We start from the raw sequence: 72,089 nt of genomic DNA on the forward strand, positions 1-72,089 counted from the left end.
CCAGCCTGCTCTGTGGTGCTATGAGTGCCTAGGTGCTCTTCCTCCTCACCACCGGGCGAGGGCGTTACAATACTTACGAGGAAGACATCGCTCTCTCCAAACCCCAACATCGTGTCCCGACCCACCGTGCTGGAAGCCGACGCGTGCTGTTATTCCTTTACAGAGCAGAAATGACAACCTAGGAGCTGAGAGATCATTTCAGCATTTGGCAGCAATACAGCATTTCCAAAACACAAACAACCAACTCGGAATGACTTGCTTTTGACGCTTTTCAAAGCGTTCTTTGTGCACGACGACTGTGCCGCCTAGCAGATACAAATGGGTTGTGGCTTGAAAACACAAGCGATGTTTATTTTTTGACCGGAAAGGTGCAAATGGAGAACAGCTTTTCTCATCACTCTCTGTGGCGCAATCGGTGAGCGTGTTCTGCTATTAACTGAAAGGTTGGTGGTTCAAGCCCACCCAGGGATGACCTTCTTAGTATTGTCAATGTAAACACTGTCTCCACTAAAGCCAAAACCGTAACCCTCTTTATATTTGCAGAAAATGCAAGCCTTTTGCTTGTGTCTAACAACAACACTAGAGACCGGGGAAGTCCAATAGTGATCAACACCGCAACTCCCCAGAAAACCATTTTCACCCATGGAAAAGTATATTTGAATGGCTGGCGGGAGATATCAGTTATACTCCTGTTGCGTCCTCTGCTAAAATCGTTTAGAAATACAACGAGGAATTGTTTGAGAACTTGACAAGCATTGTTACGTTAGCACTGTGAAGGTGGATGTTGATATTTTAATATATTTACCTTAATTTTAACATAAATATAAAGATAAATGCTGGACAATCTATGCTGTACAATCAAACACAGTTATATTTTGAGTCTCATGCTGATCGTTGTATGGATCCAAAAGAAAATTTTAAAGCTGATACATTTTCGATTGGAATTTGCTTCTAGCTGCAATCGGTATCTTTTACTTTATGTATGGTAGTGGAAATATATTTTTTAAATGTTTTCTAAAAAAGATCTCATGAAGTATTGCCAGGACCTGCCTTTAGCACTCAGTAGTGATAACACTGTTGATATAGACAGAGAAGAACTGATGATCTAAGCTAAAATAGCTCTAACACCCCTCCTGTAACAGTGTTCGTATTCATAGCAAGTAATATTCTTTTTCAACCCCGAACGTAGCTTTTGCATTAAGTGTTATGTAACCATTAGCGATTTTGGTAGCTTCTGGAGAGCGCACTTTTTCAAACTGAAGCTTATAAGAACATTATTCAAGACTCACCATGGCCCAGAGTCGTTCATCGGGACAAGGATTAACATCAATTGAAAGTACTCCAAAATAAAAGATTTGACCGAAAAATTACAAGAATAGGCAAGTATTAAAACAGCACCATAACTTCTTGAGTTCCAATCTCTTTCCTGGTTCAGGCCATGTAAAATGACATAATCAGTGGTGTCATGCCGAGGTTGTGAGTTTAAGCCTCACCTGGAGCAGCCAGGTTTTCTGTCTTGACAGGTAAACAGTGTTTTGTGTTATTTGCTAAATGGAGAGAGGATTCTGTGTTAATTGGCTCCTCCTGGGAGAGGTCAAGATGAGAAGTTCACGAGGCTGGTGGTAAATATCCTGTTCAGGAATATCGTGGCTGTAGGGGGTCAGATCTATAAATATAGTAAACACATTAGTGGAGATGGTGTGCCTGCTCTCTGTGTGAGAGCCAGGCAGGAAGAAGAATCTGTGGTCTGGGAAGAAAAGACCCTCTTCAGAAGAGCGGCGCTTCTCACAGGAGAGAATGAAAACAAAATCTTTTTCAGGGACGCTGATTTTTCTCTTTGGGGGAATTAAAAGCTCTTGTAGCAAGTGACCTTGTGGAGCAACGGTAGCGCGTCTGACTCCAGCTCAGAAGATTGTGTGTTCAAATCATGTCGAGGTCAGCTGATGTGTCTGCAGGTTCTGCTGGTGCTGAACCTTGTGATCACACCACATAGGTCATCTGAATGAAATAACAGAGGAATATAGAACATGCAGTCAGGAGCGTATGCAACGAATCACTTTGAACACGACAAGAGAAAAGGCACACTGCACATCCGCAGAACATGACGTCCGACTTTAGAGACAGTAACATCAGAGATTGGAAGTTCTTGGTCCAGGTTGGAGGGTTGCACCCATTCTGAGTCTTGTTAGCTGGAATGGATGGGTTTGGGGGTGTTGATACCAGAGCGGTCCAGGAGGGGGGTGCAGGTGTCTCAGGGGCATTCTTGTTTTTCTATGAGTTCAGGTTGATTCTGTTGGTTCTGTCACGAATCTCCCTCATGCAAGCAAGCGCTCCCGCATTCCCTCGAGCTCTCCCCGCACCAAACGTGCAAATCAGTCCTCTACTTAAACCCTCATCTGTCCCCCGGTCATTGCTCACGATTGAGATTCTCTCCCGGAGCTTACCTACTAACTACGCCTTTGCCTTACTACGACTTCTCCCCTGGACCTCGACCCCGCTTTTCTGACTACCGTTTTAGCCACTCGATTTTGTACCTTCGCCTATTTTACGGTTTCTCGGATCCTGACCCCAGACTGTCTCTTCGTTTACGCCTCTGCCTTCTGAATCCACACCGACGCAACTTCTACGGCTTCCCAGACTCTGACCCCTGCCAGTCCCTCGACTATGCCTTCGCCTGTCGATTCTGTGCCTACACCTGTACTACGCCTTCCCGGACTCGGACCCCTGCTTGTTTACTCTGACTACGCCTGCGTCTCGCGCCAAACCCTGCCAAGGGCACCACATTGGATCCCTATCCTCAGCATTCAGCCCCTGCGTGACAGGTTCTGAGTGTCTTGGTTACATCTGTTTGTGTGTATAGATGAAAAAGCTATTGAAGAGCACCCCCACACCCCCTACACATCTCGGTGGAAGTTGCCATGTTCAAAAAATCCTAAAAAGAGAATTAAAGTTTCACACAACAAAGCATGACTGTGAAAGGTCAGGTGACCTGCCTAGTGAGCACAACACTTGATCACAGTAAAAAAATAATTAAAAAATAAAGAAATGGTCCACAACTCAAAGCAAGGTTGTATAAGTTTAGGGAAGCTGTCTGGTGTGTAAAACACCTGGTTGCAGCACTGTGGCTGTTGTGCTTGAAGAGCTATTGACTCATGAATAGCACCCGCCCATCCCCATGTACCGGCTGTCTAATGGTGCCATATTGAAAAAATCATAAAAAATAAAGAAAGGGGCCACAGCCACAGCAAGGTTGTATAAGGTTAGGGGAGCTGTCTGGTGTGTAAAACACCTGGTTGCAGCACTGTGGCTGTTGTGCTTGAAGAGCTATTGACTCGTGAATAGCAGCCCCCTATCCCCATGTACCGGCTGTCTAATGGTGCCATATTGAAAAAATCATAAAAAATAAAGAAAGGTGCCACAGCCACAGCAAGGTTGTACAAGGTTAGGGGGGCTATCTGGTGTGTAAAACACTTGGTTTCAACAGTGTGGCTGTTGTACTTGAAATGCTATTGAGCGACGAAGAAGACCCATCTATCCCAGTGTATCACCTGTTGTGTTATCTTCAAAAAATCATAAAAAAATAAAGAAAGTGGCACAGCCACAGCAAGGTTGTATAAGGTTAGGGGGCCTGTTTGGTGTGTAAAACACTTGGTTTCAGCAGTGTGGCTGTTGTATTTGAAATGCTATTGAGCCATGAAGACGACCTGTCCCAGTGTATTACCTGTAGTGTTTTCAAAAAAGCATAAAAAATAAAGGTTCCACAACCCAAAACAAAGCTGGGAAAAGTCAGAGGACCTGCTTAGTGTGCAAAACACTTACTTGCAGCATTGTGGGTGCTGTGGTTTAAATCCTATTGGTTTGTGAACAGAATACCCCTATCCCAGTGCATTGTGCCACATTAAATAAAAGCCCGAGAAAAAGAGATTCAGAACACAAAAGCTCTGTCAGTGTTCTGTGTATAAAGTCGGTTTGAACATCATGGGAGCTGTTTTTAATAAGTAAAGAATATTTTAATCTTCCTGCTGTCAGTAGTATTGTCAATATAGTTGACCCTTACCTGAATGAAAACAGGACGTAAAGGAAGGGTTTCAGAAATCAAACAAAGCTTTATTCCTGTGCTTACAGTCTGGGTAATTGGAGACTGCGCTGTTCTGCTTCCTATGGTCATATATGGGTTTTTCGCACGAAGCCATATTGAACAGTATTTCTCACGTTGTGAACGTGCACACAGCGGTCCCCCGGGTTCCAGTTAGTATGTAATTATGTAGAGGCTGTGGAAATTTCCACAAGTCTTGGTCTTTAAAATGCATTTGGTTTGACGTCGTTCTGTGTTTCCATTGCGAAGATATGGACAAAATAATATTCGTGCTTGGTCAAAAAAATGTCATAAAACTTATAAGTAAAGGCTGAGAAAGCATTCACAATGTATTTTATACACAAAGCAAGTATTCTCGCAACTCTAAGAGGTTTCGTGTATACGGTACAGGCGTGCCAAAATCGTTTTCAAACTTCAAGCTAACTTTACCCTCGGAGACGAGGAAGACTGGGGTGGGTGGGTGGAAATGTGAGGTCACGCAGGGGCGCGGGGCTGTGTGTTGTAACACGCGGTAAGAGCAGTAAGGGAGCGGATCAGGAGGGGGGTGGGCGCGTCATTTCCAAGACGCAAATCGGCTTTTCCGTCGCCGCTGCCAGAGCCCCTGGCCGCCGAGCGTGCCGAGCGCCGGTTGTCGATAGATCACCGCAGGGACTTTTCGTGTTTGAACGTCGGGCTTCAAGTGTCGACACTTTTCAGAAGAGATTTTCCGCAGTGGTCAGCTCACACCGGTGCGGGAAGATAATGCGCTAACGCATCGACACGCTTTCATTGGCGCCCCGCCTGGGAGAGCGGGGTCGAGTCGCAGACGGAGACGGTGTGGCGTGTCACCAGGGGGTGTTACGGCTGCCATCCGGAGGCCCCGTTTTCACTTCCCCGAGTGGTCGAGTACTAGGCGGCGATCCTTCTGTGTGGAGTCTGTAGTCGAGTCGAACCTGAAGTAGGCTCCATGGTCGAAACGTTGTGTTTTCTTTCTTCTCTTTTCAGCAGGGAATTTAAACCTGTTACGTGTTAACTGATAGATACTTTATTGATCACGTGAGGGAAATTGCACTGCGACAGCAGCACTGTCAACGCAGCGACAGTGTAACAAAATGATACAATAATACAACAATCCAATCCAATCAGTCTAGTCAGTGAGAAGTGCACAAAGAAGAGTAGCTCACAGTCCAGAATATACAAAGAACAAACCAGAACAGTACACAAAAAGTTGTGTTGCACATTATAAATATATTGCACAAGTCCCTGGCATCTATTGCACAAAAAAAACAGTTGTAAACAGGGAAAAAACAGATGTAAGCAGAGAGTTTACTGTTTAGTGCAAAAACTGTATCCCCTCAAAACCGGGCAGCTTTCTGGGTGCAGACGTGAGCAAGGTGACGTCTGTGCGCTCTGTTCGGCTGGACAAGAGCACCTGCGCTGTGTGTGTATATAAACATACAAAGTTCAAGGAGGGAGCTGCGTCCGAGGAAGAAGTAGAGGTTGATTCCTGTGCTGAAAAGAGAAGAGAGACATAGCTTTTCGGCCGTGGAGCCAAAAACAGAAACATTTACAACGCTGTTTTGCAAACCTTTACCTTCAAGCAGGTAAATGTGTTCGATATAAGGAGCTTGATATCACATTATAACTCGCAAGCTAATGTGGGAAAGAAATAGGATTTGTTTATATAGTTTATATTTATATGTTATATTTGTTTCCCCCGTGTGGATACATGTCGCGTTCACACAACGAAATAGTGCGCCGCTACTTCGTCCTTTCATATGTATGAGGTGGAAATGCAATATTATTTCAACCCCATTAAAAAATAACATTAAGCAAGCGAAAAACAACATTGTCCTGATTTGTAATAATAATAATGTATTGTGTTGTGTGTTATTGTTGTTTTTTTTGTGTGTGCGTTTATACTTTTTGACATACTTTTTCTGTTTTGTTTTGTATTGAAATAACAACAAGAATAGTCAATCATCCTTACACGTCTGTAGCGCTTTTCTGGACTCTCCACTCAGAGCTCTTTACAGGTCCTGGGGATCCCACTATTACCACAAGTGTGCAGCCCCACCTGGATGATGCTGCAGTCCTCTCCCCACAAACCAGCTCTCAGTGGGGAGGAGAGCAGAGGGATGAAGCCAGTTCAGAGAGGGGGGTTATTAGGAGGCCATGATGGGTAAAGACCAGGAGGGATTTGGCCAGGACACCGGTGTTAACACTGGATTTAGTCGAATGCTTCATTATGTTCATATTAGGTGATATCCTGTAAAAGTTTTAAAAAGTTTTTTTTAAACCTCCTTTTGCGGCTCTTTTTTAATTTTTTTTTTAATTTAAACACCAGAAATACAAAAAAAGGAGACAGAAGATTAAAACCGATCCAGAAATAGACAGACTTCACAGCCAGAGGACTTCCCCATTATAAAAGCTGAAAATGAGGCTTACATCATAGGCCCTACCTTTTGATCCTTTACATTTCTAACAGGATCAATTTAAAAAAAAAAAGGAATCCTACCTAAAAAGCATGATTAGAGAGAGCAGTGCTGGGACCCTTGACTCTTGTGGAGGAAGTTATTTCGCCAAAATCGTGACCTCAGCTCTTCCTCCCATCTCCTGGTTCTAGGTGATGGGAGGCCCGTGGCGCCCACACGGGTCCCCTGCACGGGCGGGGCCGCCGCCGCCGCCCTGCCCTGCGACCTGGAGCCACGCTACGAGACGCTGTGGTTTGTCCAGCAGCACGACGCGCTGGCCCTGGTTGTGTCAGCCAGCAGAAAGCCCGGCCGCCAGGGCTTCCACTACGTCGAGAGGCGGGACCCGTACTACACTACGCGCTGGCGTGCCGCCCCGCCACCCCGCTTCGCCCGGGTCTGCAGTTCCTTGCCTGCTGATCCTCCTGACGGCTCCTCCTCTGTCCACCCTCCTCTCCTCGGTCTGCGTCTTCTGCGTCTTCCTCAGAGGGGTGGGCAACGTTTTTTTCATTTTGTGTCCTCCCTGTTAAGGTGACGCCCTGCGGATTATCAGCCAATGGGGGGCTTCAGTAGGCCAGGATCTTGCCCAGCTGTGCCCTGAAAGAAGCCAGGGTATCGACTTTAACAACATGGGTGGGCGGCTTGTTCCCCACCCCCGCCCCCCTCTGTGTACAGTAGAGCCTCCTGTCCTGACTGGAGGAGCTCACCCAGCTGTGTCTGGAGAGAAGCCAGGGTATCAGCTTCAAACACATGGCTGGGCAGCTTGTTCCCCACCCCCACCACTCTTTGTGTACAGAAGTGCCACCTGTCCTGAATGGAGGAGCTCATCCAGCTGTGCCTGGAGAGTAGCCAGGGTATCAGCTTTAACCACATGGCTGGACAGCTTGTTCCCCACCCCCACCAACCTTTGTGTAAAGACGTGCTGAATGGCACACTGCTTGTGGTTTGGCTTGGTCCCACTTCTGTGTATAGACTTAAAGAGACGTAAACCCGAAGTGAAAGGGAAGTCATTTTATTTCTGTTTGTGTGTTTTCAGCAAAATGCGGATGACAGACCTAAAAGGCATGAGGGAGAATCCCAGCTTCGGCAGTCGATATTTTTTTTCTCCTGAGACGACCCGAACTACCCCCCAACGCCCCCGAACACCAGACAGAACTCGGTAGACCGGACCCTCTACGATATAATCTGCCCTTGCACAAACCCGCAGAGCTGCGGGTCAGCATGATATCCCCCCATGCCTGCTGGCTGACTGACACACACACACACACACACACACACACACACACACACACACACACACACACAGGAAATGCCTCTTCTTTACCAGCAAGCTGACTGGAAGTCGAGAGCATGTCAGAGTGAGGGCTGGCGGCGAACCTGCTTGCTTTCTTTTTTAATGCAAAACCAAAAAGAAGGATCTGAACACGAGCCGTTTAATGCGCTGGGCTCTGGGGCTGGGTGAAAAAGGGGGGGGATTATTTTTAACACAATAACGTGCTACTACTATGATTCCTGCATTTTCTATAGATTCTACGCGCTCCTTCCGTGTGAAATGAAACACCCAATGTCGCGACAGGCTCGGCTGCAGGAGAGACGGGCTTCAGTTCTGTTTAAAACAAAAAAATACCTGCCTGTAGGAGACTTTGCTCTGCAGAAGAGCTTTGTCGTGGTCTAAGCAGTCAGGATGTTACTCTGTGGTTTTTAAGGCGCTGTTCCCGGGGGTCTGCAGTAATTGTTCTCGCTTATTGTGGGCTCCTTCCTGTTCCTTACTTTTTGACGTTGGGAAAAAAAATTAAATTCCCCCCCAGAGAATCTTTACTTCTTGTTACTTTTGAGCCGCTGGCAAGATGTCATATGAAAAAAAGGAGCACGTGTTTATCTGTGTTCATCTGTGGCTGAAAACGGGTAGTTTGGACGTGTACCAAAACAAAACCACCAATGCTTTAACGCTTCTCACGCGGAAATGCAAAAGGACTGAACCTCCAATTAAAACGTGAAAAATAAACATGACCGATGTATGTAAACAAAATGGGCTTTCTTGTGCGCAGAAAACAAACAACAAATCACTCCTGTCTGTCTTGTGGGGTCGTGAGTGGTTAATTGGTTCCAGGGGCTCACCCAGCTGTGTCTGGAGAGAAGCCTGGGTATGGGCTTCAACCACAGGGCTGGGCAGCTTGTTCCCCACCCCCACCCCTCTCTGTGTACGGAAGCGCCTCCTGTCCTGACTAGAGGAGCTCATCTCAACCCAGGGTTTGGGCTTCAAACAAAGGGCTGGGCAGCTTGTTCCCCACTGTGTAAAGATGTGCCTCCTGTCCTGACTGGAAGGTCCCATCCATCTGTGTCTGGAGAGAAGCCAGGGTATCTGCTTCAACCACAGGGCTGGGCAGCTTGTTCCCCACCTCCACCCCCCTTTTTGCAAAGTAGCACCGCCTGCTCTCTGTCTGAAATGCCCTTCCTCTGTGCCCTCTGGTCCACGATTCAGTATTCACTCTGAAGAAGCCAGCTGGACTGACTTGGCCAGTGACCTTTAAGGATTTTGAAAATTTGTATCACATTCCCCCCATTCTCCTCTGTTTGAGAATAAAGAGATCTAGTGACTTATCCCTTCTTTTCAGCACAGAAATGTATCCAATGTGATCCCAGAGCAGCGATGTCTTTTCGAGTAAAATCGCATGCAGCATTCTCACCAAGGTGTGAACTATGGCGGCGTGCGGGTGGAACATTGCGTGGTTTTGTGTTTTGCAGCAGGTACCCTTGTGTACGAACGCGCCTTTCTGCACTGTACTGGGGCATCTGTGAACAGGATGTTGCCGTCATAGAAAGACCGAGGTTGCTGCAGTCTTCGCCACCTGCCGTAGAGAAATACGTGGGGGGGGGGGATAAGACGAATATTAAGATCTGGTCATGTACATGAAACAGGTTTGTGCGTGTGCGTGTGTGTAGGTACACTCTCCCCTGGTGGAGATTCGCTAGTCGTATTCCAGAAACAGCAGTGAAATGGGAATCAGGGGGCAGGAGTGGACACACAGATGGTGTGCGTTTTGGAAAGGAGAACGATTGGCGCTACTTTACACAAAGGGTGGCAGGGGTCGGGAACAAGCTGCCCAGCTGGGGTGTTGAAGAGGATCGCCTGGCGCCTCGCAAGACACAGCTGGATGAGATCCTCCAGTCGGGACGGGACTGGGAAGGCGCTTCACAAAGGGTGGCTGGGGTGGGGAAAGGGCAACTTAAACATCCTGTGTTGTCCAGCCCCACCTGTGTGTGTGTGTGTGTGTGTGTGTGTGTGTGTGTGTGTGTGTGTGTGTGTGTGTGTGTGTGTGTGTCTCCCTGACTGTGACAGAAGCTTCGTAGGGCACCGATGTCCTCTGCTGTCCCCCTGGACTACTGAGGGGCTAAGTTTGTGTGAGGCTACATGGGTCAGTTTAATCACCTCTCTCCTCCATTTCTCCTGCCTGATCTGTCTCTCTCTCTTTCTCTCTCTACCTTAGATTCATCAGCCGGAGGTGTTATATATATAGCGCTTTTCTGGACACTCCACTCAAAGTGCTTTACAGGTCATGGGGATCCCACTACCGCCACCAGTGTGCAGGTCTTTACAGGTCATGGGGATCCCACTACCCCCACCAGTGTGCAGCTCTTTACAGTTCATGGGGATCCCACTACTGCCACCAGTGTGCAGCCCCACCTGGATGATGATGCTCCAGTCCACTCCCCACACACCAGCTCTCAGTGGGGAGGAGAGTAGAGTGATGAAGCCAGTTCAGAGATGGGGGTTATTAGGAGGTCATGATGGGTAAGGCAGCAGCCATATCACCCTGCAACTCACAACTGGCAACCCACTGAAGCTAAGAAGGTGTGAGCCTGGTCAGTACCTAGATGGGAGACCTCCTGGGAAAAACTAAGGTTGCTGTTGGAAGAGGTGTTAGTGGGGCCAGCAGGGGGTACTCACCCTGTGGTCCATGTGGGTCCTAATGCCCCAGTATAGTGACGGGGACACTATACTGTAAACAGGCGCCATCCTTCAGATGAGACGTAAAACCGAGGTCCTGACTCTCTGTGGTCATTAAAAATCCCAGGGCGCTTCTCGAAAAGAGTAGGGGTGTAACCCCGGTGTCCTGGCCAAAATTTCCAATTGGCCCTTACTAATCATGGCCTCCTACTAAAACCCCTCTATGAATTGGCTACATTAATCTGTAATCTGATGGTATTAGAATCCAGCCTTGCGGGATAACTCGAACAACGCACACACACGGGTACTAATACACGAGGATACATTTATTAATACATAAAATGTGCATATAAACATAACAGATCTTATCGTGAGGATTAGCAGAATACAAAAGGTATATATTTAATCATGAAGAGTTACAGATACCAAGAGGACATACATTCAGTATATCATTCATTTAGACCGTTTCGTAAATGAACTTGGATAACAACTTCTACACTAGATACTCAAAACAAGTACATCACTCATAGGAATTAAATTGATATCAACTGGTTGGGATAACAATTGAATTGTTGAATACTCATCCAATCTGTGGGAATTCAGATCTCCCGTGGACACAAAGAAGCAGTGGCAGGCTGTTCCTGTGTCCAATCGGCACTCTCTGGCTCTGAGAGATTCCTGCAATGCTCTAGCAGTGGGCTCTCTGAAGACCAGCTAGTTAGTGTTGGCTGAAACTAGCAAAGTTTGTGCACAGGAGGAAAAGTGACTGCGGGTCCCAGCAGGTCAGGATGAAGACCGGTTTGTTCCTGATGAAGCGCTAGTCCTGAATTCTTATTCAGCTGTCCACAGTTCCGACCTGTTCATGAGGCTTGCTGCTGATGCTAACTTCGGGTGGATCCTTTGGTTACGTGCTGGCAACTTTCGCCCTCGACTCTTAGAACAAAGGAAAGTCCTGCCACTCGGACACAGTGGCCGTTACGTGGAGGTCCGGACCAAGTCGGAGGATGTTCAGGAGGTGCTCCAAGGCTGAAAGTCCAGCAGGCGCGCTGTGAGAATGTCCTGCTCTTGGGAACTGTGCTCGAGAGGTGTCCAGCCGGCCCAGGGGCTCTTTGTTGCCTGTTTAGACCTGGAGGAACTGCAGGTCGCTCATTGGTTGAAAGTTTTATGGGGATCAGAGATCCACGTGGGGTTAACCTGCCCTACCAGTTCCTGATTGGCTGATGATGAGTAATAATGCACTCTGACCTTAGGGTCATAAACCAACTTTGAATGACATTTTCCCTTGGAATCTCAGACTTTTAGTCACTAGAAATGACATTTGCTAAGGTGGTTGATGTGTACCAGCTTTTGGGAGCTGTTCCTTAGCAGGACACTCTATCGGCTAGAAAAACACCTTAATTGTGAACCAAATTGAATGGACTCTGTATCAAGCACCACTGAGGTGAAGGAGAGAGGGACTGGCAAGGGAGCAGCAAACTTAATTCTTGTATTTTAATAAACCTTGTTGCTACAACGGTCTCTCTCCTGCGTGAGTGCGCTGGTGGGTTTTTAAGTCACTTGACTGACTAAAACTCTTCTCACACTGACTGCAGCTGAATGGTCTCTCTCCTGTGTGAATGCGCTGATGTCGTTTTAAGAGGTGCGAGTGACTAAAACTCTTTCCACACTGACTACAGCTGAAAAGTCTCTCTCCTGTGTGAATGCGCTGGTGTGAATATAAGTGGTTTTTCTGACTAAAACTCTTCCCACACTGACTGCAGCTGAACGGTCTCTCTCCTGTGTGAATGCGCTGGTGGACTATTAAACTACTTGACTGACTATAACTCTTCCCACATTGACTGCAGCTGAATGGTCTCTTTCCTGTGTGAATGTGCTGATGTCGTTTTAAAAGTTGTAAATGACTAAAACTCTTCCCACACTGACTGCAGCTGAATGGTCTCTCCCCTGTGTGAATGCGCTGGTGTGATTGTAAGTGGCTTATTTGACTAAAACTCTTCCCACACTGACTGCAGCTGAATGGTCTCTCTCCTGTGTGAATGCGCTGGTGGGCTATTAAGCCTCTTGACCAACTAAAACTCTTCCCACACTGACTGCAGCTGAATGGTCTCTCTCCTGTGTGAATGCGCTGGTGGGTTTTTAAGTTACTTGACCGACTAAAACTCTTCCCACACTGACTGCAGCTGAATGGTCTCTCTCCTGTGTGAATGTGCTGGTGCCTTTTTAAGTCATATGACTGACTAAAACTCTTCCCACACTGACTGCAGCTGAAAGGTCTCTCTCCTGTGTCAATGCACTGGTGTGACTGTAAGTGTCTTTTCCGACTAAAACTCTTCCCACACTGACTGCAGCTGAATGGTCTCTCTCCTGTGTGAATGCGCTGATGCCTTTTTAAGTCATGTGACTGACTAAAACTCCTCCCACACTGACTACAGCTGAAAGGTTTCTCTCCTGTGTGAAGGTGCTGATAGGGTTTTGAAATGCTAGACTGACAGAAACACTGCTCCTCCATGTGCCATAATGGCAGTTTGTCCACTCCATCTGAGCAAGGCCTTGAGTGATTCTTCCTCATCCCCTGATCGTCCTGTGGTCTCTTATTCTGCAAATGCTCCATGGAATGGTCTTGCTCTGTGTGATGAAAGTGAGATTTGTTTTCTTCATTATGTCCCTCACTTTTCTGCTCAGCAGTGTGAATCATCTGGGGCTCCTTCTCCAGCTCTCTGAGACTAAAACCGCCCAGTTCATTCAGTTGTTCCTCTCTTTGCCCAAGAACAAACACACTCTCCAGTTCATTAAAACTTTCAACAATTTTCTCAGTAACCAGATTATTAAACCTGTGTGTAAAGTCATCAGATGCTAAGGGATTACATGATTGTTTGAGACTGTGCAATGACAGTCTCTCCACTTGAACAGAACAAGGCCTAATTATCAAGCCCTGTAGGAGCTGCTGTTGCTCCTCCCTGTACTGACTCTCCTCTCGGTGCTGTATCTCAACAATGTTCTCTTCACCAGGTACATCAGTCTGCTGCTCTGTACAGTCAATCAACTGGGGCTCCATGTCCTGCTCTGTAAGATTAGAGACATCCAGTTCTTCACTGTGCTCTTGTACAGAGACACAGCCCAGTTCATTACAACCTTGTGTAATATTGTTCGAGTCCAGATTATTCATCTTCTTTGTAAAATCATCACATACTAAGAGCCCAGGTGTCTCACTCTCAGACTCCATTTTCATCATGGGCACTGAGTCCAGAACCTCAACAATCTGTCTGCTCTCTGTGTGCTGCTCACTGAGAGTCTTTTTCCCTTCTGGAGCAGTGAGCTCTGTCTCCTGCATCAGACTGGAGCCCCACTCCTCCTCACTGTGCTTCTGTTCAAGAGGAGCCCTTTCCCAAGCCTCAGAGAGAGCACTGGCCTCTGAACCTGTAAACAGAACAAGACAAAATCTTTATAATAATAATAAAAACCTTTATTTTATATAGCACTTTTAAAGGTGGCTTCTCAAAGCATTTTACAGAATGCCAACAACAAAAAATACACAAAATAAGCATGATGAGAACACACAGTTAGAGGAGACAGTAGATGGTGGTACTAAATACAGTAGGAGCAGAGGGGTAAAGAATAGTTCAATGAAGGGTCTTCTAAAGAAGAAGGTTTTGAGTCTGGATTTGAAGGAGTTTAGAGAAGGTGACTCTCTGATATCCTTAGGGAGAGAGTTCCAGAGCTTGGGGGCATAACAGGAGAAGGCCATGTCACCCATTGATTGTAGTCGGACTTGGGGACAGATAGGAGAACACAATTAGAAGAGCGAAGGTTGTGAGGTGGGGAGTAGGGTGATAACCCAGACAGGTACTGAGGTACCAAGCCATGGAGAGCCTTATAGGTGAGCAGGAGGATTGTTAAGTCGACATGCAACTTGACAGGAAGCCAGTGCAAGGACTCCAGGATAGGAGTAATGTGAACACTTGCACTAGACCTTGTCAGGATTCTGGCTGCCGAATTTTGGACATACTGAAGTTTGTTCAATGTGGATTTAGAGTCCCCAGAGAGTAGAGCGTTACAGTAGTCGATTCAAGATTAGACAACTCTTTTCAGCCACAGTTTGTGATAACATAGGGCGTAGTGGAGCAATATTTTTGAAGTGAATGAAAGATGTTTTGACAACATGCTGCACATATGGGTCAAACGTCAAATATCATCCCCAAGTTTTTCAATATAGACTGAAGCTCAAGTATAAGAAAATCTACAGATAGAGTTACAGCATTGGTTTTACAAAGTTGATGGGTGGTGCCAATAAGCATGACTTCAGTCTTGTCACAGTTAACATGAAGGACATATTGAGTCATCCAAGATTTTATATGGGAGATGCAACTAAATATAATAGAGACAGACACATCAGCGTCAGGTTTGGTATGGATGTATATTTGAGTATCATCAGCATAGTAGTGATAGCTGAGGCCATGTGATCTAAAAAGCTTTAAACTACACAAACGCGTACTAGTACACTGACGATCAATTTGGGTTGTTTAAACAGCGGAATAAGTGGGTATAAGGGGGTGTTCTGATTTAGCTTTGTCAGAAACCTAACTACCATGTAAAAAGTAAGTCTACTGTAATAATATCACAATCACATTACATTTACATTAACAGTGCACTGAGAGAGAGAGGGGGGTTAATACAGACACATTGACTGGACACTACAGTACATTAACACTGCACTGAGAGAGAGGGATGAATACAGACTGACTGGACACCACAGAACATTAACACTGCAATCAGAGAAAGGGGTTAATACAGACACACTGACTAACTGGACACTACAGAGCATTAACACTATACTGAGAGAGAGGGGTTAATACAGACACTGACTGGACACTACAGCACACTAACAATGCACTGAGAGAGAGAGGTGGGTTAACAGACAAATTGACTGCACACTACAGTACATTAACACTACACTGAGACAGAGGGGTAAATACAGACACTGATTGGACATAACAGTACATTAACACTGCACTGAGAGATAAGTGTTAATAGATAAATACTGACTGGACACTGCAGGATATTAGCACTGCACTGAAAGGGGTTAATACAGACATGCTGACTGGACACTACTGTACATTAACACTACACTGTGATAGAGGCATTTATACAGACCATACACTAACAGTACAATTAACATTGTACTGAGAGAGAGGTTAATACAGACACTTTCTGGACACTACAATGCATTAACACTGCACTGAGAGAGACAGGTGTTAATACAGACACACTGACTGGACACTCCAGTATATTAACAATGCACTGAGAGAGAGAGGGGTTAATACAGACACATTGACTGGACACTCCAGTATATTAATACTGCACTGAGAGAGACAGGGGTTAATACAGACACACTTACTGGACACTCCAGTATATTAACACTGCACTGAGAGAGACAGGGATTAATACATACACACTGACTGAACACTACAGTACATTAACACTGCACTGAGAGGGGTTAACACAGACACACTGATTGGACACTACAGCACATTAACACTGCACTGAGAGAGAGGGGTGAATACAGACAGACTGACTGGACACTACAGTCTATTAACACTACACTGAGTGAGACGTTAATACAGACTCTTTCTGGACACTATAGTACATTAACACGGTATTGAGAAAGAGAGGGATTAATACATACACTGACTGAACACTACAGTACATTAACACTGCTGAGAGAGGGGTTCATACAGACACTGACTGGACACTACAGGACATAAAAACTGCACTGAGAGAGAGGGGTGAATACAGAAACATTGACTGGACACTACAGCACATCAACACTGCACTAAGAGAGAGGGGTGAACACAGACAGACTGACTGGACACTACCGTGCATTAACACTATACTGAAAGAGAGGGGTTAATACAGACACTGACTGTACACTACAGCACATAAACAATGCATTGAGAGAGAGAGGTGGGTTGACAAACAAACTGCTTGCACATTACAGTACATTAACACTACACTAAGACAGAGGGGTAAATACAGACAGTGATTGGGCATAACAGTACATTAAAACTGCACTGAGAGAGAGGTGTTAATAGAGACATGCTGACTGAACACTACAGTACATTAACACTGTACTGAGAGAGGGGTTAATACAGACACACTGACTGGACACTCCGGTATATTAACACTGCACTGAGAGAGAGAGGGGTTGATTCACACACACTTACTGCACAGTACAGTACATAAACAATGCACTTAGAGAGAGAGGTTAATACAGACACACTGGATTAATATTCCAGACGAGTTAATACAGACACAGACCGTGGAGGACGGTAATACAATTGAAATAATTTTTATATACACAATCATTAGTATACATATAAAATCTAGACCAATACAACGTTTACAATACAATATTTATAAATGTTGTTTCATAATGATGTTGGATTACAAATTGATTCAGTGGAACAATTGTTAAATGTGAACGAGGTGTTTTCAGCACCGTAACCGGACAAAACAGTTCAGTTTCCAGTAAAGTATCCCGTTGCTACATCACACAAGTCTTTCCCACTTCACTCTGCATCTCTCCACTATATTCTCACCAGTGAGGAAAGTTTTTTGATGACAGTTTGATAGTTTGTTAGATAACGAGAATGTTTACTCTTGCGAGATGTTTTCTTTAAAATAAAGTTTGTTATTTAAAAAATCTCACCAGTGAGGAAGTTATAGACACTGGTTTTAAACACACATACTGACTTCATACAAGTCACCACACTGACCTGAGAGCTGCAGTTCTGTGTCCATTTCTTCTTTTATTTCTGCAGAGACTTCACAGGGAAGCGTGTGTCCAACACTGTCTGTCCGTTCCTGATCTCCTCCTGCTCCCGACTCCTTCTCCCTCAGCTGCAATCTCCACTTCAGGCTCTCGTTTTCCTTCTTCAGTTGCGCCATTTCACTCCCGACACTGTCCTCCACACACTGTGTGATTTTAAACACGGCCCGTCTCACCAGGATCTGGGAGACGCTGCGGAGTTTGTCTTGAAACTCGTCCTCCGAATCACACATCCTGTTTCCAAAAACTTCTGACACTTCATACACGATCGATTTGAGTAAAACGTGCATGAAAGAGTCAAGCTGGGTTTGCAGATTTAACAAGCACTCCGCCATCCTTCTTCAGAGTCGGTCAGAAACAAAGGCTGACTTCCGGAGTTTAAACAGAACAACTTATTTTTTATTCTTCACAGATCCTGTTGTCAGGGCTGTGCTCTGTTCAAGCATAAACACAGTCGACAAGACGTTACGTATTCAGAACCTGAAGTTATTTTAAAGAAAAACAACAACTTTCTTTAAAGAAAATTATTCAGTCATCCACACGTGGGTGAAATACATGCAGAGTCGCGCAGTATAATGACGTCATTCGTTAGCGCGGCCACAGCTTCAAAACAATAGAGAAGCGGAGCTGAGAAAGAGGAGTTTCTTCAGCCGGATATAAACTTCTCTGCACCTCCTAGCGCGACCTAGTCAAGAGGAGTGAATCACCTGCGACCTTAGCCGTTTTTTCAAGTGGATTTTGATCTCCCTATGCAGGTTTTTGGTTAGAGAAAAACAATGCTGTCGTTTCTTGCCAACTGGCAGTATTTCTTCTGCACTGATAAGCAAGATTTCTATTTCATATTTCATAAATTGTTTGAATTTGTCCATATTCCATAATTGTTTTTTATGTTTGATTATCAGACAAAATATGACAACCTCTCTATTGAGCATATACTTTATTTTCCTGATGTACTGTAGCAGCCCCGACACTGAGAAACGAAGAGAAAATGACTTTTATCTAGCATTTTTCATGTTCAATGCGTTTGACATATCCCAACAGCGACAGAGTTCTTTTGCGACACTGTTTCTACTTCTATCTTCTTTCTGTACGCTTTGATAAAAAAACGAGAAATCGTGCAAGGGGAAAAATGTCTTTTTTCATAGAGAAAACGTGCACCAGGAACTGTGGTGTTGAGAAGAAATGATTTAACACGATACGTGACCTTATTTAACGGAGCAAATGCTCACCCAGCAAGGTCTGGAGAACTTGGAGAGTCTGGTGGATGTGATAATTTCACGGTATTGTGGAAGAAAACAGTCTTTCTTTGAATTCTCAATCAATCGGAATTTCAGTGCGAAATATAAACCCTTTGTCTGATTTAAATATATATTATATTATAAAACTCATAATAAATCAGAAAACACATGTTTCTCACTTTGAAATTGGGGCGGTGTATTACTAGTAGCGGCGCTGAGCACACTATGGGGGAATTCAGGTTATGTGATATACTAGAGTTTTAATAAATAACGCATCTGATTTCGGATCTTAAGATTGTAGGTTCGACTTCTAGCTGGTTCGTGTAAATTTTAATCAGGCTCTTCAGTAATAGATTATGTAATGAACCGCACCTGAAAGCGAACGTTGGGTCTGTTTCCTTTGTTTTCCAGCATGAAATAACAAATCGTTACAAAAGGCACCAGCTAATGTCTAATAGCGGTTTTTTTTTTCAAATTACATTTTCAGGTTTAAGACACTGTTCAATAAAACACAAGTGTCCTTAAAATCTTCAACTTTCAGGTTTGTTTTACTCTGTAATAAAGGAAATCTGAAACTGAGATCTGATGTAGCTGTCTCTAAAGACGGAGGTGATGATTCGCAGATGTGAACCGTGCCTTTTCTCCTGTATTCAAGGGTATTCGCTGCGTGAGCTACTAAATGCGTGATCTGTATTACCCTATTTTGTTCAGATTATCTATGTGGTGTACAGATAGAACTCAACTGCATGGTGTGAATTCCGTGTTAAGCATAAGCAGAACCTGAAAAACCTCGACGTAGCCTTTTGATGTGAAGTCAGACGCGCTTCCGTTGAGCCACGAGGTCACGCCAAAGAGTTACTTTTAAGCCTCCATCAGCGTCGCGATTTTTTTTTTCCTCCTGTGAGGAGCGCCGCTCTTCCAAACAGAGTCTCTTCTTCCCAGACCACATTTTATTCTTGCTGCGTAGCTCTTGAGCAGGTGTTGTTCTCGACAACAGATCCAGGAACACTGATTGTTTTTTTTTTTCATTAAGGACCCCATGGTGCAACGGTAGCACGTCTGACTCTAAATCCGGAAATTGAGTGTTTTAAGTACATGGGAGTCAACTGATACTGAACAGGTTCTGCTGCTGAACCTGCAGCCTTCGCCATAAGGTCCAGTTCCCCAGCCTTCTGACCTTATATGTCCATCCCTTCTTGTCAAAACTCGTATTTTCACAGGGTACCCTTCAGAAATCGCAGTATAGAATGAAAAACTCCAATAAATCTCGGCCGCTGTTGGTGATTTTCCTTTAAAAACAAATGAATCTCCGAAACGTTTATGGAATGTATCACTTGCACTGAGACCGAGACGTGTTAAGCTGTACATGAGTCTTTGTGGCTCGGGTGTTAACCAAAAGGGTGGTGTTTTGAGCCCTCCCAGGGACGCTGAGCCTTTTAATGAACACACCCTCCTCACTTCATTTCTCCACGGGCGGTCTTGTACCGCAATCAAATACAGAGCCTGTACGGGGCAGTAAGCTTGCAAATATAGCTCGCTGTGTATATAATGAAGAAGCAGAGGTTAGTTTCTCATGTGCATGTTGCAGAGCCTTACGAAACTCGTACCAACAGCTGGGGTTTGATCCCTGCACGGGCTATTAGTTAAAAGGCCATTGTAAATGAAGTGTAACAGATTTTCCAGCTGGCTTTTATGTTTCACACTAAATTGCGATCTTGAAACTAAAATAATAAGAAATATGGAACACAACCGTTGTTCCCCAAGAAGGAAAGCTGTTTTACACTGATGTCACTCCTTTTAATAAAATCCAGATTGTGAAGACAACTCTGCCTTATCAAAAGAAAATGTTACACAAAAGTTGGAAAGCACACTCTCAATCCATCTGTATATTTGATTTCCGCCATCCATTCAAGGGTGCTTGGTGCTTCGCAAACAAATCATTTCAGGGAAGAAACTTAGTTTAGTGAACTACTGTTGTATTTTCACTGATTGAATTTGATCTTTGTACTCTCTTTGAATTCTCAGATATAATATTTCAGAATTACAGTTCAAATTTGTTGGAAAACTTCACAGGCATTATTAGGTTAGCACTGTACAATTGTATTTTAACATCTTGGTATATTTACCTTCATTTTAATATAGAAGTAACCATAAATGTTATTTTGTACTTTTGTCGCACTTTTTAAAACATTTTAGCGGAGGATGCACGGCGACAATTGTATGATATTATTCCTTGATATCAATGATCAGTTGAAGGATTTGAAGAAACTATCAAAGAAACAGCAGCAATAGCAGATGATTTTGTTTTTTGAATCCATCTTTACACCTCAATAATCCATTTGTCCTTGAAAAAAAGAAAAGACAGGCATGTTTTGAGTTTTGAGAGGAATGATCCTCTTCTCGATCGAAAAGAAACGTATAAATTTGATTGCTTCAGTAGAATTTTGGATTTTCTTTCGAAGATCTCACAAAGTATTGCCAGGATCTATATTTAGCGTTCGGTAGTGATAACACTGCTGATATTGATGGAGTAGAAATCTATGATGTATTGACAGCTTTATTTGAAGCAAAAAGTCCTAGAACGCTGCCTATGAAGTTTTGGGATTCATACCAAGAAGTACTCTTTGTTTTCCACCCCAAATGCTACTATTACATTACACATTATGCAAACATTACCAGTTTTAGTAGCTTCTGGGCGCGATTTTCCAAAACTGAAACTAATTACAAATTATTTAAGATGAACCATGTCCAAAAATTGTAAATCAGGATTAATATAATATCAACTGAAATTACTACAGAAGAAAAGATTTAACTGAAATATGAATAAGACTATGCAAGCCTAGAAAGTAGAACAATTCAGTTTATATAACTTATTTTTTTATTTTTTGAGAAATGGGCTCACACACCGGAAGACACTAACGTTTCTCTTCGTTAGAGTATGTGAATTACAGTTTAACCCAAATGTTTGTAATTGTGAATCTGTTAAAATTCAATAAATCGTCTATCAACAGTAAGAAATTATTAAGAAAGTAAGAAATTGTTTTATTTCATAAACTATAAGACAATGAAGAGAGTTTACTTCGCTTTTGTTCTTTTAACTTAAGCGTTCAGGATCTGAACCCATCTGCAGACGATTGTGTTTCTTGAATCTCTTGTAATCATCGAAAGTCGTTGTTTTGTGCTTCAGTTTTTGCTCGAGTTGTACCATGGATGTTTTAAACGATCAATATTTTTCATGCTCTTTTGCATTTTCCTTCACATACAGAAAAAGTTCAAGGTGTTCATGTCACTGTGCTGCACATTTACGCTTGACCACCTGTAACAGTACAGGACACACAGTGAGGAATTCGTGCAGCTTTCAGCTCAGTGCGGAGTCCAGAGGGAGGACTCGCTCGCTGAATGATCTCTCAGGAAATCCTGGGTGAGATTCAAAAGATTAACCTGGCTTTCTATGAACACGAGCAAAGAGTTCTCACTCAACAGAAGATTGCGATGTGAGTACAGTAATATAAAACACCTGAAGATGCCAGGGATTGAACCCCGGGCCTGTGGAGCAGTAAGTGACTTGGAGCGCTAATGTAAGAGATACTCACATAAAGTGCTTTTACTGACCATATTACAAATCACAGGAAGTAAGGTCTTAAAACATTGGGCAGTAGTGGGATTTAAACCCACACGCCTGAGAAAGTGGAGCCTAAAATCCAGCATATTAGACCATTCAGCCACACTACCTCTGGCCCCCTCTCCTTTCCTCACATTGCTGAGTATAGGTGCCTTCATGCAATTGAGCCAGGTTTGAATCCCAGCCAATGCATCTCCAAATCTTTTCAAATAAATCTGTGATCTTGTAGCACATCCTCTGAAACCAGCAATCGAAATTGGAAACGTCTTCTTCAACACTGAAAAGCTCAATTAGGACGAAGCAGTTATACACAGGACAGCAGTACCATATGTGTTCTTGATTGATTCAGACTCGTTCTCAGTGGTTCTTGCTCACCAAATAACTAAAAAGCTGAGGAAGAACGCTACGAAAAATACTAATCAAAATACAAAATAATAATCATTATTAACCAGAAACAGCAGAAAAACTGGTCACATTTGTGATTATGTCGCTTCTCTGCTTCAGCAAGGTCAATAAAGGACTCTCTGAAAGTAGTGTGGTGTCTCCGGGGGATAGTTTATGTAAACGAAGGTAGTACTTACACCACACTTTACTGTCCTCAGATCCGTGGCGTTTCTTCCAATAACTGTCTTCCTAATACAGTCCGTAATCCGTTCCCTTAGTCCTGATCCGTTCCGAGTTCCAAAAGTTCGTAATAAAGCCAATCTGCGATGTATCCTAAACCTGTGTCCGTAATCCAAAATCATAAACCTTTCTCCTTGCAGTAGTTCGTTGTTCTCTTCCAAGTCGGTCCATTTTATTTTCTCCGGACAGCTCATCTTCTTCAGATCGTGTAGAGGGGCGGCCACGGCTGCAAACCCTGGGATGAAACGTCGATAGTAATTTGCCAGTCCCAAAAACGTTCGAATTTGCTTCTTGGTAGCTGGTTTGGGCCAGTTCTTGATTAAGTGTACCTTCTGATCTTGGGGCATGATCAATCCTCTCCTGATCGTATAACCCAGGTAATTGGCTTCCCTAGCCCCCAGACAACATTTACTTGGGTTGGCCGTTAATCCTGCTGCTCGCAACGCTCCAGTTACTGCTTCCAGGTGTTGTAGATGTTGTTCCCAGGTTGTGCTGTGGATTACGACGTCATCCAAGTAGGCGGCTGCAAAATTCTGATACGGTCTCAGAATTCGGTCCATCAATCTTTGGAATGTTGCGGGAGCGCCATGCAAACCGAAGGGTAGGACCCTATACTGATATAGTCCCTCAGGTGTGGCAAAAGCGGTTTTGGCTTTATCTTCTTTGGCCAGCAGCACTTGCCAATATCCCTTCGTAAGATCAAGGGTGCTGATGTATCGAGCGTTACCTAATCGCCCGATTAGTTCATCTATACGGGGCATGGGGTATGCATCAAACCGCAAGATCTCATTTAACCTTTTGAAATTGTTGTAAAATCGAATAGTTCCATCCGGCTTTGGGATCAGAACTATCGGGCTAGCCCACTCACTATGGGATTCCTCGATTATTCCCATCTCCAGCATTTTTCCCACCTCTTCTTTAATCAATTTCCTTTTGGCTTCTGGTACTCGATACGGGGGTAGCCTTACCTTTTTCCCTGATTCCGTGACAATCTTATGTTGTATAAGGTGGGTTCGACCAGGTGTCCGGGAAAAAACATCTTTGTTTTGGTTTAGGAATTCTTGTAGTTCCTGTTTCTGTGCCGGAGCCAGGTCTCCCACGGCTACCGCACCCGTTTCTTCTTCCAGAGGGTCTGGGGAAAAGTTGGTGAGCAGAACTTCGGAGCCATGCCATTTTTTCAGCAAATTGACGTGGTAGATTTGATGCTGCCGTCTTCTGTCATGTTGCTTGACCTTATAGTTGACTGGCCCCACCTTTTCCACCACTTCATAAGGTCCCTGCCAGGATGCCAAGAATTTACACTCTGGGGTTGGAACTAGAACCAGTACTCTGTCCCCAATCTGAAATTCCCTCGCAACTGCTCCCCTGTTATAAATTTGTTGTTGTTGAGCCTGGGCTTTCTCCAGGTTTCCTTTCACTATGGGAACAATAACATTTATTCTTTCTCTCATCTGTTCCACATGCTCAATGATAGTTTGTAAAGGGGAAGGTTGATGTTCCCACAATTCTTTGACCACGTCCAATAGGCCCCTTGGTTTCCGAGAGTATAATAATTCAAAGGGGGAAAATCCAGTCGAAGCCTGCGGTACTTCTCGAACCGCAAACATGAGATACGGGAGCAGCTGATCCCAATTGTTCCCATCCTTTTGCATCGTCTTCCTAAGCATGCTTTTCAGGGTCTTATTAAAACGTTCTACTAGACCATCGGTTTGAGGGTGATAAACAGAGGTTCGGATCTGCTGTATACCCAGTAGCTTACATAAGTCTCGCATGACTTTAGACATAAAAGGTGTACCTTGATCAGTTAGGATCTCTTTAGGAATTCCGACTCGAGCGAACAGTTGTACTAGCTCCCTAGCTATGTTTTTGGCGGTGGCAGCTCTCAACGGAATGGCTTCGGGGTACCTGGTAGCATAGTCTACTATTACTAAAATATACTGGTGACCTTTGGTGGTTCTGATCAGGGGCCCCACCAAATCCATCCCAATCCGTTCGAAGGGGGTTTGAATAATTGGGAGGGGAATCAAAGGGTTCCTATAATAAGGTTGTGGCACACTTTTCTGACACTCAGGGCATTCCCGACAGTACTTCTCGATGGCCTTATAGATCCCTGGCCAAAAGAACCTAGAGAGGAGTCTCTCAGGAGGGGGGGAAGGGCTGTGGAACTATATGCATCCTTAGCATTGGCGTATAATAAGTCCAGTGTTTTGTTTTCTCTGGTCGGGCACTTAACAAACTGGTGGAAAGTAGGCAGAGTGGTGGAAATAGATACGTGGTTAAAGTCCCCTGAAATAGCTATAAAAGCGCTAGGGTGCTTTGTTTTTAGCCTGGCTGTGACTGTGTTTATGACGTCACGCGCTACCTCTGCATTTGCCGTAGGTGGAATGTAAACAACGACAAAGATGGCGCATGTAAACTCCTGCGGCAGATAGTAAGGACGCAGTCCTATGGCTACCAGTTCGATGTCTGGGTTACAGACGCGCTCCTTAACATGAGTATGTCCAGGATTACACCATCTGTTGTTGACAAGCACCGCGAGCCCCCCTCCTTTCCTCTTGCCGCTCTCGGTGTTTCTGTCCGCCTGCACCGTCTGAAAGCTGCCGATGGTAACATTCGAGTCCGGAATAAGTTCCTGCAGCCACGTCTCGGTGAAACACATGATACTGCATTCACGATACTCCCTCTGGCTCCTCACCAATGCTCCCAGTTCACCCATATTGTTCGCTAAGGACCTCACATTTCCCAGGATGATCGAAGGAAGGTAGGGTTTAAATCTCCTTCTCTTCGCCTTTCGCCTCGGCTTCTCCTCCTCAGCTCCTCCGGCACCAATGGCTTTTCTCCAGTGAGTAGAGCCAGACGCGCTAGCGCGATCAGCTGGTCCCGCGTGTAGACAATGCCTCTGTAGCTATTGGCATTAGATAGAAAAAGAGGTACGAGTATCAGAAAAAACAAGAAAAAGTTTCTCAGCTTCCTAGTATCCATTATGTTGTGATCGCAAATCTAGTTGCCGGCAAAGGTATGAAGAAAAAACACTAACACACTAGCATTTACTAACTGAAAGAAACAAAAAGACACAGAGCTGCTGTAGCAGGCTGCCACTAACATGGCGGCATCTTGAATTTGTACCAGTCTGAGCTAGTATTGTCCTACTCCCCACCTCACAACCTTCGCTCTTCTAATTCTGGTCTCCTGTCTGTCCCCCAAGCCTGTCTATGGGTGACAGGGCCTTCTGGTGTGATGCTCCAAAGCTCTGGAATTCTATTCCTAAGGATGCCAGAGAGTCACCTTCCCTGAGCACAATTAAATCAAGACTTAAACCTTCATTCAATTGCTTTGCTCTTCCACTGTATTCCAAACCCTTATTGTAATGGTGTAATTCTGTTGTCTCCTCTCATTGTGTATTTTTTTTCTGTAGAGTGCTTTATTATTTATGTACACAGCAAGCAAATGTTCTCTTTCACAGAGCACACCATTAGCATTAAGCCTTATTAGCTACTAGCCAGCAGCCACAGTGGCAACCCACTGAAGCTAATCAGGTGTGAGCCTGGTCAGTACCTGGATAAAAATAATAATAATAATTATTAATAATAATTGCTTACACTCATATAGCGCTTTTCTGGACACTCCACTCAAAGTGCTTTACAGGTAGTGGGGACTCCCCTCTACCACCACCAATGTGCAGCCCCACCTGGATGATGCGACGGCAGCCATAGTGCGCCAGAACACTCGGATCGGAGACTCCTGGGAAAAACTAAGGTTGCTGCTGGAAAAGGTGTTAGTGGGGCCAGTAGGGGGTGCTCATCTTGTGGTCTGTGTGGGTCCTAATGCCCCAGTATAGTGACGGGGACACTGTACTGTAAAAAGGCGCCGTCCTTTGGATGAGACGTAAACCAAGGTTCTGACTCTACATGATCATTAAAAATCCCAGGGCGCTTCTTGAAAAGAGTAGGGGTGTTACCCTGGTGTCCTGGCCAAATTTCCACCTGGTCTTTACCCATCATGGCCTCCTAATAACCCCCATCTCTGAACTGGCTTCATCACACTGCTCTCCTCCCCACTGAGAGCTGGTGTGTGCTGAATGTAGGGCTGGGCTATGTGGCCTACAATTTAAATCATGGTATAATTTTAATTTGTAATTTTGGACAGTAATGATATATACAGATGCAGCCATTCAAAATGCGCGGGTGATACCGCATTATTTTCCGGTACGCTGTTCGGAGTCTACCGCAAGCTACCGGTAAATAACACGAGTTACCGGTAAATACCGCTAGTTACCGTAAATTCTCCTATAATACGACAAGCAAAATAATAGTATCCGGAATTTCCGCAAGGTGGAGCTAATAAAGCTCAACCTCTCATGTTTGAGCTGTGGCCATCAGTCTTTAACGAAGATATTACTAATAGTATTAATAATGAATGACCTTGGACAAGCTGTCAGTGTAAACTCAAAGTATTGCCCTTGTCAACATTCTTTTTTTCATTGACCGTCTTTGTAAAAGTAACACCACAGCATTTCGCAATCACGCATTTGTTTCCAATCATGCAAAGTACAGTGATTCACCATGCCTTTCACATGCTCATAAAAGAGATTGATTTAGGAACATAAACATATTACCGTATGCAAACTGTACTGTATACAGTATGTATATGTATATTTAATGTCTTAATTGTGCCCGTTTAAGTATTGAATATTCATATCTAATTTTACCACTGAAGGGAAATCTTAGTAGCTGAGCATAAAAAGAATAGGAGCATACTGCAACGTGTGTGAACGCCATAAACGATATTAATTTTGGAACATAAACATACAGTATATAGCTGGTCTTGGTACTTTAAAGAAAAAAAATACACACCAGTATTCCATTTCTCCCTAAACATTTTAAGCTTCGAAGTCTTTAACTAACGTGATACCGGAGTCAACAAGCATACTTTTAGAATTTAGATTAAAAGGGAATATAATATGGAATCGTGTATCTAAAGAATTTAATAACGGTATTATTATATTCGTGTACTGCGACAGGGCTGTGTAGGGCTGTTTTGCCTCCCTATTCATGTGAGTTCCCCTGTAGCCTACTGGTCTAGGTGCGTGACTAACAATGCACAGGTTGTGTGTTCAAATCCAACTGGTACTGGACTTTTCTTTTAACAAACATTTCTTCGAAAAAATAGAATAGCGATATTATGGACAATCAATTGACTTTTATATTTCAAAATATCGCAACATGATCGATTCTAAGTCATTTTTGATAACAATGAATAGTCACCTTCTTCCCTTCTGACAGCGGTTCCTGCTTCTATTGTGTGTGTGTGTGCAACAGAGTAAATTTTTATAGAGAAATGGAGGCTGGACAGTATGCGTTACAATATAAACATTTATATTGATTTAAATCGTGTTCTGATTTAAATCACAAACGTGTGTTTAATTATGTGTTTTTTAATCATAATCAGGCTAATGCATTTCTACATTTTCTGTATGAACCAGCTTAGAGGTTCATACAGAAAAACAGCTTGTGTTTAAATTGAGTGTAAGGTAATTTTACTTACGCTCAATTCCCTTACACAAAGCAGAAGGGAAATCTTCTGCCCCTTATGCAAAACCCTTATGCAAAACCAAACCCTCCTCCCATCCCAGTTTACCCTCTTTATCATCCTCAAAATCTACCTCGGTTTTCAACTTAAAGCATTACTGCTTACATGGTTTTTGAGGGGGAGGTGTCTTTCGCTGGAAATCTCGCCTGCCTCCACTACTCAACCCCCCTCCCTCCCGGAGTGCTGGCTGTGACGAATTAAACCGGTCTCACAGGTATTCAAAGTAGGAAGTACAGTGTTAAGTGGTAGCTGGGCTACTCCCTCAATAGAATCGCTTTAACATGCTAATGCATTGGTTTAACAGTACGCTGGGCAAACGTTCCAAGGTCAAATTCTTCCAGCACGGGGGTACCTTTAAAGCGGAGACGACGGCACCGAAATTTTTTGGCGTGCCTTCTCTTTAAAGCTCTGGCCAAATATGAAGACAGTACGTACAGTTATAATTCAAACCGAATTAAAAACTACACATCCCAGTTACCATGGTGGTGCTTGTGATCATTGCGTTTAACCAACGAAACAGGGCGAAAAATCAGTCACATGACTTTGGGGCAGAGTTTCGAAAGTCCCTTAAATACATTGAGCACAGCTTTCTCACCACTTAAGATTGCTTTTGATACCATCCTTACACAAAGCAGAAGGGAAATCTTAGTGCCTGAGCATAAAAAGAATAGGAGCATACTGCAACGCGTGTGAAGTCCAGAACACGATTTAAATCAATATAAATGTTTATATTGTAACACATACTGTCCAGCCTCCATTTCTCTATAAAAATTTACTCTGTTGCACACACACACAATAGAAGCAGGAACCGCTGTCAGAAAGGAAGAAGGTGACTATTCATTGTTATCAAAAATGACTTAGAATCGATCATGTTGCGATATTTTGAAATATAAAAGTCAATTGGTTGTCCATAATATCGCTATTCTATTTTTTTGAAGAAATGTTTGTTAAAAGAAAAGTCCAGCACCAGCTGGATTTGAACACACAACCTGTGCATTGTTAGTCACACACCTAGACAAGTAGGCTACAAGACAGCTCGCATGAACAGGGAGGCGAAACAGCCTTACACAGCCCTGTCGCAGTACACGAATATAATCATACCATTATTAAATTCTTGAGATACGCGATTCCATATTATATTCCCTTTTAATCAAATTCTAAAAGTATGCTTGTTGACTCCAGTATCACGTTAGTTAAAGACTTCGAAGCTTAAAATGTTTAGGGAGAAATGGAATACGGGTGTGTATTTTTTTCTTTAAAGTATCAAGACCAGCTATATACTGTATGTTTATGTTCCAAAATTAATATCGTTTATGGCCTTCACACGTGTTGCAGTATGCTCCTATTCTTTTTATGCTCAGCTACTCAGATTTCCCTTCAGTGGTAAAATTAGATATGAATATTCAATACTTAAACGGGCACAGTTAAGACATTAAATATACATATACATACTGTATACAGTACAGTTTGCATACGGTAATATGTTTATGTTCCTAAATCAATCTCTTTTATGAGCATGTGAAAGGCATGGTGAATCACTGTACTTTGCATGATTGGAAACAAATGCGTGATTGCGAAATGCTGTGGTGTTACTTTTACAAAGACGGTCAATGAAAAAAAGAATGTTGACCAGGGCAATACTTTGAGTTTACACTTACAGCTTGTCCAAGGTCATTCATTACTAATACTATTAGTAATATCTTCGTTAAAGACTGATGGCCACAGCTCAAACATGAGAGGTTGAGCTTTATTAGCTCCACCTTGCGGAAATTCCGGATACTATTATTTTGCTTGTCGTATTATAGGAGAATTTACGGTAACTAGCAGTATTTACCGGTAACTCGCGGTATTTACCGGTAGCTTGCGGTAGACTGCGTACAGCATACCGGAAAATAATGTGGTATCGCCCGCGCATTTTGAATGGCTGCATCTGTATATATAACCCTGACCCGTGCTGAGAAAGGCAGAGAGATACTGATACTCTAGACCGGTCAGGAGCTACAACAGTGCCTCATACAGACAACTACAGGCCACGGACTAAAGAGAAGCAGTTCCTTCAGTCTGTTAGTGTGGGACACTCCTTTTGGATTAAAAAAGACTCTGTTCCTCCAGCTTGGCAGTGTGGGACACATCCTTCAGACTAAAGAGACTCAGTTCCTTCAGACTGTCATTTTGGGACTCAAGACTAAAGAAACCCCCTCCAGAGCCTGTTCCTTCAGGCTCAGAGCTGCATTATTTTAGACACAGAGGGATGGGATCCTACCCCTTTCCTGTCGACATGTCTGTCTGTGCTTTCAGCGCTTGGAGGAGTCAGGGACAAACAAACAGGTTCTGAGGATCCTCAGGGAGAAGAGGCCATGCTGCCACCTCATGCCCTTTCCTGGGGACCGACTGCTTTGGAGTCAACAGGGAACCATGCAAGGTAAAAACCGGACAGTTCCACTCCCAGAGCAGCTGCCCTAATCTTGTAGACAGGTGTTCTGGTCAACCACAGGGAGGTACTGTTGAGTAGCAAACCAGCTACAGGTAGCTCCGGGTGGTAAAGTTCTGCAATGCTGTGAGTTTGTTAATGGCCTGGAAGCATGTGTGGTACAATGCAGGGAGTGTTTGGTGTGGAGGGTGGAAACTCAGATTAAGGAAGACACGTTGCCATGGAAACCACACCAGACTTGAATAGGTGAATGAACTGCAGCTGTAGAAGTGGTTTAAAAGGGGGGGGACATCCAGCAAGAACATAGTGTGGCTGTGGCTGCAGTAGTGAAAGGACAAATGTGGAGGCTCTGCTGTGGGAGAGCCGGGCTGAAGCTTGACAGTAGCGGCTGTGAGCTGCTGTGAGCCCCTACTAGTCGGGACGATGTTAGAAGAGTGTGCCGCCATGTCTAGTATGAGTGAATAAAGAATGATTCGCTGATGAATTAACCTTGTGAGGGGGTGGAGACGAATGACAATTCCAGCGGGGATTATGAGAGGAATAGCCTGCGGGGAAAAGAGTGAAAACGTCAGTCTGTGAGGAGACTGACAGAAGAAACTGAGCTTTATGAGATCATAGAAAGATTTAAAGGGACAGCATCCTGCTAGTGTGTGAGAGAAGGGCTGTCGTGTCCACTGTATGTGTGAGTTGTGAGTTAGTGTGTGTGGATCAGAGAGGGTTGTGTGGTAGAGGGACCCTCCCCCTGGCAATACATTGTTATCGGGGAAGCGAGTGGGGTCTATCTAGTTGCACCCTCTGGGTGATAGTGCGGTGGTGGCTGGGCACAATGAAGTGAGCTGGCAGCTACGTAGGTGTAACACAGTGGTGCGCTGGCAGCTGTGAGTTCATTACCTAAAGGTGTGAGAGTGAGAAACCAGAGAGGTTGTGAGTGTGTGTTAGAGAGGGAAAGTGTGTTGGGTCTCGGCACAGTGTGTAGTGCCGAATAGACTCTGTGATGTAGGTAGTGTGAGCTTGTGTGAGCCACCAGGTTGTAACTCAACCTGGTGGCGTCAGGGGAGGACATCATGGCTGGAGGTGGACCTGGGAATCTGAGGCACCTGTTGAGTGTGAAACAGTGACCTAATGGAGTAGAAGCATGAGGCTCTGTGTTGGGGTCTGGAAGCAGGAGGTTCCTAGCAGTGAGGAGAAACGGATGAACTGGAGACTCTGAAGTCACAGGGCCCAGATGTAATGGATTATGGAGTTATGTATCCTGCTACCTCAATGATGTGGTTAGTGTGATTGCCACCCTCAGTGGAAAGTGTGTGTATGATAAAGAAAAGAAACCCCAAAGAGCTTATAAAGGAGTGTGACAGGGAGAATGAGAGCCTGATCATGCCCAATGTGGTGTTAACTACCCCCATGGCACCACACAGGTTACAAACAAGAGGAGGACATCCAGCTTCTGTAGTAGATAGCAGATCATTGATCTGAGAATCTCATCCAGCTGGATAGCTTGTGTCACACTCTCACTGCTCTTTGTGTAAAGATGCGCCTTCTGCTCTCAGTTTTAATGCACTTGTTTCCATTTGTGTCTGGTTGGTGGTTTAGTGTTCATTTTGAGGAAATCCACTGGGTTGCATGTGTCAGAGTTTGTGAGGATTGTGAATAGCAAAAATTAGTAGTCTAGTCTAAATTCAAGACTAGCTTCTATTACTCATTTGTTTTCTCGTGTTTTTCTAAGAAATGAATGAACAGTTTCAGCACTGCTTGAAAGAGTACATCAACCACATTGTCCAGGTCCTGCAGACAATACAGTCAACTGTGACAGGAAAGACACTGGCAGAGATATTCAAGGTAAGACATTATTCATTGAACCAATCACCAGCCATCAATACACCACTAGGGTAAAACACATCAAAGATCATGTTAAAAAGTTAAAAACCAGTACAGTGCAGTAAAGCCCTATGGACTACAAGCCATACAGTGGATACAGTGTGATATGAACTGTTAGTTGTTCTGATGTGTTGTCTGTCAATTATTGAGAATGAATTCAGAAACCTTATTCATTTATTACAAAAAGTACAATACATTTCTCTTGGTGCAAGTATTGACATAAATTCCAATAACACAAAAGGAATATATATATATATATATTTAATGGCACATTCTACTGATATTTTCTGTAAATATACACAGTATTAATTTTACATTTTATTACTTAACTGTGTGTATCGTTAAATTGTACATATCACTTTTTATCTGTAGATTTTGTTTTTGCACTACAAATGAAGATATACAGCTGATCACAGAGGAGGGATGAGAGAAGTGTCCTTGTTTATAAGAGTTATGGCCTGGGGGAAGAAGCTGTGTAGGTGTCAGTCCCAATTTGACAGAACTGGGGGTAACTAGCACCTGCATAGCCTGTGATGGAAACTGTGAAGCTGTGACCCCACACTACACAATGAAACCACACTGAACTTGTTCTTGTCTTCACAGGAAGTGGCACATGTGATTCTCACAAGCACATACAGAATTTCCTCTCCTGCAGAGGTGTGTCCCTCTCTTCCCTGCTGACCCAGAAAACCTTTTCAACTGTTCTCTGTTCCTGTCTTCAGTTCCTTCAGACTCAGTTCCTTCAGCCTGTCAGGATAGATCATTCCTTGAAATGTGTGTTTCATTCCAGAACATCTCTATCAATGTCAATTAAATCGGTAACTCCTTTGCTTCCTCCTCCAGCTAATCCATGCCCTCAACAAGCTCACTCTCCGGCATGTGAAGCAGGAGTTCACCATCTTTCTGAATGAGCAGGTAACAGTGTGTGAAAGTGTGTGACAATGTTAGTATAAAGGTGTCAGAGAGTGTGTGTGTGCTTGAACTCCTGGGCTTGTTGACCTTGCTCCCCCTTTCTTCAGAGAATGATCATCCACAACACCACACAGGGGATGAGGAGGACTGTGGAGCTGAAAGAGGCTGAGCTGAAGGCCCGTGTGCAGGGTGAAGTCAGTCAGCAGGATTTCCAGAAACTCTTGGAGATCCTGGGCTCTGAGCGTGAGACATTCCTGAAAGAATATACTCTCCACATCATCACGAGGGAGAAGCAGGAATTCGCCAACTTTCTGAATGAGCAGGTGAGTGTGTGTGTGAGAGTGTGTGTGTGTGCGTGTATGAAACTGGGGGGGTGTGAGACTGTGTGTGTGCATGTAAGAAACTGGAGGGGGGAGGGTGAGAAACAAGGAGGGTGTGGAAGACTGAGTGACATGGGTTTAGACAGTGACGATGCGCAGGAAAGGTTTTCTGTTTGCACCTAAGACCGCTGTCTTTCTGCAACTAAAGCCTGTATTCAACTAGAGATAAATGGCATCTTCCTGTCCTGTTTTGTTTATGCTTGAAAGACTTCTGACACTGTCTTTTCCCTGTATATTTTTTTGATATGTTAAAGTCTAGCCTACTTTTAATGTATAAGGAAAGTGTAACTTCAGTTAAGTGAGCATATCTTACTGAGTGCTAGGAGAAACCCATTCTCTGTGATATGCTCCCCTTCGGCTTATTGAATTAAAGATCTCTGTTTGACAATCTTTTGACAATCTTGTCTGGAAAGCTGAGTGAAGACTGAGTTTTTTTCTTCGAGGGTTTGTGAATGAGAAACAAGGAAGGTTTGTGTGTGAGAGTGAGAAACATGGAGGGTCTGTGAGTGATGAAGAAGAAGGGTATGAGAGTGAGAAACGAGGAAACAAGGAGGGCGTGAGAGTGTGTGAGAAAGATACAAGGAGGGTGTGAGAGTGTGTGAGAGAAACAAGGAGGGCATGAAAGTGTGTGAGAGAAACAAGGAGGGTGTGAGAGTGTGTGAGAGAAACAAGGAGAGCATGTGAGTTGTGTGAGAGAGCCTGAGGAACAGTGAGCCCGTCTCCCAATAATGCTCCAGCCGCCTACAGTATATGTCAATATTATATAATATGTCTTTGTTGTAAATGTCTGTAACATGTCTGTAGATTTTATTTTACTTCTATTTTTTGTTTTGTTCTATGTTAATTTTATTATTTTTATTTGCTTTGGCAACACTGATTGTACCCATCGGTCATGCTAATAAAGCACCTTGAATTGAATTGAATTGTGTGTGAGAGAAACAAGGAGGGTGTGAGAGTGTATGAGAGAAACAAGGAGAGCATGTGAGTGTGTGAAACAAGGAGGGTGTGAGACTATGTAAGAGAAACAAGGAGAGCGTGTGAGTGTGTGAAACAAGGAGAGCGTGTGAGTGTGGAACAAGGAAGGTGTGAGAGTATGTGAGAGAAACAAGGAGAGCATGTGAGTGTGTGAAACAAGGAGGGTTGAGAGGCTGTGTGCGAGAGAAACAAGGAGGGTGTGGGACTGATGAAGAAGGGTGTGAGTATGAAACAAGAAGTGTGTGTGTGTTCTACTTATAATCCTTCTGTTTTCTTTTTTTGAAGTATATTATTCGGAGACGAAATACTACAATGAAGGGCAAATACATATAGACTTCCATAAGGTTCCATGCAACAAGATTTGTGTAAACTAGTTTTCCAAGAGCATTTTTAGATTGCAGGCAGAAGACAGGGTACTCCCAGCATGGGAAGCCAATTTATCTACCAGCATGTCTTTGGACTTTGGGAGGAAACAGGAGCACCTAGAGAAAACCCACATGAACACAGGAGAACATGTAAACTCCACCCAGATAGAGCCCCAGGACCAGAACTGATATGAAGGCACCAGCGGCGCAAGACAGTGATACTAACCATGGGTCCCCTCATCTTTCTGAAGATTTGATATTTTCACACTCCTGCTTTCAAGCTGTTGTGCAGCAATGTCCTCTCTGTGTTTCTATTTCCCCTAATGTTTTCATTACAGTTCAAGTCCTGTGACTGCTAGAGGTATTTCAAGAACCTACTGGTTCTGACTTACAGCATACAGCAACAGAATTATCAGTTATGATCAGTAAGAATTTCTTTATTTTCCATTATTGTTACTACAAAGCAATCCTACTTCTTGTCTGTCACAATATCAGGGAGCAGGGTGTCACAGGGAGGGCAGGAGGGGTGCCCAAGTTAGTTATTTTAAAACAGAACAATGGCTCGGCCACAATAGCACTCAGGTGCAAAAGTGATGATTTATTAGGACAGTGCTCCCCACAAACGAACAAACAATTATATATAGTGGAAAAGTAAAGAAATGAAACAAATATACACAAAAAATAATAAACCCTTCCTCTGATAATTACAAACCAGGAGTCCCAACACACTTAGGCCCTATCAGCTCTCTCACACAGCTAAGTACAAATAAACAGAAAATATAACGTTAGCCCTTCAGAGTTTGTGTTTGTGTCTGATTTACTACAGATAACAGGAAACCGATTTCAAAATAAATTCTCGTAATGTTTTGCGTGTATGAAATGGGAAACTGCCAGCCAAGCCACGAGGGTGCACCCTCATGAGCTAGCTAACTGACAGGAAAGTGGATGCACAACAGGTGTAACTTGTGGGATAATGTGTGTCGTGTACTGTACCGTCCGTGGACGGTGAAAGAGATCCCTCTGGATCAAAAGGACCTAAGACTTGAAAGATTTGAAAAGGTTCTGCTTGAAGTCAGATCTTACTGTCTCTGCGCTCTATGTGTCTTAGATACTGAGACAACCTGACTTCCAGAAAACCATTTACTCCTCTGAAAGCTCATGTAGAATTAATGGCTCGCTCCCAAACCTCAAGAAAGAAACATTACCCAAAAATGTTCTCAGACATCCCTACAAAGGTTCACCTTGCAGACAATATTGCGAGGAACTGAGGATCCTTTGATATGTTAAAGTCTTCCAAGGAGGGTGTGTGTGTTAGGGTGAGAAACATCGAGGGTGTGTAAGAGGGAGAAACACGGAGGGTGTGAGAGTGAGAAACAAGGAGTGTGTATGAGAAATGAGGAGGGTGTGAGTGTGTGAAATAAGGAGGGTGTGTGAGAGTGAGAGTGTGAAAGAAACAAGAAGGGTATGTGAGGGTGAGAGAAACAAGGAGGGTGTGTGTGTGAAATGAGGAGTTAGTGTGTGAGATTGAGGGTGTGAGAGTGTTTGTGTAAGAGAAACAAGGAGGGTGTGTGTGAGAAACATGGAGGGTGTGTTAGTATGTGAAGGAGGGTGTGAGAGTATGAGAAACAAGAAGCATGTGAGAGTAAGAAACATGGAGGCTGTGAGAGAGTGTTTGTAAGTCACATTGTCTGTGTATTTTACTGGATGCCACTGGGATGTCTTCTGCTTGTTTCTGGGGTATTTTGGGGTTGGCTCCTTTTTGTTTCTGGGAGGACTGTGCAGTTCAGAGGGCGTAGTGTGTTGCCCTCTGCTCTAAAGTGGCCCTGTGCTCTGTTTCCTCAGAGAAGCATCATGCCCGTCCCCACACAGGGGATGAGGAGGACTGTAGAACAGAAGGAGGTAGAGCTGCTGTCCCATGTGCAGGGTGAAGTCAGTCAGCAGGACTTCCAGGAGCTCTCACAGTTCCTCTACTCTGAGCGAGAGAAGTTCCTGAAGGAGTTCATTCTCCTGCAGGCGCAGCAGGAATTTGATGGCTTTCTGCATAAGCAGGTAAATATATGATTGTGTGTGAATATTTTAGTTTATAGATGTGTGTGGGAGTTCACAGGCTTAATTGGGGTACCTCGTGCTTCATTCTGGGGTGTCCTGATGGACACTCCTTGTTTCTTTGTGTACATTTGCATTCTGTTAGGACACCCAGAGCCACCAGAGCATAGGCTCTTGTCTCCAGGGTGTTCTGGAGTAGTCTTCTGCTTGTTTCTGGGGTGTACTGGAATGTTCAAAAGATATATGGAGCTATCCTTTACTCTGAAGTGTACTTACCCCTCAATGTTCTGTAGAGCAATAACATGCTGAAATGTCCAAAGAAGATGAGGGACATGTTGGAGGTAAAGAAGACAGAACTGCTGGACTATGTAAAGGACAAAGTCAGCCAGTGGGAGTTTGAGGAGCTCTGCGAGTACACAGCCACTAAGAGTGAGAAGTTCCTGCAGATCTATCAGATCAAGTTTGGCCTGACTGTGGGCTGTGTGGTGACCATACCTGTGCTGACCGTGGCTGGGGGTGTGGCTGGAGGCGTGGCTGGGGCCTTCTTGGTCGGGGGCGCTATAACTGTGCAGGCTGGGATCGCCACAGGAACTATAGTCGGCACTACAGCCAGTGTATGGGTGGGTAGAGCAGCGTCAGCCGTCTACGAGCGGATCAAGAGGAACAGGCCATAATAGTGATACCTATCCTCTCAAACACTGAGCCACGGCTGGTGAGAGAGGCACTGCACTCTTTATCTTCAGGTGTCCTGTCTTGACTATGGCCACAGCTACAGGGTGCACCAGTGCAGACAAGGGAACCACTGTGCACTGTGCAGATGGGTGAACGCCAGGGGGTGCTACAGCATCTGGCAGAGTTTTCAGTAATGAGGAAATATCCACCAGTAGCCATTCCTGGTGCTGACTCTCTGTCCACAGTGTCCACAGAGCCCAACATTCCCCTACAGAGCTGGATTCACACCCTGTACATTGGCCTTCCTGCATGGGGGGGTGGGTAGGAATCCTCTGGATTACTCTCCCGCATTCAAGAGACAAGTCTGCTTCGCCTCTTACAGAGACTCAAAACCAGAAAAAGCCCTTAAACATTTTTCTTACTCACTGGTGCAGAGTAACTCCTCAGGTCTACAGTCTTAATTAGTGCAGGTTAGCTCTTCTCAGGTCTACAGCTAATAGGAAATATGAGCCTGCCCGACTGGTCTTTGAACTCTAGTGCAGAGAGGACTCCTTATGTACTTTGTGTCAAGCTGATTTTGACTTTCAGAGATTAAAGTCATATTACATATCCCGGTCGTCTGTGTTATTTCAATCTGATTCTATGTCAAAAAATAAATTTCCCATCAACTTTGAAATATCTCTGTTGTGTATCTTAATAAAGAGCCGTTCTTATATTATTTTAACTATTTTATTAACTACACAGATCACGCCCTTACACCATATATTCCCGCCTTCTACTCTCTCGTTCTGTTGTCTCGCAATGTCTACTCACTAAACTACATCCCTTCCTTTGTTATTTTTAAAGTCATAACTTTACCATACAATTGTAAAAATTCTATATCAACAAACAGTAAACGGTTATTAACTATTACAACAAAATGTATGTAAAACCTTCCATTTCTATTCAACACCTACAACTTTTTTTTTCAACTATTTCTATGCGTACCCACTCAAATTTTAGTTCAATTTCTACTTTAGTCACTTCTAAATATCACCTCATTTCTAGCAGTCTAAGCAACATCTACTGTACATAGATAACACAAACAAAAAAGGGCAATTTAACATTTGGAGAGCTATGCAAGTCTTATATTTTTAAATGTCTCTGTAACAAGCCGGTTTCCTGATAACCCTGCCACTTCTGGTTGTTACTTCACTTCTGGGCAAAGTTACTTGCTTTCCTATGGATGTACTCTCCACTGTCTGAGAACTTGGCACTTCCTGCACGTCAGAAAGTCCAGTATTCTCAGCATTTTCTGTTTCTGCAGATTCAAAATCAAGATCCAATGGAGGAGCGTGTTGAAGATGTTTTACATTTCTCATTATTTTTGAGCCATCTTCCACATTCACTAACTCAAAAGACTTACAAGAGCTGTTTCTCAATAACACATAGCGAGTGTCTTTGAACTTGGCATCCAATTTACCGTTGTCTAGGCCAGCCACAAACACTACATCACTGGCCTTGAAGTTGTGATCCCTTTGATCGATGTGTCTCGTCTGCATATAATTTCATTTTGTGTGCGTACTCCTCATGATGTCTATGGAAATCTTTTGTCTTTTGAATGTCCCTTGGCTCTTCTTCTTTCTTTTCCACGTTTGGTAGTTTAGTCCGGATATCACGTCCAAAGATACGATTAGCTGGGCTTTCTCCAGATGCCCTGTGAGGTGTTGATGAATAAGCCAGCGGAATCTTAGGGAGTTCCTCTCTCCATTTTTTTCCTTCTGTCGCAGCTGCTCTCAAGGCCTTTTTCAGGTATCTGTGATAATGGCAAAATTTAAATCTTTAAATTTTGCCATTACTGCTCGGATAGTAAGGTGATGCACGGATGTGTTTAATTCCACAGTTAGTCAGAAATGATTCAAACAACTGTCCTATGAATTGCCTGCCATTATCTGTTACTACCTCTAGTGGATAACCAAATCATGCAAAGATGTTCATCAGCTCTCTAATAACTGTGGCTGAAGATATGTCTGATACAACAACCGCCTCAGGGTAAGAGGTATAATAGTCTATGAGAGTCAATATGTATTCATTCTGAATGGGACCTACCAGATCAATGCCCAATTTTGTCCAAGGCCTTGGTGGTAATTCAAGTGGTTGGAGAGGTTGATCCTCCTACAATGGCTGATTCAACACACAAGTGGAACATATTCCTGACTAGTCTTTCAACATCACTGTCCATGTTGGGCCAGTAAAATTTCCTTCTCAGGTACTGTTTTGTATGAACCACACCCTGATGTGTCTCATGTGCTATTTTCAATGCTTGTCTGATTTTTGTTTTCTGTAACACAATCCTCTGTCCTCTTAAAAGCAGTCCATCATATGTAGATAACTCCAACCTACACCAGTGGTATGGCTGAAGTTCTTCTGGAATTGGATTAGGCCATTGTCCTTTTTCCAATATGGACATCAACAATTTCAATGTGTCATCTTCGTTTGTTGCTTGCTTAAGTTCCTCAAATGTCAGTGCATGCAGTTCATAAGTGCTGATTGAAAGCACTCTATCAACATAGGTGTCTACATAACCAGTGTCTTCTGTGTCTGGTAAAGGAAGATGTGTTAATGAGTCTGCGACACTGGTTTTCCCTACTATGTGTTCAATTTTGTAATCTCAATCCAAGTCTTTGTATCCTGGGTGGTAACAATGTTGCCTTTTTGGGATTGAACATGTAAATGAGGGGTTTATGATCTGTTTGAAGTGTGAACTTGCCTCCCCATAAATATGTCCTAAAATGTTCCACTGCCCAAACACAACCCAAGGCTTCACGCTCTATTTGCGAGTAATGCCTCTCTGTTGGGGTAAGTGAGCGACTTGCATATGCCACTGGCTTGTTCTGTCCATCTTCTTGTCTTTGTAGGAATACTGCTCCAAGCCCTACAGGACTCGCGTCACTGATCACTACTGTTGGTGCATCTAGTTTGAAGTATGCCAGACACGGTTCAGTTACAAGTGCTCTTTTCAACTCGGCAAAGGCTTTCTCAGTTTCCGATGTCCATTCTCACTTCTGTCCATTCCTCGTTAGTTTTCTAAGGGGTTCTGATATATCCTCATAATTAGGAATGAATTTCATCAAAAATCCACAAGTGCCTAAGAACGAGCACAAAAGTGCAACATTCTCAGGTCTCGGTGCACTGCAAAGAGCTGTCACCTTTTTTGGGTCTGGTTTTATTCCTTCTGCAGTGACCAAATGTCCCAGTATCTCGATCTCTTTCAGGCCAAATATACACTTATCTTTATTTAAAGTTAAGCCTCTGTCTTGGAATCTTTGGAATACTTGCCTGAGCCTCTGTTCTAGTTGTTCTTCATTTTCCGCATGTACTACAACATCATCCATATACCATACAACATCTGGTATTGCACACAACATCAAGTCCATAGCCTTCTGACTAGCCTCTGGGGCACTAGACAAGCCAAAAGGATCTTTTCTGAAAAGGTAACAACCCCTGTGTGTGATGAAGGTAGTCAGGTGTCTTGATTCCGGGGCCCACTCAACTTGCCAAAACCCTTTTCAAGCATCTAACTTTGCAAAAACTTTGGCTCCTTGCACTGCTTGCAATATGCTGTCAGCCGTTGGTACTGGATATCTCTCTCTGATAACTGCTTTATTCAATTCTCACAGATCCACACACAGTCTCACTTCCTTGGTGTCTTTTTTAGGCATTATCAGAATATTTGAGATCCATTCTGCATCTTCATTCACGTCTTCAATAATTCCATCATCCAACATTTTATCTAACTCCTGATTAACAGCTTCTATCATTGGATAGGGTACTCGTCTCAGACTTTGAGCTACTGGCGAAACTTTCTCAACTACTGTAATCTTGTGACTGTAACCCTTGATCTGTCCTAAACCTTTAAAGAGTGACTCATATTCCTGTGGTAAGCGCTTAAACCTCTCTGAAGACTGGTCAACCGCATTGACAGTGTCTCCTACATTCAGAATCTTCAGATCAAAACATGCTTTTCTTCCCAACAACGCTTCTACATTTCCTTCAACTACATAGACTTTGTCCTTTATTACATTTTTCTGCCATTTCAGCTGTGCCTCGAAGTAGCCAACACACTTAAGTGGACTAATTTGTGCATAGGCATAAAATTTCTTCTTAGTCTGCTGAAGTTTAGTTCTGTGTGCAAACACTTTCTTTAAAAGTTCTACTCCAATGAAGTTTCTTTGACTTCCTGTATCTATCACCATTTGTATCACTTGGCCATTTATTCGAACAGTTTCTTTACCTTCAGGGTCAATGGAATTAACAAATTCATCTGAGTCTGAAGACGGTTCTTGAAGTGCTCGCAGTTTTGTCCCTTCCTTATTTGTATTAAATTTCTTTTCCTGATGGGAACCGTCTTTCTTTCTACACACTCGTGCATAATGTCCTGTTTTCTTACAGTGTAGACATTCTGCTGTTCGCGCTCCGCATTCATCTGCTTTGTGCGTTGTTAGTCCGCACCTGTAACATGTAATGTCAGCCGTCCCCTGTTCTTCTATATCTCTAGCATGACTGCGTCCTGCTGCTCGGCTTTTGTTTGTAAAGTATGGGCGAGCGCCCCGTTCAGTGTCACTGTGGTCAGAAAGCATTCTTGAATTTGCTTGAGCTGCTTCATGAATTCTAGCGACTGTAAGAGCTCTTTCTAAAGTCAGTCTTTATCCTGCAGCAATTTATAGTCTCTTATGTGCACATTTTTCCACAAGTTGATCTCTTAACATGTCAGATTCCAATACTCCAAAGTCACACGATTTAGCCAGTCCTCTTAGTGCAGTCACAAAAGCATCAACAGATTCGTCCTGAGACTTCTCTGCCTAAATTTATGCCGTTCCAAAACCACATTTCTCCGCGGTGTAAAGTAAGCGTCTAAGGCAGCTACAGTCTGTTCATATGTACCTTTTTCTCCAGGGAGGTTGGCGAAAATCCGCTGCACGGGAGCCCCGATACAGTGCAGTAATGTAGCACGTCTCACGGCATCCTGAGCTTCTGTAGATCCACTGGCTATTTAAAAAAAAACTGTACGGCTCCATCCATATCTTGTATTCCGTATACAAATCCGGTGCTCCGAGGTTCAGTAGAAGCGGTGGAAAAAGCTGGGCATAAGCAAAGCTTCTCGGCGCGGCTGCCTTATCTTCCATGGCGCAAGCTAAACGAAAAGTCCGAAAATTCAGAAGTTCGTTTCTACCAGCAAGAAAACTAAAATCTGCAGTGTTCTGCTCGCTTTGAATCCGTCAAGCACTCATCTCTCGTCGCCATAAATGTTGTGTATCTTAATAAAGAGACGTTTTTATATTATTTTAACTATTTTATTAACTACACAGATCACACCCTTACACCATATATACCTGCTTTCTACTCTCGTTCTGTTGTCTCGCGATGTCTACTCACTATACTACATTTAGCAGGATTTCTTGTTGCAGTTGAGCTCAAAGCTGGAGATGATCTCCATATTCTACCGCAGTAACTAGTCCGAAACGTAGGACACAATACACACTTTTTAAGTGAACTCAGATTGTTAAAAAATTAAACCACCGATCTGTCACAGAAACGTACCCCGGTCTCCCGCGCAACAAGCGGGGGTACTCAGCACTATACTAAAGAGGAGCGCTTGTCTGCAGCTGAGCGTCAGCTCTGTTTACTGTCAGCAGTCATTTCCTCATTTCCAAAGACTTTTTCACCTGCCCTCAGCTTTTAAAGACGGTCATAAACGCTCAAGAAGTAATTCATGTCATTTGGAAGTCTGTTTCTGTTGTCTCAGCTCTTGATAAAGAAAAGCCGTGCGTGGGAGACTCCCTCTCTGAAGAAGTTTGCCGTCACCCTGCGAGGGAGAACCAACTGAACCACTGAGACAGTTAACATTAAACACGTGAAATGCGAGATGTTGTGATTTTTTTCCCGCTTAAGGCTTCTATCGTTTCTACTCTAACGAGAAAGACCTCTTTATTATTAGTGAGATTTTAACAAACGTCTCCAGGGTTAACTGCGACCTGAACGCAACGCCTTAGACCACCAGCCATCTTGCCTGTGGTACTAAGAGCAGCGCTCAATAAAAATGATCAGAAACCGAAAGCGCTTCTTATGCGGATCAGTATATTCCGATTCAACTGGTTCTGCAGAAGAAATAAGAAAAGCCGAACTCAAAGCACTGTGTTGCCATTACGGGTACTCTGTCTGCAGCTGCTTTAAGATCTACTCACACCGTGTTGCCATTAAGGCTACCTAGTTAAAAAAAAAACTTATCGTCATCTTTTTGAACGTGATTATTAGACACCCGTTAAATCTCCACCGAGGTTTCTTGAGAGATCTTCAGCGAGCGAGTATTAAAAAACTACGTCGCTTCCAACCTCTGCTTTCACTGTAAACTCGGACGTGATGTTCTGCAGATGTGCAGTGTGCCTTTCCTCTTGTCGTATTCAAGAGTACTCACTGTGTGAGCTCCTCACTGCGTGTTCTGTACTCTACTGTGATTTAATTTAGATGATTACGTGGAGTAGAGTGACAAGATCTACTTGAACATTTTCGGTTTGTGAAATGAAACACTAAATACACTACTGTAAATACAAGTAATGGACATTTAAAATAACCACAGTACAGCTAGAAGAGTGAAAGATAAGAGACTATTTAGAATGACATTCACAATAGACTTAAGAACAGCACAACCGCCCGAAGAGGGACTTGAACCCTGGGCCCTCAGATTAAAACTGATGGTCTACCGACTGAGCTATCCGGGCTCTGAAAGAAAGTCGACACTGTCGGGATCCTCGCAAGTCACGTGTCTCTTGTGCCGAAGAGCAGTCATACCTGACCCGTCTGGAATGACCACTGACAGACTTTATCCAGAAGCGACGGCACCACTCCCAGTAGAATGAGTGAGAAATACAGCATGACATGGGTAGTTAAGGGGCTCCCACAATCCATCTTTCCTCACATTACTGATTTTTTTCAATAGCATTTTGACCTTTTTTCACATTCAGATTTTTTTCACATTTAATAAAATCTTTTAATCAACAACATTAAAAAGAAAACAAATGGAACATTTTTGGGAACAATAATTTTAAAAAAAACTTTCAATGCCTTGGTTGTATACGTGTGCACACCCTTTATAAAGGGAGTTGCAACAGTGCTGAAATGTAAAGAGCATTTCTGTAGAGAAAACAGCATTTTTTCTGCCTTGATGTTAAGCTTAGGGAGCCTGTCTTTTAGAAATTCTATTTTATAACACCTTGCACAGCCTCCCGGCAGACTAACAAATATTTTTTTGGAGAAATTGGCTCACACACCGGAAGACACTAACGTTTATTTACGTTAGAGTATGTAAAACTCAGGCTTTAACAGATGTTCATGATGTTTCACACGGGGTGTTACCTGTTGTAGTGTTTCAAAAGATGTGTTAGCGGACAACAAATTATCTTGAAAAGATTTGGGTTTGTACTGGCTGGGATTCAAACCCGACTCAATTATTTGGAAGGCGCCTGTACCACCAACGCACTTCCGAGAAGCACCTGCAAATTGTCACAATCCTCTCTCTCACCTACAGACGTCCAATGAAAACTAATCTTATTCACTCAAGGCTCCACTCTTTTGTTGTGATGTCTTTTCAATTAATTTTAGCTTTGATAAGGTGTCGCTTTTGCCTCTTAAAGTTAAAATCTGCTCCTTTCTTCCTGGTATAGAAATAACATGTTCCATCTTTGTTTAAAAACACCACTAAAAGTAAATTATTCAGCTCTAACGCCTGTGTGCATTGACAAGACATCTCAAAAGGACTTATCAAATAAGAACACGATCCTTCCTGTTACCATTCCTGTGGTGGGGCGTTGTTTCACCCTTTTATTTTCTTCTACAATATTTGCAGACAGGGCTTTATCACTCGAGTTGTACAGAACAAGTGTACATCGGTCCATGAAAATCATCAGTAGTGCTGTTTTTCTATGCATAGTTTAATCAAGAGCACTTAAAAGATGCAAAAAGCTTTCAAATAAAACAGAATTGAAAGACAGTCGAGTAAGAAGGTAGAAAAAAGCACTCCCCCGTCTGGGAATTAACCACCGTCGCACGTATGACTGGATACAAAAATAATAGATTAATTTGTGCCCAGTCTCTTGAAGCTTCAATGCGATTATTTTTCCTTCCTTATTTCTTCATTCCCATGCATTTACTCTGTAGTAGAGGAAACGCGAAAGTGGGAAACTGCAGGCATTCTTCGTGAGTGGTGGATTGTGATCAGTGAGCATCTGGACAAGTCTGTTCCATTACTTTGCCATCGGGGATGTAGCTCAGTGGTAGAGCGCATGCTTCGCATGTATGAGGTCCCTGGTTCAATCCCTGGCATCTCCAGGTGCTTTATATTACAGTACTCACATTGCAATCTTCTGTTGAGTGAGAACTCTTTCCTTGTGTTCAGAGAGAGCCAGGTTTACACAACTAAATGCAGGCACACTCGACGTGCTGCAGAGTTGCGCTGCTGTTTTAAATGTACCTCATTTAGTTCTGTTAAATCCTAAATTATTTGAACTAACCCTAACCCTAACCCTAATAATTTAGTTCAAATTCAGGAAATCCAGAGATTGCTTCACACTTGCCGTGGCTGTTGCAGAAAACACCTCTTGAATCTCACCCGGGATTTCTTGAGAGATCATTCAGCGAGCGAATCCTCCTTCTGATCTCCGCACTAAACTGAAAGCTTCACGAACTCCTCACTGCGTGTCCTGTACTGTTACAAGTGCTCTCGTGTAGATGTGAAGCACAGCCATAAACTCACTTTGAACTTTTGCCGTTTGTTAATGAAAATGCAAAAGAGCATGACAAGTATTGATCGTATAAAATATCCATGGCACAACTCGAGAAAGTACTACTGAAGGACTACATACTGTAGGACTACATACTACATACTACATACTACATACTGAAGGACTACATACTACATACTACATACTACATACTACTGAAGGACTACATATCGACTACATATCGACTTTTGATGATTACAAGAGATTCAAGAGATTCAAGAAACACAACCGTCCGCACCTGGGTTTGGATCCTGAATGCTAGAGTTAAAAGAACATAACCGACGTTTATGACCTATAAACTCTCTAAATTGTCTTATAGTTTATGAAAGAAAACACTTTCTTAATAATTACTTACTGATGATAGACGATTTATTGAATTTTAACAAAATCACAATTACAAACTTTTTCGGTTAAACTGTTATTCACATACTCTAACGTAAATAAACGTTAGTGTCTTCCGGTGTGTGAGCCAATTTCTCCAAAAAAATATTTGTTAGTCTGCCGGGAGGCTGTGCAAGGTGTTATAAAATAGAATTTCTAAAAGACAGGCTCCCTAAGCTTAACATCAAGGCAGAAAAACAGAAAAAATGCTGTTTTCTCTACAGAAATGCTCTTTAAATTTCAGCACTGTTGCAACTCCCTTTATAAAGCGTGTGCACACGTATACAACCAAGGCATTGAAAGTTTTTTTTTTTAATTATTGTTCCCAAAAATGTTCCATTTGTTTTCTTTTTAATGTTGTTGATTAAAAGATTTTATTAAATGTGAAAAAAATCTGAATGTGAAAAAAGGTCAAAATGCTATTGAAAAAAATCAGTAATGTGAGGAAAGATGGATTGTGGGAGCCCCTTAACTACCCATGTCATGCTGTATTTCTCTCTCATTTTACTGGGAGTGGTGCCGTCGCTTCTGGATAAAGTGTCAGTGGTCATTCCAGACAGGTCAGGTATGACTGCTCTTCGGCACAAGAGACACGTGACTTGGGAGGATCCCGACAGTGTCAACTTTCTTTCAGAGCCCGGATAGCTCAGTCGGTAGAGCATCAGACTTTTAATCTGAGGGCCCAGGGTTCAAGTCCCTCTTCGGGCGGTTGTGCTGTTCTTAAGTCTATTGTGAATGTCATTCTAAATAGTCTCTTATCTTTCACTCTTTTAGCTGTACTGTGGTTATTTTAAATGTCCATTACTTGTATTTACAGTAGTGTATTTAGTGTTTCATTTCACAAACCGAAAATGTTCAAGTAGATCTTGTCACTCTACTCCACGTAATCATCTAAATTAAATCACAGTAGAGTACAGAACACGCAGTGAGGAGCGCACACAGTGAGTACTCTTGAATACGACAAGAGGAAAGGCACACTGCACATCTGCAGAACATCACGTCCGAGTTTACAGTGAGAGCAGAGGTTGGAAGCGACGTAGTTTTTTAATACTCGCTCGCTGAACGATCTCTCAAGAAACCTCGGTGGAGATTTAACGGGTGTCTAATAATCACGTTCAAAAAGATGACGATAAGTTTTTTTTTTAACTAGGTAGCCTTAATGGCAACACGGTGTGAGTAGATCTTAAAGCAGCTGCAGACAGAGTACCCGTAATGGCAACACAGTGCTTTGAGTTCGGCTTTTCTTATTTCTTCTGCAGAACCAGTGGTATCGGAATATACTGATCCGCATAAGAAGCGCTTTCGGGTTCTGATCATTTTTATTGAGCGCTGCTCTAAGTACCACAGGCAAGATGGCTGGTGGTCTAAGGCGTTGCGTTCAGGTCGCAGTTAACCCTGGAGACGTTTGTTAAAATCTCACTTCTAATAAAGAGGTCTTTCTCGTTAGAGTAGAAACGATAGAAGCCTTAAGCGGGAAAAAAATCACAACATCTCGCATTTCACGTGTTTAATGTTAACTGTCTCAGTGGTTGCCTCGGTGATTGATGGCTCTTCTCCCTCGCAGGGTGACGGCAAACTTCTTCAGAGAGGGAGTCTCCCACGCACGGCTTTTCTTTATCAAGAGCTGAGACAACAGAAACAGACTTCCAACTGACATGAATTACTTCTTGAGCGTTTATGACTGTCTTTAAAAGCTGAGAGCAGGTGAAAAAGTCTTTGGAAATGAGGCAATGACTGCTGACAGTAAACAGAGCTGACGCTCAGCTGCAGACAAGCGCTCCTCTTTAGTATAGTGCTGAGTACCCCCGCTTGTTGCGCGGGAGACTGGGGGTACGTTTCTGTGACAGGGCGCTGGTTTAATTTTTTAACAACCTGACTTCACTTAAAAAAGTATGTACTGTGTACTACGTTTCGGACTAGATAGTGCGGTAGAATATGGAGATCATCTCCAGCTTTGAGCTCAACTGCAACAAGAAGTCATGCTAAATGTAGTATAGTGAGTAGACATCGCCAGACAACAGAACGAGAGAGCAGAAGGCAGGAATATATGGTGTAAGGGCGTGATCTGTGTAGTTAACAAAATAGTTAAAATAATATAAAAACGTCTCTTTATTAAGATACACAACATTGAAGGCGACGAGAGATGAGTGCTTGACGGACTCAAAGCGAGTGCAGTGCAGATTTTAGTTCTCTTGCTGGTAGAAACGAACTTCTGAATTTTCGGACTTTTCGTTTAGCTTTCGCCATGGAAGATATGGTAGTCGCGCCGAGAAGCTTTGCTTATGCACAGCTTTTTCCACCGCTTCTAATGAACCTCGGAGCCCCGGATTTGTATACGGAATACAAGATATGGATGGAGTCGTACAGATTTTTTTTAAATAGCCAGTGGATCTACAGAAGCTCAGGATGCCGTGAGACGTGCTACATTACTGCACTGTATCGGGGCTCCCGTGCAGCGGATTTTCGCCAACCTCCCTGGAGAAAAAGACTGTAGCTGCTTTAGACGCTTCCTTTACACCGCGGAGAAACGGCATAAATTTAGGCAGAGAACTTAGTCTCAGGACGAATCTGTTGATGCTTTTGTGACTGCACTAAGAGAACTGGCTAAATCTTGTGACTTTGGAGTATTGGAAACTGACATGTTAAGAGATCAACTTGTGGAAAAATGTGCACATAAGAGACTATAAATTGCTGCAGGAGGAAGGGCTGACTTTAGAAAGAGCTCTTACAGTCGCTAGAATTCATGAAGCAGCTCAAGCAGAATCAAGAATGCTTTCTGACCACAGTGACAAAGTGACACTGAACGGGGCGCTCGCTCAAACTTTACAAACAAAAGCCGAGCAGCAGGACGCAGTGATGCTAGAGAAATAGAAGAACAGGGGACGGCTGACATTAAATGTTACAGGTGCGGACTAACAATGCACAAAGCAGATGAATGCGGAGCGTGAACAGCAAAATGTCTACACTGCAAGAAAACAGGACATTGTGGACATGTCTGCAGAACATCACGTCCGAGTTTAAGGACAAGTATCCCTTTTATTGTTGTTGCTGCCTCCGGTTTACATTTGGCGATGTAAACCGGATTCAGAAAAAAATAATTTGAACAACCTTATTCCCATGCTTCCAAGTGGTAAGGCGTCGGTCTCGTAACCCGAAGAGCGTGGGTTCAAACCCCACCCGTGCCAGTTTCATTTGTCACTGCTTTCCTTTAGTTTCAAAGTCTTAAGAAACTCGCAATGTAGGGATCTCAATAGTAAGAGAGCATAACAGTCGCCAGTGATTAGTATTCTTGCATATCCTGCCTTGTTTTTTAGTCGACAAAGCTTGTTTCTCTTCACACCCATCTTCCGAATGATCGCCTCAGCATTGGGAAGGAACGTGCGCTTGGTACAGCCCCCGACTCCATGGTCTGATCACAAACAGATCGGGTGAGCTGTCAGCCCAGGTTGGAAGTAACGTTCGAAAGCACTAAAAATCTGAATTAGGAACGAGAAGACCGTGTTTTTTTAAACGAGTAAACGATAGAATAATATACTGCCTGCAAGACTATGTCAAGTTCAAGTTCAAGTTTAAAGTTCAAGTTTATTGTCATTATACTCATACACAGGTATATGGTATAACGAAATGCTATTTAGCTAGCTCTCGGACATAAGTAGTACAAAGAAAAAAACACAACAACAATACAATTGTATAACAAAAGTAAGACAGAGACAACAGCCGATGTGCAAAAAACAACAACAGGTAGTGTGCAAAACAACAAAAAGGTAACAGGTTATGTGCAAAAACACGCATCAAAAGAATGAAATAAAGGGATAGAAATGATGGGGAGTGAGCTTTTGACATGTATGGTAGAGGTAGATTTTCAATGTGTGTTTGGGTTTTTGGTAAGAAAGAAGGCACTGTGAGGTTCAGGTCATAGGTGAGAGGTGAGGAGTGAGCGAGAGATGCTGGGAGTTTGATAGTTTGATAGTGCAGGGGTAAAAACTGTTTCTGAGTCTAGTAGTCCGGACCCGAATGCTCCGGTACCGTTTTCCATGTCATACTAAACGCCACAAATTGTGTTCGTCCAGTCGTTTCAATCGTCCTAAAGTTACGGAAAATCGGATGCGACTGGTGCAGGCAGCACCTATTTCTTCAGGATAGTCGAGCGGTTTAAAACAGCAAATTCACAGCTTCGTGTCTTTTAAGCTTTGTGTTTCACTCTCCAAATAGAGGCACGGGTTCAAATCCCACTCCCGACAATCAGGCGTTTTACCCTGTCTTCTTTACCTGCCTTTACACTGTTTCAGTCTTGTTGTGCTCGCTGACAATCACAGTACGAGGAAAACGGAGAAACTGCTTAGCAAAAACATAACGGACAGAAAAAAGCTTTGTAAACACGTGAATGTGATTAGCAGCAGTAAGGTATGCATTCAAATGTTTAAGGCTTATTTATAACAGCAGCAGAAGAAAGGTGCAGCCTTTGTGAGAATTCACGGGTTTTTATGCTGCTTGGACTTCTTTCAAGCCTATGAAGTGACCCCCGTTTTATTTTCATTTTCAAACTTCAGAACCGAATAACAAAGAGGTTTCATGAGTGACAGCATTCCGTTGCAAATACCGTTTCCACGATGTATTCAGCGACGGGAATGAAATATTTTAGTGCTGGCTCAAATGCGAGGAGTTTCAGAAAAACCTGGAAAAGCAACGCTTGCAGTAAATGACAAATTTAAAGCGTGTAGTCATCATGAACAGAACAACGCAATGCTCTAGAAAATATGATCTGAAGCCGCAATTACTCTTTTATCGCGGGCAGTTCATTCCGATACGATGTTTCCGCAGAATAAATGAAATGCCGAACTCCAAACATGTTGTTGCCATTATTATTAGTCCTGCTACTGTAGTTTTAAGCTTTAATCAGAGGGTATGTAATGTTGTAAAGGGCCTGGACTACTTTGTTCAGTCCAAATTCCATTATGTGAATTTATGCTTTTTTAATATAAGCATTAACAATACAATGCGTGCTCAAAAACCGTTACTTATTAGCTTAAGAAGCGGCAGTGTTTTGACAAAGTGTGGTATTCCAACAGTAAATGCTGAAGTGTTTAATACTTGCTTGTGAGCAGATCTCCCTCGATTTAGACAAACTCTTGTTCGGCCGATGATTTCAGATCAAAATCTGAATCAAGTGGAAAGAAAGCTGAATTACGCTGGGTACTGGGTATCACTGTTACGCCATCAGGTCATGCTAGGAGGATTGGGGGGATCAAATTGACACAGAGGGACCCAATGTGGGGGCTGAACCCACAATTCTGAGATTAAGAGATTCTTGCTCTATGGACTGCGCCTATATAACTCTTGTGCTACAGCAGTAATGTTTCTGGGTGTGGATGAACATGACATAATAGGCTGACAGCAGGAACACGTGGCCCACAGGCAGTGACAGTATCGCTATCACATTTGGCTGCAGTATATTGTGTTGAGAGCAGCAATAACTTTCCTGTAGAGATGGGAGTGCCTTTAATACAGCGCTTTCAATCGGACAGAGTAAGAGGAACTGACCTAAAGTTTCAGCTGTGGATCCATCTCCACATAGGGGAAGGAGACAGTAAAATAGCGATGAAGAAACAGAAAGATTTGTGCTCGCTGCAAAGTAGGAAAGAGGTGGTCAGACACATAAAACAGCTTGGTGATAATTTGCAGCGACAGTTTTATGTTATTTAGTACACGGATTTCTCTTCATGTTCCTTAAGATGTGTAATTTGTATGTTGGTTGTATGAGAACAGTTTCTTCTGAAGTCCTGTCAATTGACAGTGGAGAGCTAGCTGGTGCACATCTCCAAGAAGACTCTCTTTAAGGCGATAACAAGTTTCTCGAACAAATGTCATATTTTTAAAATATTTTAGCTAATGAGCAACGAGAGTATAAATGAATTCTCCCACCCTCCATTCGAAGGTAAAACTCCATGTGCGAGTCTAAGTTTCCTTGAAGCTACTGATGTTCGTCATTATTGGACATTCCCGGTGATATTGACTAAGGAGCTCAATTTTTACTTGTTGTAGTTCAACATGTGCAAAACATTCGTATCCCCTGCAAATATCGGCAAGGTCAGTGATATTCTCAACAATTTGTGCCATTGCAATTCGTGCAATTCGTGCCACACTTTTTCGAAATGTATTCTGACATGCCAGGATCAGAGGGTCATATTTAAAAAACTGGTGCATTAAAATTTCTTGTACTTCAGGATTTTGATAGTCTGTTACATTGTCTTTCAAACGTTGGTGTCAGAACTGAGACATTTTCATAATCGGAGGGAAGGCTGTAGCAATAAGCAGAAAGTGCAATCACCTTTTCCCAGTGTTGTCCGTGTTGTGTTGTGGTGAGTTTTTAAAATTGGTTTGCGATTTTCTGAAATATATTCCATACAAAAATATAATTTGGACAGTCGCTATTTGGATATTCCCTTTCAGTGAAGATGTCTACAGTATTCCAGCCGGATTAGTACTGATCAAAGAGAGCCATCTACAGGCGAAAAGCGACATAACATCACAGCAGCAGCATTTAAGGTGGAACGAAAAACACGCATAAGAAGCTGGCGAATAAGAAGCTACTGTAACTTCAGCCTCGTAGCAGACCCTGGGAGGCACGCTCAAAATAATCATCTTTCCCAGTACTTCAGAGTCATATATAGATCGCTTTACTGCAATTTTATTTGATTGCTGGGAGATGTGAAGCCATCGAGCCTGTACTGCGCTTTCACATTGAAATTGAAGCCATTTCTCATGCTTTCTCTCAGTGTCCGGGCTGCAATTGCGTGTAAAGGAGGCGACTTGAAAATGAAACGTGTAATCACCTTACAGAGGGTCTTCACGACGGGGTGCGTCAGCTAGTTCTCCATTATTGTCAGTTTACTGGACTTCTGAAGAAACCTATCTACAACGAAGATACAAACTGCACAGTTTAAGGCACATGAAGAGAAATCTGTTTGCTGATTGACTCAAACAATGTCGATACAAATAATCTGCAAGGCTGATTTACTTATCCGACCACCTCCCTCCGTCCCCCTTTGCTGTTAGCACAATTCTTTCAGTTTCTTTTCTTGTATTTTCCTTGCTATTTTAGTGTTCCCCATGTATAGATGGATCCACAACCGAAACCGTTTTCACCCTATGTTTCTGCACACCTTGCACAGCTCCAGTGGTGCAATTGGTCAGCACGCGGTACTTATACAATAGTGCACAGCGGAGTTATACCGAGGCTGTGAGTTTGTTCTTCACCTGGAGCAGTGTCTTTAGCTACTGAAACCAACTGTCAAGTTTAGATACTATTAGGTATCTGATGGAGATAAATTAACATCAAATGAAGAAGTAAAGGTTTACTTCGAGTCACAATCAAATAAGGCTCCACAGCTGAAACATTGTGTTTCCTTCTCTTTTCAGCATGGAATAAACCTAGACTTTTTCCTTTGAAGCCCATGCATGCTGACCCAGCTCCCTACTTAAATTACCATCAGCTGTGTACCTCCAGCTGACCTGTACACAAATATATGAGAGAGGTCTACTGAGACGAGAGGAGCACTGAAGACTTGAAAAAGCTCTCGCATTAGACTCTGTGTTTTTGTTGTTCCCCATATTTGTTTTTAATGTTCTTTTTCTTTTAAAGTTGTTGCGTTTGGTTGTTTTTTTATAGTTGCTAGATTACTACAGGGATTTACCTAGGTTCCCGGGAGACTTCTCGTTTTGTGTTTGTTGTTTTTTCGGGTTACAACTATTTTTTTTTTCTGTTGATAGGATCCCACGCATTACTGTGGGACTAGTTAACTTTAGTTCATACATTGTACCTGAAATTACCACATAAACTACTACTCTGTTTTCCTTTTTTTTTTTTAAAAAAAGGCAAAACTAATGTTTGTTTCTCCTTGCTGCTGATTGGTAGCTACAACGGGTCAGTTGCAACAAAGTGGCTGCTGAAATTTGTCAGCAGCTCTGTAGCAAACCTGTTCTCAATTGCAACAAACCTAAAATAACAGCTGCTGCCCATTAGACATTACTAAAGTAGGAGACTAAGCAGAACAATAGATTACATTGGAACTGTCCTGAATGTAGTGGAAATAATATCGTCATTAAGTAATGAACAATTGCTTTCCAGACACTACAATTATTCACAAGGAATTTTATCAATACATATTTTATTAATAAAAGTGTAATATCTTAATAATGAAGTTTAATGTTATCTGTATTAGTAGCTGTATTACAGGTAATGCATGCACAGACTTTATTATACTATTGTAAAAAAACCGGCACAGGGACGCCAAAATGTAATGTAGTGGCTCTCTGAAGGCACCAGTTCTGTAGGGTTTGGGCATTTACTGAGACAATTATTAATTGTAGCAGTAAATCACAAAGTTGATTCTTTTGATGGCTTTAGAGTCCAACCATGCGACATAACTCAACCAATGCACACACACAGGTACTAATACACGAGGATACATTTATTAATACATAGAATATGCATGTAAAACTAACAGATCTTATCGAGAGGGTTATCAGAATACAAAAGGTTTATATTCAGTCAGTTACAAAGAGTTACATATATCAAGAGGACATACGTTCAGTATATCATTCATTAAGATCGTTTCGTAAATGAACTTGGTTATAACTTCTACATTAGATACTCAAAACAAGTACATAACTCTTAGGAATTAAATTGATATCAACTGTTTGGGATAACAATTAAATTCTCGAGCTCTAATGCATTGAAGTTGAATACTCATCCAATTTCTGGGGATTCAGATCTCCTGCGGGCACAAAGAAACAGTTGCAGGCTTGTTGCTGTCCAATCCGCGCTCTCTGGCTCGGTGCCAGGCTGTGCTGTGCGGCTTGCGACAGTGCGCTGCTGATGCTCACTGACTGGCTAGTTAGTGTTGGCTTTAACTAGCACAGTTTGTGCACAGGAGAAAAGATGACTGTGGGTCCCAGCAAGTCAGGAAGAGGACCGGTTCGTTCCTGATGAAGAGCTAGTTCTGAATAGTGATTCAGCTGTCCACAGTTCTGACCTGTTCACAAGGCCTGCTGCTGGTTACTCTCTGGCAACCTCCACTCTAGACTCTTAGAACAAAGGAAAGTTCTGGCACTCGGACACACTGGCCGTTCCGTGGTTGTCCGGGCTGAGTCTCAGGATGGTCAGGAGGCGCGCTGCGAGAATGTCCTGCCCTTGGGAGCTTTCTGCTCCTGGGCCGTCCTGCCCTGGAATTCTCCTTTGAATTCCCTTTAGGAAAGTCCACAGAATATCTGAATCTTACTGAATCTCTCTGAATCTCCCAGGCTCTCTGTGTTGCCTGTTTTTACCTGAAGGAACTTCAGCTCATTGATTGGCTGAAAGTTCCATGGGCATCAGAGTCCCACGTGGGTTACTCGGCCCTACCAGTCCCTGATTGGTTGATCAAGGTGAGATATGAGTCACTTACTCCTGAGACTTAGGAATGCAGTCCAGATGTCCATCTGGCACTCCCTAGACAGATAGGCGCAAATAGATGACCATTGATCATGATAGCCAGGCTTAGCTAAGTGCATCTCCCTTTGGGAGCTTGTTTCTTATCAAAAGAAAACATCTTAAATCAGCCTGCATGAATAGTTTCTCTGTGGCTGCACCACAGAGATGAACAGAGAAATGGGGCCTTATTTGGGAAGGCTCAGAACACTTAATTCTTTCTTATTAATAAGCCTCGCCGCTACATATCCCCCCTTTTTGAAGGTCACGAGGTCCCGAGGCATTGTTGCCTTCAAAACAAAACAGAGTTAAGTGATGTCCCTTGCCATTAGAATATTAATCTTAAATGTCTACATTACTCCTCGAGAATTCATAACGGAACCAGCATTGGGAACAAACAGGATGAATAACATCTGGAGTAAGTATAAACATGGTAGGAGACATTATCTCAGTCTAGGAATTACACATCAGGAAGTTCACTGTCAATATCTGATACCTCTGTAGTAGATATTTGGGGAGAAGTCACTTCCTTTCTTTTGACATGCTACCTTTGACTCATTCGTGCTACCCGGAGTACATCTTGATGTGAGAATACATCATTCAGAGTACACTGTCAGTCATGATCCAGCTACCTGGTAGTAGTGTTACAATAACAACAGTTCCTGTTCCCAGCCCCCGATAAACCACAACACCTGTGTTGGGTATCTGCTAGGGTGGTTTGGAGGTTTGTTCCATTAAAGCAAACTAACTACCTGTACCTCTTCAGGGCTTACTGTTTCTTGGATTTCTATCCAATTCAATAGTGTGGCACCTAAAGGCATCTATGACCTCAAGTTTGGTCTTATGTTGTCTGGTTCCAGACCGTACAGTATTAAGTCACCAAGCTGTACTATGGCCTCCTCGTGAACTTACAGGAAAACTATTGGTTAGGTAGCTGCATTGTGGTAGCTGTATCATACCTGTCACAAGTCACAGTGTCTGTTAAATGTGGTGTGCTGACCAGCCATTTACTTCCCACCTGCTCTTCATGGGGTTCATTAACCTCCCTCTGCTTGTTAGTAGCTTTAAACCCTTTATTGGTGAATCGCTTAGACACAGCCAATGGATAGCTTTGGTAGCCATACCCATCTCAAGATTTGGAACCGAATTCAATCTTGGATTGCCTTCTGGGTGAGCTATGAGCGATGGGGTTAATGTCACATACTCCTCTACTGAGAAGAGTGGAATCAAATGGGTTGGGATTTGTGCCGTGGTTAGACTGGTTACAGAGGCACTAAACTCCCTTAACAGGTCTTGTGTCAACATTCTGGCCTGTTGCACACAAGCATAAACCCACTGTATAACACTGGCAATCATGTCCACTGGTTGGGGAATAAGGTTTAACCCTGTTGCATAGGAAGTTGCCTGTAGGGTTTTCCCTAAGCTTTCAACTTTTGCTGCTGTTGATACAGTCTGTCACTACCCTCTGGCATCTCTGACACCTGCCTTCTTGGGGCAGTCAGGGTGAGAGTGCCAGTAGCACACAAACCTACCAAAAAAAGCAAACGTGGAACAGTGGCGGCAGCAATCAGTCCTCCCAAAAGTCTTTTCGGGTGGCTGATCCCAGTCATCTCCTTCTGAGTGACTGTTGCCTTTCTAAGCTGGCGCAGCATGTACATGGTGTCTTCCTCAGTATGCCCTGTGGCATCTTGGGCACCAACATCCTGGAAATCTGGGGAGATCTGACAAAGCTGCTGATGCTGCTCCTCCTTTTCCAGGGCATCTGCTTTTTTGATTTGTCCATGCCTGTGCTCTAGGAACCCTGCAGGGGGCGGTGCAGCGGTGGAGCATGCCTGACCCTCGGCTGAGTGGTCATCTGGAGCACCTGAGTGATCTGAGATTGTTACCCCATTCTCACTGTTCAGGTCCACCCTGCACACTTCCTGATTGAGGAATCCCTCTATCGGCATGTTTACAATCGTTCTCTGGGGGTAGGTGTAGGACACCTGCTCGCTCCCCCCTTCCCTCGCTAGGGGTTCAGGGAGCTGCCCCAGCACTGGGATAGCTAGTTCACTGTCTTTGAACTTACTATCACTCACCAGGCCCATGTCAGTGCAGGCTGGGGTTCTGACACCCCTCTTTGCGATGTCCTGCACTGGCAGGCGGGTGGCTTGACCATCCCTCTCCAGTCTGGCTGAACCACTGTTGGTCAGACTCAGACTGACAGACTAAGCTGGCGGCTGTAAGAAAACCGGCTCGGCTTTCATTCCCTGTCCCTTCTGGGGGACTGGGTGTGTTGGCAACCCTGCCGTTGAGGCAGGAACAATCAAGTCAGTCTCACTCAGTACCTGGTAGTTGTGAGAAATAATGTTACCTGACTGCAGGTTCCCTGGGTCACAGCAGAGGGAATCAGCATCTGGGATCAGGTGTGTCCACAGTGCAGTAGTCTCAGCGTCCAGCTGGACCTCCTGTCTAACCTGTGAATGTTGCACCAGAGGCACCTGGCGGTGGCCCTGTGACAGCTGCTCAAGCAGATCCTCACTAATAGAGGACCTCTCAGGGCTAAGGGTGAGGGCTACATCACCAACCTGCTCTCCTGCCATCTGGATTCCTTCCACCACTACAGGGTGGTGGTCCTGACCCCTCTTGGGTGCCAGGGTGCACAGGGAAAGCTCCTTTTCATCGCCAGGTGGGGAGATCTGCTCCTCTTTAGGGATGTAAAAGGTGTGTGCTTTACCTGGTTGATCAGGCGGCTGCTCGGAGCACCGCTCCTGTGGCATGGAGGCTGTTGGGACCTTGGCCGGGGCACGACTTCCCTGTATATTCGGGGAACAAGAAAATATTTTTATTTCTTGTCCAGAGGGAACAGAAGGAATCTCCGCATGGGCTTCTGTGTTCGGTGGGCACTGTGTGAGCACAGTCTGCCTCTTGGCCCCCCTTTCCTTCTGTACAGAAGGCTTAGGAGCCTTGACCTGTTTCCACACCTTGCCTTTCTGGTGATCCACCAAAGGTTCCTCTCTGAGTCACATGCCCTTTTCTTTTTCTACCCGTTTGAGCTTGCCATGTGACATCAAACACCTTTTAACCTCAGTGTCAATCAGTGTCTCACTGGGTAAGACATCTCCCATGGCAGCCTCGAGGTAAAAGCTTCCTGCTTTTCCTCTGTGTTTTACTGCCTGCTCTGTGACTTCAGGGGTGGAGTCAGCACTCACTTGGGAGTGGCTGAATTCATCCAGGCAGAAACCCTTCCGCTCAATCAGATAGACTGAGGGAGGGAGAGGGGGCGGGTCTCCGCCTCCTCCAGTGAAGAGTATCAGCTCATTCATGCTTCCGGCAGCCTTGGGGAGCGGTTGTCCCTGTCCTAATAAAGCTTGTTCAAGCCTGGCCAGGCGGGAGGCTACTGAATCCTTTTGTTCAGCCTTTTCTAGCCCTTTCCCTCCCCCGGTGTTCTCATGGCACTTAGAACGCTGGGTGCGGTCCTGTGTGAGTGCTTTGGAACGGGGCTTAGCCAGCTCAGGAGCCTGTGCTCCTTCGAGCAGGGGGGAGTTAACCCTCCTGGCTCTGACGGCGAACACAGACGCTTTAACAGCTTTTTGCTCAGAGCGCTTTTGGTCATCATACTCCCAGGCTTTCTGCACGAATCTCTTAATATCAGTCATTTTCATGGTCTGTGCATCTGTATGCATTAAGATCATCTTTCTGACTGATGGGTGGAGATTCGCAATGAATAAACCCTTGAAATGTGTGTTCTCTTCGCAACCCTCATCATTTCGCCCTGCAAAATAAGTTCGTCTAAGTCTCTCGTAATATTCGCGAGGGGACTCTGCTCTCGTGCTTAATGTTATGAGCGGCGGCTATCGCAGCAGTCGGGTCAATAAACGCACTGTATTCTTCGATAAGTGCTTGACAAAGCTGCTCAAAATCATTACAGACTTCTTTCATCTGCCTAGCCATCCACTCATGTACAGCTCTGCTGGTAGTTTTCCTGACCAGAAACACTTTCTCCTGTTCTGTGGCGTTTGGCAGGTACTGCAGGGTATACCTGAGGTCTTGAATATAACTCTCGATATTATTCTCTGACACTGCGGGGTCAAATCTCTCTATGTCCTTCGCTAGCTCTCTCAGAGAATGGAGATTTATTCTACTAGCTTCTCCACTGACGGAGATATGGAAGAGATCGTGGTCAGACCTGTCGCTGCTAAAGAGAGTGCTTAATAGCGACTCGAATTCAGACCTTTTAGCAACCATCGTTAACTTAAAGAGTATTACTTTTAAGTACGAAATCACAGTTTTACCACAGAAAACCACAAGATCAAGTATGCAATCAACCCGGTAGATTGCAAAAGATCACAAGACAATCAAGCACTGCTTAAAGAGCAAGGGGAACTTTTTCTTTCGGCTTTCAGCACACTGTATTGTCGTGTATGAAACCCGCGGCGTTTTATATTGAATTATTCCGCTTGGTTGACTCATTTCAGTCTTGCCACGCCCGTGCCAGGGACGCCAAATAATGTAGGGAAAACTGGTTCAGGGACGCCAAATATGTAATCATAGTGGCTCTCTGAAGGCACCAGTTCTGTAGGGTTTGGGCATTTACTGAGACAATTATTAATTGTAGCAGTAAATCACAAAGTTGATTCTTTTGATGGCTTTAGAATCCAACCATGCGACATAACTCAAAAAACGCTCACACACAGGTACTAATACACGAGGATACATTTATTAATACATAGAATATGCATATAAACCTAACAGATCTTATCGAGAGGGTTATCAGAATACAAAAGGTATATTCGGTCAGTTACAAAGAGTTACATATATCAAGAGGACATACGTTCAGTATATCATTCATTAAGACCGTTTCGTAAAGTGAACTTGGTTACAACTTCTACATTAGATACTCAAACAAGTACATAACTCTTAGGAATTAAATTGATATCAACTGGTTGGGATAACAATTGAATTCTCGAGCTGTAATGCATTGAAGTTGAATACTCATCCAATCTTTGGGGATTCAGATCTCCTGCGGGCACAAAGAAACAGTTGCAGGCTGTTGCTGTCCAATCCGCGCTCTCTGGCTCCGTGCCAGGCTGTGCTGTGCGGCTTGCGACGGTGCGCTGCTGATGCTCACTGTTGGCTTTAACTAGCAAAGTTTGTGCGCAGGAGAAAAGATGACTGTGGGTCCCAGCAAGTCAGGAAGAAGACCGGTTCGTTCCTGATGAAGAGCTAGTTCTGAATAGTGATTCAGCTGTCCACAGTTCCGACCTGTTCACGAGGCCTGCTGCTGGTTACTCTCTGGCAACCTCCACTCTAGACTCTTAGAACAAAGGAAAGTTCTGGCACCCGGACACACTGGCCGTTCCGTGGTTGTCCGGGCTGAGTCTCAGGATGGTCAGGAGGCGCACTGCGAGAATGTCCTGCCCTTGGGAGCCTCCTGGGCCGTCCTGCCCTGGAATTCTCCTTTGAATTCCCTTTAGAATTGTTGAATCTGAATCTGAATCTGAATCTCTCAGGCTCTCTGTGCTGCCTGTTTTTACCTGGAGGAACTTCAGCTCATTGATTGGCTGAAAGTTCCATGGGCATCAGAGTCCCACGTGGGTTACTCGGACCTACCAGTCCCTGATTGGTTGATCAAGGTGAGATATGAGTCACTTAGTCCTGACACTTAGTAATGCAGTCCAGACGTCCAACTGGCACTCCCTAGACAGATAGGCGCCAATGGATGACCATTGATCATGATAGCCAGGCTTAGCTAAGTGCATCCCCACTTTTTTTGGGACACTGATTTTTCTCCTTTGGGGAGCTAAAGAAGACTATAGGGTGTGGCACAGTGGTAGTGTAGTTGATTCTAGCTCAGAAAGTTGCGTGTTCAAATTAGGTTGGGGTCAGCTAAGAGTTTTTCACCATCTGCTGGTGCTGAACCTAGAATTCTCACCATGTAGTTGAGTTCTTCTCAATATCTCAGCATCTCCAAAACATCATGTCCAACTTTAGAGACAGCTACATCAGACAATGAAAGTTTGAGACCACTTTATTATTATAGGTTCTAGCAAACCTGAAAGCTAAGGCGTTTCAGGTCACTTTTTTAATTAAAAAAGTGTCTGAAGCCTCTAAATAAAATTAGGCTTTTTTAATTGTGTATGAAATTCACTCCCATGGGCTCTGAAAGGGGAAATATACTGTTGGGATCCTCGCAAGTGAGGTGTCTCTTCTTGTGGTGAAGCACAGTCATACGTGACTTGTCCGGAATGACCCAAGACAGACTATCCAGAAGCGACGGCACCACTCAGCAGCAATTTCATGCAACTGATGAGATTTCATCAGTTGCATGAAATTGAAACTTTGACTTTTTGTCTGGTATTGAAAATATGTTAAAAAAAACAAACAATTTTCTAACGAACAACTCATGAAGTATTGCCAGGATCTATATTTAGCGTTCGGTAGTGATAACACTGCTGATATTGATTGAGTAGAAATCTGTGATGTATTGATAGCTTTATCTGAAGCGAGAAGTCCTAGAACGCCATCTATGAAGTTTTAGGACTCATACCAAGAAATGCCTTTTGTTTCCCACCCCAACTGCTGCTTTTGCATTACACATTATGTGAACATTACCAGTTTTGGTAGCTTCTGGGCACGATTAAACTGAAACTGAAACTTATTACAAAATTCTTAAATCAGGACTAATTTTAATATCAAATGAAATTACTACAGAAGAAAAGGTTTAACTGAAATAAGAATAAGACTATGCAAGCCTGAAAAATAGAACAATTCAATTTATACAGATGTAGCCATTCAAAGTGCCCGGTACAGACACGTACTGGAGGTAATTGGCAACGGCGTCATGCATTTTGGAGCAAGATGACGCAAGATGACGCGGGGTACCGCGGTACGTGATTGGTTGACCGACAGGGGCACTCGTGGTCCGTTGGTCTGTCGTAGAAAGATTTACTGTAAACGTCTTTACTGTGCCCGTTGTAGTATTGAATATTCATATGGAATTTTACCACTGAAGGGAAATCTTAATAGCTGAGCATAAAAAGAATAGGAGCATACTGTAAGGCGTGTGAAGGCCATAAACGATATTAATTTTGGAACATAAACATACAGTATATGGCTGGTCTCGGTACTTTAAAGAAAACATACACGAAACATGGTTTCATTATGACCAGAATCGGTCTTGAGATATTTTTAACTTGATTTACAGTATTTGAGAGGTATGTCTTGACACCGATACTACGTAAATACTGCTCACGTATATGTTTCTAGGTTTATATTATGCATTTCATACGGTCAAATTACTTTTGAGCAACTGATAAGAAGCGCGCAATGGTATGCCCAGGGCGTTTTAGTTTCATTTTGTGCGGGGACTCAGCTTTAACTATATCGCCGTGGATTGATTAGAGATATCAAGGACATACAAGTCATTTTTTAAATGTTGTAGTTCGTCTTGTAAAAATGTTACGAGTACATCATCTGTCAACAATTACACAGGTTCTGTTTCCATATTGCGGATTTTGGTTACGTAATATTATTTTCTAATTTCACGTTGTGAATATATGATTTGGGCAAACAGAGCCGCAAAGAAGTACATTATGGGTTGTTGTTTTTTTTATTTGCAGTTTTATCTAGAACAAGCGATGCTTAAACCTTTGTCTGATTCTTGTGAAACTATCCACACGACAGTTACCTAGGAGTTGACTTCAGTGATGTCACTGATGGGATGTTTCTAAAAATCCATCCACTGTAAAACGTCTTCTCCAGTTGTCCTGCATATGTATTCGCTAATGAAGCTGTGTGTTCTGATCCTGGTTCTCTACATTTCTGTATGAACCAGCTTAGAGGGCTAAAAAGCTTGTGTTTAAATTGAGTGTAAGGTAATTTATGCTTCTAAAGTCGTGGTCAGCATTTATTATTGTACTGTGCTGTAAACTTGTTCTGTGCCTAATTACATTATTTTATAGCTTTATCAAATCTGTACATTGTCTGTCGATAATTTTTCTGTAGTGCTTTTTCAGCCCTCAGCATGTGACTGTGCTGGTGGTGCTGTGGGTTAGTTTTCTGATTCCCATGTAACTATGACTTTATTTTTTAACAAACATTTCTTTGAAAAAATGAAACATTTCCCTTGGTCAGAGATTAAATAAAACCTCACTCGCACAAAACAAATTTATATTTCTAAATATCACAACATGATCGAATTTAAGTATTTTTATTAACAATGAATAGTCACCTATACGTTACAAAATAAACATTTATATTGATTTGAATCGCGTTTTGATTTAAATTGTAAATGCGTGTTTTAATATATGTATTTAAAGGCAATATACTGTATAAAAGCGCTGATTCTTATGGAATGTGTTCCGCCGGGGATTCAAAAAATTATTTTTTTTTAATCGCGTATCTAAGGAAAATTGCAGTATAACTTTGTTCATGCACAAACAGTGGCATGTTACATTATTAATTTGGGTGTCTCCTCATGCCAGAAAGCTCTAAATTGCATTTTGAGTGCGGTTTATGACTTTTTCTAAATTGCAACCCATAAATAAAGCTGATACAGTTTAGACTTACTGTATTCTAAACTGTATTACAGCAGCACATTGGACAATGCAATGTAAATTGCAAAAATGCACTTGGAATCTGTCCAAGCCCTACTACAAAAATTATTTAAACTGCGACACTTATCATTCATCTTTAAATAAACTTTATTTTATATAGCGTTTTAAGCAAATAGGTAATTAGATTGCTCATAAACCTAATCACTTTTTCTACATAAACACAGCGTGATTGCTCTCTGAAAATGCTTTTTCTTTATATTTAGGCTCAGATTTCAACTATAGATCGTATTATTATAAACTTTCTTGGAAAAATGTCTTTTACGTAAACCATGTTTGCTATTAATTCATTTAGGGCTAGAATACATTCATTGTCTTCTAATCGAGTCGAGTTGACATTGGAAGCTTGCCATGCCCGGACTGTTACACCAACACATTAGCATGTTAAAGCGATTTCATTGATTTATTTTAGTTAAAATTTTATATATCACCTTTAAAAGTGGAATCTCAAAGCAAAGTAAATACCCAACACTGATTGTACCCATCTGTCATGCTAATAAAACACCTTGAATTGAATTGAATTGAGGGAGAGAGGGGGGGGGGGGGGCGAGTGAGATAACCAGGACGTAAGGCAAATAAGATACAGTACACTCCACAGACATTCACAACAGCGACATATGAAACGTTTGCACATATAGTTAAGTTATTACTTGGTTTGCAATGAAATACAATATTGTTGTTGTTGCTGTTCTTGTTGTTTTTATCCTGTAAAGCGTTTTGAGAAGCCACCTTTAAAAGCGCTGATTCTTATGGAATGTGTTCCACCGGGGATTCAAATTGATTCAAAGCTCTAAATTGCATTTTGAGTGCGGGTTTTTGACTTTTTCTAAATTGCAACCCATAAATAAACTGCGACACTTTAAACTGCGACACTTATCATTCAACCAGAGCTCGAAATACCACAAGGACCCTCAAGAGCACAGCAAAGACTGTATTAAAAGACTGTATCACACCTAAAGAAGAATATTTTAAATTTCTTGGCGCAGTTCATTGTGCAATTAACCCTTGTATGTGCTGTCCGCGTTCAAAATGCAATTTCAAAAAGTCAAAAACCACGCTCAAAATGCAATTTAGAGCTTTCTGGCAAGAGGAGACACCCAAATCAATAATGTAACATGCCACTGTTTGTGCATGAACAGGGTTATACTGCTATTCCCTTTGATACCCGATTAAAAAAAAATAAAAAATGTTTTGAATCCCCGGCGGAACCAGGCATCCATATGAATCAAGCAACAGGTTTATTCCATGCTGAAAAAAAGAAGAAAGAACGCAATGATCCCCCCAGAGTCTCAGCCCCGGGTTATTTGGGTTTTTAGACAGAGGGTAAAAAACTCTCTCTCTGGCTTGACCTCCCCCTCCCTGTGTATTGTCTGTTTTTTTGTTAACAAGGCTCGCCAGCTAATGTGAATTGAAACCTGTCTTTCTAGCTTTTAAAGTCGTGCGAAGTGTAAGCCACAATTCAAATAGAGAAAAAAGAGCTGACTGGCAAGATTTAAGATGTGGCTGTCAATGTTGGATTAAAAAAAACACATTGCCAGACGTTTGTTGCATTGCTTGAAAAATACCTTTATTTCGAGAGACTGGATAAGTATTTCAAGTGTTTTTTTTTAACTTCCTGAAAAACAACTAATAATTTAACTATATGTGCAAACGTTTTATGATATGTCGCTGTTGTGAATGTCTGTGGACATGTGCTGGCTGGACAGGAGGCTCTACTGTACACAGAGAGGGGCGGGAGGAGGGGACAAGCCCCTCTCTGTGTAGAGTAGAGTTTGATAAATAGGGAATATAATACAAATGTTGTTTGGTGTTAATGTGTTGTTAAGTGTGAATTTGTACCTGTTTCCCTGAGGTCTGGCTTTTTTTCTGGAAAACCATAACTCTGGTCTTGTCCAGATTGACTGTCGGCGCCCAGGTCTGACAGTAGTGCTCCAGCAGCGCCAGGTTCTGGCGCAGCCTCTGTTCTGTGGGCGACAGCGGGACCAGGTCGTCTGCAAAGAGCAGGAACTCGATTTCCATAATTAATGTAGATCAGTAAATCAAGGGACAAAACAATTATTGCGCCCGGCTCCTCAATGGGCTTTGACGTGCTAATGCGTTGGTTTAACAGTCCGGGTGTGGCAAGCCTCTAATGTCTCCCGACTTCGGCAAGAGGCACCCGCCTTTCATTGGAAGAATATGAACATTTTAGCCGTACATGTGAATATAGCATAAATACACAAAGGGATTGGGTGAGCTCCCATCACAAAAAAAACTGCGAACCTGCACTACAGCGACTACAGTACAGTGTGGAGACCAAGACCTTTTACGGGAAGAGATGGGGTGCTTCTGCCGCCCCAGCTTCCAAAGAGCGAAGGGTAAGCAAATACAGCAGACTTCATCTGAAATACGTGATTACAGCGTATATTACAAGGTATTATTGCCGTTTTGAATTTTAAATTCAATTATAATTATTTCTTCGTAGCCTGTTCTTCAAGAAAACACAGCACGGGCGAAACGATCTACCACCAGGACAGTAAAAAAGAAAGCGGTAAGACGGAAAAAAAGAAAAGTTTATTTTGACTTCTGTTCCGCGACTGATGAATACTAATGTGTGACTTTATTTCTTACATGAATTATGTTATTTTGCCACAGGCCGTGGGTCTCTGCTCTCGGCCACTGGCCAGGGTGCCAACCTGTAGAAGCAGCACCTGTGTGGAGACTTTTCGGCAGCAGCGGGAGTAGTACGATGCATTACTGGGGAGGACTGGGAGGCTAGAGACACTCCTGAAAATGCAGAGGAAGGAGACAGTATGTTCCAGCAGTCAAACAGTTGAGCAGCTGTCTCCCGAAAAGTGCCTCTCCCCGCCGCGCAGGTTGCAATGCCTGGCAGAAGCTCTGCCCCTCGCAGAGCACACACCGCCTCAGGACACTCCATCCCGGCCTCTCCGCTCACCACCGCGCAGGAATTTGTTGATGCTGTCCCCGCCGTCTATCTCCCCCCAGGAAGCACCATTTACAGAGCGGAATTCACAGACGCCAGTGGACGAATAATTCTCCCAGATATCCAACTGTTACCCATCACTCAGGAGATGGAGGGGGGGGTTGTACTTGCAGTGCATCGGCATAGACGGGAAAGCAAGAACCGACCGCTACGCCGCCCTCGTGTTTCGAAATCTTGTGACTTTTGAAATTTACTGGGGGTGGACCACGTCTGTAAATTTCGATGGGTCCAGAGGCAAAAGTGCCTTGCCTTGCAATCTCCGGGAAACCATTAGTAGCATGGTGAATCGGAGATTCTCAACCCTTACTGCGTGCGACTGGAAAAGAATTAGTGATCGGATCAACGAAATGCTTCGTAGAAGGAGGCGCTCTTTTCCTCTAGTCTAACAGTCTGTCCACAACAAAACATTCCTGTTAGACAAGAGGAATTGAAAAAAAACAATTTTGTCAATGGAAACCGGTGTGTGTGTCTCTCCCTGCTGGATGTCCCTCTCACTCTCTGCTGAATGAATAAAAGCATTTTATTAAAAACACGTTTGTGTTTGTCTGGTATTTACTTTGGTCCCTTTTAACTGTTTTTCCCATCTACTTTTTTGCTTTGAGATGCCACTTTTAAAGGTGATATGTAAAATAAAGTTTTTTATTATTGTTATAGAGAAACATGATCAGATTTTCCCTGGTTCAGAAAAAAATATCTAAAGTGCTACATCTAACTTTCTTAATTCGATGTATTTAAAGCAGTGAACTACTGTAGGTGTAACATAACATTCAGAAATACAATCTCATATTTGAAAAATAAAAATGATTACAATCTAATCCTTCCACGTTTGATCCCAAAATCCCAAGAAATATAAATCTAAACGGGTAGAAAGGTATGCTGAAAGTTTATTAAGATTCTTTGAAGACAAAGATACTGTATCAATTTATGTTGCATTAGCCTGAATATGATTAAAAAACACATATAATTAAACTCGCATTTGCGATTTAAATCAGAAAACGATTTAAATCAATATAAATGTTTATATTGTAACGCATACTGTCCAGCCTGCATTTCTCTATAAAAATTTACTCTATTGCACACACACACACTAGAAGCAGGAAGCAGAAACAGGGACCATTGTCAGAAGGGAAGAAGGTGACTATTAATTGTTATCAAAAATGACTTAGAATCGATCATGTTGTGATATTTTGAAATATAAAAGTCAATTGATTGTCCATAATATCGCTATTATTGCACACACACACACTAGAAGCAGGAAGCAGAAACAGGGACCATTGTCAGAAGGGAAGAAGGTGACTATTAATTGTTATCAAAAATGACTTAGAATCGATCATGTTGTGATATTTTGAAATATAAAAGTCAATTGATTGTCCATAATATCGCTATTCTATTTTTTCAAAGAAATGTTTGCACAAGCTGGAGTTGAACACACAACCCGTGAGTTGATAGTTGGGCACGTAGACCAGTAGGCTACAAGGGAAGTTGCATGAAGAGAGAGGCGAAACAGCCCTACACAGCCCTGTCGCAGTACACGAATATAATCATATCGTTATTAAATTCTTTAGATACGCGATTCCATATTATATTAGCAGAAAAGCTTAAAACTACCACTTTTTCACACGCTATTTCACATGCTAGTTATATACTTCGATGCTTAAAATCGTTAGGGAGAAATGGAATACCGGCGTGTATTTTTCCTTTAAAGTACCAATTCCTGGAATCTGACTGGCTGACACCCCTCTGAAGTGGTTCCATAAAATCTGGTATACGGAAAAGAAAGCGTTGCTACATACAAGTATCTTTTAATACAGTCTTTGCTGTGCTCTTGAGGATCCTTGTGATATTTTGAGCTCTAGTTGAATGATAAGTGTCGCATTTTAAATCATTTTCGTAGTTAGAAATTATGAAACGCCCTGTTAAAAGCAAGGAAGTTTTTATGCCCATTGAAGTAAAACAAAATGCCTGACAAAGTATGGCTTGGACAGATTCCAAGTGCTTGTACAAATGTGCTAAAGAAATTATACTTTGAGTATACAGCTTGTCCAAAGTCATCCATTATTAATACTATTAGTAATATCTTCGGTAAAGGCTTTGATGCATAAATATTTCTGATAAAGGTAGGTTGTGTACTTTTGTCCAACTGAGCAATCTTGCTTTCATAAAATATACCAACATTTTAATGACTGATGATTAACATGCTGTAATACACAGTTCAAAATTAAAAGCTCAAATGCTGTACATGAGAGGTTAAGCTCCCCCTGGCGGTTTTACAAGGTGACGCCGGATAGTTTCCGGGATGACGTCAAATGACGCGATTAACCGCGTGATACTGCGTGACACTGCGACACGCCCACCGGGGTATGCCGCGAAATACCCCACCCATTTTGAATTGCTGCATCTGTAATACCTTGTGATACATACAAGACATCTGTAAACGAAGATGTAGTTACAATAAAATTGGCAATTCACAGAAAACCACAATTTGTATAATATTATTCCTTGATATCAATGATCAATTAAAGGATTTGAAGAAACAGCAGCAATAGCAGATGATTTTGGTTTTGAACCCATCTTTACACCTCAATAATCCATTTGTCCTCGAAAAAAGAAAAGACAGGCATATTTTGAGTCTCATAATTATATGTGAATATGTGAATAACAGTTTAACCCCAAATGTCTGTAATTGTGATTCTGTTAAAATTCAAAAAAGCATCTATCAATAGTAAGAAATTATTAAGAAAGGAAGAAATTGTAAGACATGAAGACATTTACAGGTTATATCCTTTGCTTTGTCTTTTAACACAAGTGTTCAGGATCAAACCCATATTAGGACGGTTGTGTTTCTCTTGTAATCATCAAATGTCATTGTTTTGTCCGTCAGTTCTTTCTCGAGTTGTACCATGGATATTTTATACCATCAATACTTTTCATGCTCTTTTGCATTTTCTTTCACATACAGAAAAAAACTCAAGGTGTTCTTGTCACTGTGCTACACAGTACAGGACACGCAGGGAGGAATTCGCGCAGCTTTCAGCTCAGTGCAGAGTCCAGAGGGAGGACTCACTCAGTGAATGATCTCTCAGGAAATCCCGGGTGAGATTCAACATCCCGGGTGAGGTTTTTCTGCAACAGCCACGACAAGTGTGAAGATGTTCTCTGGATTTCCTGAATGTGGCTTTAAATTAGTTCACATTCTTTGGTAGTTAACAGAACTAAATAATTTGGAGGTACATTTAAAACTTCAGAGAACACTGTAGCACTTCGAGTTTAATTGTGTAAACCTGGCTCTCTATGAACACGAGCAAAGAGTTCTCACTCAACAGAAGACTGCGATGTGAGCACAGTAACATAAAGCACTTGGAGAAACCAGGGATTGAACCCAGAACCTCATACATTTAAGACAAGCACTATACCACTGAGCTACATCCCCAACATAGACACGTGTGGAAGTGACTTAGAGATGTGCAGGTGCTCACAGAACACAATCCATCTTTTGCATCTTTTAAGTGCTCTTGATTAAACTATGCATAGTAAAACAGCAGTACTGATGATTTTCATGGACTGATGCACACTTGTTCTGTACAACTCCAGTGATAAAACCTTGTCTGTAAATATTGTAGAACGTAAAAGGGTGAAACAACGCTCCAACTGCAGGAATGGTAACAGAAAGGATCATTTTCTTATTTAATATGTCCTTTTGAGATGCCTTGTCAATGCACACAGACGTTAGAGCTGAACAAATATTTTGTACACAAGACGGCAGTGCGATATTAGAATTCCTGTCTTCTTGATGGAT

At 42.9% G+C, this 72,089-nt stretch overlaps 2 protein-coding genes and 3 non-coding genes across 5 annotated transcripts; 4 read left to right on the forward strand and 1 right to left on the reverse strand.

The window, feature by feature from the left end:
* Window positions 1-397: 397 nt before the first annotated feature.
* On the forward strand, window positions 398-472 carry trnan-auu (transfer RNA asparagine (anticodon AUU)). Its single transcript has one exon. It is a non-coding gene; the product is annotated as a tRNA-Asn (tRNA).
* Window positions 473-10,800: 10,328 nt separating this feature from the next.
* LOC148637638 (uncharacterized) lies at window positions 10,801-17,880 on the reverse strand. Its single transcript, XM_088623421.1, has 2 exons — window positions 17,269-17,880; window positions 10,801-13,912 (listed from the first exon to the last, which is right to left on the reverse strand). Exons 1-2 carry the CDS (start codon window positions 17,654-17,656, stop codon window positions 12,003-12,005), a joined length of 2,298 nt encoding a protein of 765 aa, XP_088479547.1. The 5' UTR covers window positions 17,657-17,880; the 3' UTR covers window positions 10,801-12,002.
* A 12,685-nt stretch (window positions 17,881-30,565) lies between these two features.
* Window positions 30,566-38,726, forward strand: LOC148637639 (uncharacterized). Its single transcript, XM_088623422.1, has 7 exons — window positions 30,566-30,816; window positions 32,549-32,661; window positions 33,304-33,357; window positions 33,544-33,615; window positions 33,720-33,935; window positions 37,175-37,381; window positions 37,672-38,726. Exons 1-7 carry the CDS (start codon window positions 30,765-30,767, stop codon window positions 38,050-38,052), a joined length of 1,095 nt encoding a protein of 364 aa, XP_088479548.1. The 5' UTR covers window positions 30,566-30,764; the 3' UTR covers window positions 38,053-38,726.
* A 7,616-nt stretch (window positions 38,727-46,342) lies between these two features.
* Window positions 46,343-46,414, forward strand: trnaa-cgc (transfer RNA alanine (anticodon CGC)). Its single transcript has one exon. It is a non-coding gene; the product is annotated as a tRNA-Ala (tRNA).
* Window positions 46,415-47,882: 1,468 nt separating this feature from the next.
* trnak-uuu (transfer RNA lysine (anticodon UUU)) lies at window positions 47,883-47,955 on the forward strand. Its single transcript has one exon. It is a non-coding gene; the product is annotated as a tRNA-Lys (tRNA).
* The last annotated feature ends 24,134 nt before the right edge of the window (window positions 47,956-72,089 follow it).

This window comes from Lepisosteus platostomus, unplaced genomic scaffold (genome assembly GCF_059453375.1).
Source record: "Lepisosteus platostomus isolate fLepPlt1 unplaced genomic scaffold, fLepPlt1.hap1 Scaffold_112_H1, whole genome shotgun sequence".
NCBI classification, from domain to species: Eukaryota; Metazoa; Chordata; class Actinopteri; order Semionotiformes; family Lepisosteidae; genus Lepisosteus; species Lepisosteus platostomus.

Bases quoted from the DNA above. Each gene is read 5' to 3' on its own strand.
- LOC148637638 (XM_088623421.1), bottom strand. From the start codon at position 17,656: ATGGCGGAGTGCTTGTTAAATCTGCAAACCCAGCTTGACTCTTTCATG. The intron at 13,913-17,268 runs GTCAGTGTGGTG...TTCTGTTTACAG, and splicing joins CACAGAACTGCAGCTCTCAG to GTTCAGAGGCCAGTGCTCTC.
- LOC148637639 (XM_088623422.1), top strand. From the start codon at position 30,765: ATGCCCTTTCCTGGGGACCGACTGCTTTGGAGTCAACAGGGAACCATG. The intron at 30,817-32,548 runs GTAAAAACCGGA...TGTTTTTCTAAG, and splicing joins TCAACAGGGAACCATGCAAG to AAATGAATGAACAGTTTCAG. The intron at 37,382-37,671 runs GTAAATATATGA...AATGTTCTGTAG, and splicing joins ATGGCTTTCTGCATAAGCAG to AGCAATAACATGCTGAAATG.